The sequence below is a fragment of the Rhamphochromis longiceps genome, linkage group LG3, assembly GCF_057381845.1.
Source record: "Rhamphochromis longiceps isolate RC_006_pf linkage group LG3, R_longiceps_female_GT1.1, whole genome shotgun sequence".
In the NCBI taxonomy this organism is placed as follows: Eukaryota; Metazoa; Chordata; class Actinopteri; order Cichliformes; family Cichlidae; genus Rhamphochromis; species Rhamphochromis longiceps.
The window spans coordinates 69,709,020-69,781,108 of record NC_140559.1 but is presented as its reverse complement, the minus strand read 5'-3'; the positions used below and the strand labels follow the sequence as shown (position 1 = coordinate 69,781,108).

Sequence of the window (72,089 nt, the reverse complement as noted above, 5' to 3'; positions counted from 1 at the left end):
TGACTTCCTGTGTTACCCACGGTTTGTTATTAGGATCTACACCTTGTAAGAAGCCTGCAGAAAAGAAAGCTAAGTCAGCAGAGATAAGTGAAAGTGACGAAGTCTCCAATGCTACTATATTGAAAGCAATTCTAAACCTTGAAAAAAGAGTGGACGAGCAGCTAGCTGACCTGAGTGTGCAATGCAAGCAAGCTAGTACGATGCTAGCCAGCCTAGCCAAAGCGGTTCAGTTCAACTCGGAGGAGGTGAAAGAATGTAAACAAAAGGTTAAAGAGTTGGAGAGACGAAACGAGCAGTTGACCAAAGATAACTACGATCTCAAGGAGAGAGTGTGAGAGCAAGAAAGGTACAAAATGAGGTGGTGCCTCCGGATTAAAGGATTAGAAGAGAAAAGAGATGAAGGTGTCAGATCGCTGGTTATTGGAATTCTTGGCAAGATCGCACCTGATATGATATCAAAGCTTGAAGAATCTGTGGATGTGGTGCATAGAGTTGGGAAGAAGATTGAGAACAAGGTCCGACATATCATCATTCTGTTTGCTCTGAGACACGTGAAAGAGGAGATTTGGCGTCGCACCAAAGATTCGGCTGTCTGTAAGAACGGCGGTTTCCACTTCGCTGAGGTACTGCCGCGGGAGGACTGGGAAGAGAGGAGGCGGCTGTGGCCGCAAATTGAACAAGCCAGACGGGCTGGGAAACGGGCCTTTTTCCGGGGTCCTCATGGATACATCGAAGGACGGAGGATCATCGACGTTGAATGAAAGACTTGATGTAAGACTGTATACAGTGGAATATTATTAATGGGACAAAAGAGTTCTACTTAAAGTTAAAGGTTATTAGTCACTGAGTTGGTGACAAGTGTTACAATTTAAACTCATGTTTATATATTTTTCTTTTCTTTTTAAAAAAAAGTTATTTTCTTAGCATACTCTTATTATGGTTCACTCAAAAATTTCTTTTGGTTCATTAAACGTTCGGGGTTTGAAGGAAATTGTTAAGAGAAAGGCACTTTTTTTATTTTGCAAGGGGCAAAAATGTCACTGTCTGTTTTTACAAGAGACTCACTCTGTGGATGCCGATGTTACCTTTTGGGCTAATCAGTGGGGAGACAAGATTCTTTTCAGTCGTGGATCTAACAGATCTGGAGGTGTGGCGATTTGTTTTAATAAGTTCCCAGGGGAGATTATAACATATAAAGCTGATAGTGAGGGTCATTGGTCAACTGCAGCTTGAAGAGCGAAGGTATATTTCTAATTGTTACAAATCTTTATGGACATAATAACGAAGGTCAAAATAAACGTCTATTGGAAAATCTAACAAATGTTATTTCAGAGTTTAAAGTTATGTACCCCACAGATTACATCCTAGTAGGAGGAGACTGGAACATGACCTCAGATGAATGGATGGACAGATGGCCTCCTCGCTTAGGAAGGAGGCAACAGAATAACATTATTGAGAACTTTTCTAGTGATAATAATTTTACAGACATTTGGAGAAGTTTGAATCCTGGAGTTAAGAATTATTCATGGTTTAAACCTAATGGAGAAAGCAGGTCAAGAATTGATTATTGGTTAGTGAGCGATGACATTTTGAGGTGTACTTCACCATCTAAAATCTCCAAAGCACCCCTATCTGATCACTGTTTCATTGATCTTGTCTTAGAACCAACAAGGATGAAACGTAGTAGCAGGGGATATTGGAAATTTAATGCCAGCCTTTTAAATAAGGACAAGTATTGTGATAAAATTAGACATAAAATTACAGATATAAAAAATGATGACTCAGTAGTGGGTAATATACAGAAATGGGAACTTATTAAATTCAAAATCAGAGAATTCACTATAAAATTCTGCAAAGAACTGAACAGGGAAAAACGGGAATATGAAAGTAATTTACTTCGTGAAATAACTCAGTGCTGTAGTAAAGAAAAACTAAACGTGCAAGAAAAGAATAAATTGATGGAGTTACAAACTAAATTAGACGATCTTTACCTAGAGAAAGCCCAGGGTGCCTTTATAAGATCGAGAGCCAAGTGGATTGAGGCAGGTGAAAAGAACTCATCATATTTTAGTAATCTGGAAAAGTGCAGACAGCAGAGAAATCTAATCTCAAGCTTGTTGATAAATGGGACTGAATGTAAAGATTTCAGAAAGATTGGAAAAGAAGTCTTCACTTTTTATTCCAAATTGTACTCCTCAGAATATTCAGCAGCTGATTCTGATAGTTTCTTTGATAAGATTCATAATCTCATCCCATGTATTGACAAGCCGTTCAAAGATCTGTGTGATTCAGAGCTTAAAATTGAGGAACTGGATTTGGTGGTCATGAAAATGGCATTAAACAAGTCCCCAGGGACAGATGGACTCACTACTAATTTTTATCAATTCTTCTGGAAGGACCTAAGAACTTTATTGTTTGATGCATTAAAGGAATCGATAGAGAAAAAAGAAGTGATGCCGAGCATGAAACAAGGGCTGATAACCCTGATCCCTAAATCGGGTAAGGATAAAAGAATTTTAGACAATTTAAGACCCATCACCTTACTAAACACTGACTATAAGATCCTGTCTGGAGCTGTAGCTGAGGCTAAAGAAAGGCATCTCAAACATTATCAGTGAAACACAATCAGGTTTTTTGAAAGGAAGACTAATTCATAACAATATTAGGCTGGTTTTGGATCTCCTTGAATACAGTGAATTAATCCAAGAGAGAGGGTACATCCTGTTCTTGGATTTTTACAAAGCATTTGACTCAGTTGAACATACGTTCATATTAAAAACTCTGCAGTCTTTTGGTTTTGGAGAGGAATTTATCAATGTTATAGAGATGCTATATAATGACATTAACAGCTCTGTTTTGCTAGAACATGGTACATGTTCAAGGTTTGAGGTTAATAGAGGGATAAGGCAGGGATGTAGCAGCTCACCACTTCTGTTCATCATGGTTGCTGAGCTGTTGTCTATTTTCATCATCATCATCATCAACTTTATTTATAAAGCACTTTAAAACAACCACAGCTGACACAAAGTGCTGTACATCGGAACTGTAAAATAAAATTACATGAGATATAAATAAAAAACAAATAAAAGAAGAGTGAAATCATTAATTAAATAACTACTGCATTAAAAAAGAAACTAAGTCTCACTGAGGTTAAAAGCCAAGGAATAAAAGTGGGTTTTAAGACGTGATTTAAAAGTGGACAGTGAAGGGGCCTCTCTAACATGCATGGGCAAATTATTCCATAATTTTGGAGCCACAATAGAGAAGGCCCTGTCCCCTCTGAGCTTCCTCCTGGATCTCGGTACCTCCAGGAGCAGCTGGTCAGCTGACCTGAGAGACCGACAGGGTATGTGGGGATGAAGAAGCTCAGAGAGGTAAGGCGGGGCAAGACTGTGTAGACATTTAAAAACAAACATAAGAATTTTAAAATTAACTCTAAAAGACACAGGCAGCCAGTGCAGAGAGGCCAGCACGGGGGTTATATGCTCTCTTTTTCGAGTTCCTGTTAGGAGTCGTGCAGCCGCATTTTGAACCAGCTGCAGACGTGAGAGCAATGACTGACTGACCCCCACATAAAGTGAGTTACAGTAGTCCAGGCGGGAAGAAATAAAAGCATGGATCACTGTTTCAAGGTGCTGCCTCGAAAGAAAAGATTTTAGTCTTGCCAGTCGCCTTAAATGATAAAAACTGGACTTCACCACTGCTCTGATTTGGTTGTCCAATTTAAAATCACTGTCCAACTTAAAACCAAGGTCAGTAACAACAGATTTAAAATAGACTTCCAGGGATCCTAAAACAACAGAGGAGGACTCACAGGGACCACTGGGTCCAAACACCAACACTTCTGTTTTCTTTTTATTAAAATTTAAAAAGTTTCGAGCCAACCAAGCTTTAATGTCATCTAGACATGTCAAGAGAGGTTTTATGGAGATGGCATCCTTGCGTTTTAGTGTCAAATAAATTTGGCAGTCATCGGCATAACAGTGAAATGAGATCCCATGCCTTCTAAGGATAGAACCCAGAGGCAGTAGATACAGAGAAAAGAGCAGTGGCCCTAAAATTGAGCCCTGTGGGACACCACATGACAGAGGAGCAGAAGACGATTCGTAACCGAGAAGGCTGACAGAGAAAGTTCTATCTGACAAATAAGACCTAAACCAATTGAGTGCAGTGCCACCAATACCCACTACATCATGTAATCGAGAAATTAAAATATTGTGGTCTACTGTGTCAAAGGCAGCAGTTAGGTCAAGCAAGACAAGAACAACATGGTTACCAGAATCACATGCCAGAAGGATGTCATTAAAAACCCTTAGTAATGCAGATTCTGTGCTGTGAAGGGTTTTAAAACCTGACTGAAAAACCTCAAAGATTCCATTTTCATCTAGAAAATCTTTCAGTTGACTAAAAACAATTTTCTCTAAAACCTTGGAGACTAAAGGCAGCTTGGAAATAGGCCTATAGTTCGCTAAAACTGTGTGATCAAGGCCAGGTTTCTTAAGCAGTGGCTGTACTACTGCATGTTTGAAATTTGCAGGAACCACACCAGAAGACAGACTGCTGTTAATAATGTCAAGGACATACTGTTGTATACTAGGAAAAATTTCTTTAAAGAATTGTGGAGGGACAGGATCCCGTGGGGAACCTGTGGGCTTAATATGGCGAACCACATCCTCTAAAGAGGAGAGCGTCACAAGCTCAAACTGAGTGAAAACAGCAGCGCAAGGGACAGAGACAGAGGGGTCAGAGTCAGGAGCTGTGATAAGAGCCCTGATGGTGACAACCTTTTCAATAAAAAAGTTCAGAAAATCATTGCAAATCTCAGGAGAAACTTCCAAACAGACATTCAAAGGAGTATTAAGAACAGTGTCAATGGTCCTAAATAACACACGTGGGTTATGACAGTTGGAAGAAATAATATTTGCAAAATATTCCCTTTTTGCCTCTTTAACAGTGTTCTGGTAGCGATGCCAGCAGTCTTTGAGAATTTGAAATGATACATGCAGTTTATCCTTTTTCCACCTCCGTTCTGCTCGACGACATTCCCTCTTAACAGCACGACTGCTCTCATTAAACCAAGGCTCAGGTTTAGCCTTAAGCTGCCTGGTTTTTAAAGGAGCCACAGAGTCCATGATTTTTTGACAGCAAGAATTAAACCAGGAATGTAGGTCTTCTGTGTCAGAGGAATTATTTTGATTAAAAACAGTCACATTAAGGGGTTAACTGTGATGGGTGAACAGATAATAATCAGTCAGCTGGCAGATGATACCACCCTGTTTCTAAAAAATGAGGACCAGATTCCTTTAGCCTTGCAGGCGATCAACCATTTCTCCAAAGCTTCTGGCCTACAGCTGAATATTAATAAATGCAAAATTCTAGCTCTGCATGAGTGTCCCCTGCAAGCAATAAATAATATGCAGATCAAAAAAGAGGTGAAGTATCTGGGCATTGTAATTTGCAAGGATAAGACATCAACAGAAAATAAGAATATCTGTACCAATATAGAAAAGTGTAAGTCAATTTTAAACATGTGGCTGCAAAGGGACATAACTCTGTTTGGGAGAAGCTTGCTAACCAACATGGACAGTCTGTCCAGACTCATCTATCCAGCCTTTTCTCTGCCCATACCTCCAAAACTAATTAAATCTATAAATACTCTTAATTTTAGGTTCATATGGAGGAACAAATGTCATTATATAAAGAAAAATGATGTGATTAAGAATTATGAAGAGGGTGGGGCTAATGCCACTGACTTTGATGTTATGAATGGTGTACTAAAATTGAAATGGTTAAGATCTTTCATTAGGAACAAAAATTCCTTTTGGAACATTATTCCCAATGTGATTTTTGGCAAAATGGGTGGAATAGACTTTTTGTTACGTTGTGACTTTGATTGCAGTTCGTTACCTGTTAAACTCTCAGCTTTCCATCAGCAGGTCCGTCTCTACTGGAAATTAATCTATAAACATAGCTTTACTCCTCACAACACCCCTATATGGAACAACAGGTATATCCGTTTGTGTAGGAAATCTGTGTACGTGGATGAATGGAGATCTAAAGGGATTTGGGCTGTAGCTCATTTTATGGATGATAATGGGGTCTTACTAAAACATGAGACGTTTTGTGAGAAATTTGATGTAAGATGTACTGCTAAGAGATATAAATCCCCAGTGAAAGCCATCCCAGTCCCTTTGAGATCAATGATAAAAGAAGATATTGTGCACTCTAAAATTTCTCCTGGACTGAGGCAGCTCTGCATAGCTGGAGTTGAATTTGGTGACAGCAGGTTTACAAACAAAGTGATCAGGAATATTTTGATAAACGAAATTTGCCCAAATCCGGTTAAAAGAAATTATATCCTGAAAGAATTTGAGAGGTTAAGGCGATAAGACAAAAGTATATTTCACTTCCTCTTTCCCCTAAAGTAAAAGAGGTTCACTTTAAAATCATTAATGAGGTTTATCCAACCAATGAATTCTTAAGACGGAAATTTAACTTAGATGTGAACGCCTGCACATTTTGTGAAAATGATATTGAAAGTCTGGATCACTTGTTTTTCTACTGTGAATCAGTGCACTCCTTCTGGACTGACATGTGGAGCTGGCCATTTACCATTTACCATTTAAAGAGTTTAATCTATGTTAAATAAAAAAATAAAAACCTCCCTATTTTATAAGCATGACTGCCCTTTTTTGCTCATGTTATTTTTTGCCTTTGGTTCAAATCCTTCAATGACTGTTCTTTCTTTTTGTGCTAACTCTTTTAGCTTTGTGCTTATTGTTTTTTTTGTTTTTGTTTTTTGTTTGTTTGTTTGTTTGTTTTTTTCTTGCTATAATGCTCAACCGAGGATGTAACATAATCGGTTTAATGACGGTGCTGTGTATGTTATACTGTTGTTTGTAAATAAAGTTAAAATTAAAAAAAAAAAAAAAAAGTTCATCTAGTAGTAGGCTATGGCACTTGGCCACAGGTGGCAGCAGTGGACTGGCCTCCATGTGAGACTGCTCCAGCTGCTATGTGATAGTCCAGCTGCAAACTGAAGATCATATGCAAGTTTTGGAAATTAAACTGTACAATATAAAGCGCCTTGAGGCGACTGTTGTTGTGATTTGGTGCTATATAAATAAAATTGAATTGAAATTCAGAATATTCTTAACTTAGCTTTAAAACCAACCCAATCTAACTCTCCTCCACACTCAAAAACAAAGACAAACCAACTGACACATCTGAGTCCACACAAAGTAAACTGCACACTTTAGTTGTGAAGCGAAAACGCTGAAATCGCAGTAATAACACGCACGAGGGGAACGATAACGAAGACCAGATGCTCCTGATCGTTACTCTTGCTGTCCTGTGAACAGCATCGGCGTGGTGTTAATGGTTTGCTTTTGTTTTGGCGAGCGCCCCGTGAATGAGAATATGACCAGGTAAACCCGCGACATTTTTAAATAGTTTGTCGTTCAACAGCAACAAGACTGACGGAGTGTGTTTGAGGAAACCTCACAAATGTCACAGATGAAATATTTGGTGTTTATTTGCTGGTTTGTCGGTAGCAGCTCCTTCAAAGTAAGTCTACCACACATCTGTTTGACCAACGCCAGTTGATTTGGATCACCGGTCCAAACAATTTGAACGATTGTTGTGTTTCCTTTTGTGTTGAGTTTGACTGATATTTGCTGGATAGCAAATGTTTTAAAGCTATGCAACCTTTATCTGCACATAGCAGTTAAACTGTTTAGATCAATCTTTATTGATAATATACATTATTTATTTATGAATTACTGTGTACACAAGAATAAGTTAATGTATTAAGATAAACTGGCTGAAAGTTTTGTATTATTCTTGTGATTTTTTTTATTGGCCCTGTTTATTTACAGGCCAGGTGACCCTTTAGGGGTTTAAAATGCCGAGCCAATGAACGGCTGGGAGCAGGAATCTTTCTTCACTGAAGCTTCCACTTCCACGGGTCTGGTAGGAAGTTGTCCAAGCCAACAAAACAAACAGACAAAAAATCCATCTATCAATCACCTGGATCACCTGTTGAGAAAGAAAAAAGAGAAAACAAGCAAACAAAAGAGAGCAATATAATAAACAACATCACCGCGATGATCTATGTGAATATAACTGTAAATATTGAATATTATTGTGCAGCACGTAAGATCGACAGAGTGACCGAGCCCCAGGCTGAGAGGCCAAAGGCACCCCACCCCCGAAGGAGCCCGAGCGAGCCCCAGGCTCCAGGCCCCGACAAGCAGTACCTGGACGCCCATCCCCGGACACAAAGAACCACCAATGCACCGATGTCTGAGGGCGTCTGCCACTGGCAGGGGGAGTGGTGGGGGGAGATAGGCCTCCATACCTTGGAGGGCCTGAGATGTCCCCAGAGAGGTGGCGTCTGATACCCGACCTGACATATGGACACAGACAAACAGGCACACACAGATACAAACATCCATTCCCACCCTCATGCTCTCATATGCACTTACTCAGCAGCAGGTAAGCGCATAGCCCCTCCTGATAGCCCTCAATGTCTACGTGGATTTAAAATTGAGAGGTGGGCAACGGCGCCAGGGGTGAGGTTGTACACCCTGATGGTCTTCTGGATGCCGTGTAGCGTGCCCACCCCCAAGGTCCTATATGTATGTGTTATGAGAGTGTGAGTAATGTGAATGTCTAAGTTGTGGGATAAAACTGAGGCACAGGCAGCCAGAAGGGGACAGAGGGGGGGAGATGCCTCCCCTGCACCCTGGTGACACACCTTTACCCCAAGGCCCTGCATGTGTGGGTGATTGTGGTGGAGCGGGAAGAGGGAGGCAGCTGGAGATGGGGAGGGAAGGAAGGGAGGGGCAAGGGGGCCCAGGCCCATCTGGACCGGGGCCAAGTTCAGCAGCGCCGCCCGGCCCCACAGAGCCCAGGACGGCCCACCCGATCCCACCACAGAGAAAACTTCACGCACCCTGTCATCTACTCATCCTCCAGACTACACAAGACATAGACACCCAGGCTGCGTTCTTCCTCCACCTCTCCTGTATCTCCCCCACCTGCAGAGTGAGTTCCTGGAGAGAGGAGACCTCCTGCAAGATGCAACAGCCTCCCCCACCAGTCTTCCATACAAACGTTAGACATGCAAACACTTAACACAGCAACACTGAAAGCATTTGAGTGTAAATTTCATTCAAATCAAACTTTATACACAATTACAATAATGGAAAAAAGACTAAATATTAAAACACTACAACCACCGAAGAAACAAATAAAACCAATCACAGTCAACATCAAAATATGATCATAGAAAAATAGAAGAAGAAGATGACAGCTCCAGCACCGCCCACGACCCTGAAAAGGAGATGTGGAAGCGAACGGATGGATGGAAAAATAGAAGAGACATATCATACAATTCATACACGTTCATGTGATATCTTTGGGTTCAAAAACACAATAACCTTGAATCCTTCTTTTAAATTACATTTAAATTTCAGCTGGCAGCAAAGAAATTAATCAGAAATTAACCACAATTAATCTGCAGCTTCATCAATGTGATGCTGAGTTTCTGACTGAGATTGAGTCTCAACATGTCTGACTCTGTGAAACAGTCAGAGTGTTTCTCTGACAGCAGGAGCCTCTTTACACTCAGCTTCACACAGACGAGCTGAGGAACGATCAAGCAAACTTCTTCTTCTGTCATTTTTAACAGCAGCTTGCATCCAAAGATGTTGCACTACTGCCATCTCCTGGCTTTTACTCTTACTTCTCCTCCAGATCCTCAGATCCTCTTGATGACATCAGTATTTCTCAAAAATGAAAAACCACTCCTTTCACCTCATCAGGACTTAACTGATTAACCACTTTTTCAAACGTAAGTTTCATTTCACCACCAGTTCCCACCCTCAACACTCTCCTTTGACTTCTATACTTCCTGCAACTAACAACCACATGTTCAACCGTCTCCATAGCATTACACCATCACATAACCCAGTCGGATGTTTCCCCATCATAAAAAGAGAACCATTCAGAAAGCAGTGACCTGTTTGTATTCTCCTGCTGCCTATTTAACCCACTACTCCTCTTAACTTCTATTGTGTTTTGTACCCCATGTCTCCCTTTTGTTCCATTATCCCATGCCATTCTCCAGAAGTTCTTACTTTGTGTCCAAACTATTCTTTTCCCTCAGATTTCAACAATGGTATCTGCACATCTATGTCTACTTTTTTAACAGCTGCTTTAGCCAACCTATCTGCTCTTTCATTACCCACAATACCTCGGTTGAGGGCGTCAGACCAGCACAGTCTCTTTCAGCACACATGGATATTTCATCAGTCTCATAGACACTGAGAACAATTTGTGTATGAGACTAAAGAAACAGTCCACACATAATTGAACAAAAGGCCAAAAGTTCTGTGGTTGCCACATTTCCACATGACTGTTTAATTACAGCAAAAACCATCATTATAATTATCTTGATTGATATTGTAATCTCAGTTTTCAACACAACTGTTCATTAACTTAAACAATGTTACAAGATAAATATACATTCTTAGTGCTTATTTTCTGGATAGATTGTTTTATGTATTTTAATAAGAGAGGCCTTTATAAACCAATCGCAGTGTGTGTCTGGCAGGAAGTGAAGCAGGAAGTCTGAATATAGCTTGTGAGCTTGTGAGAGACGTTTCAAAATGAAAACAGAGGAATTAGAGAATGAAAGTGCAAAGTAATAGTAATGAAAATGATATTAAATAAATGTCTTAGTGTGTTAATACAGGTGCCCATGGACTTGCTCAACCTCCTGGAAGAATACAGCAGAAAAATGATAGATTAACAGAATTGGGACGAAAACAGGCTTTGGTTTAAAATGTCACAGCTTCACCTCTCATCCTGTCCTTATCCTGAGAAGAAGCTTAAAGGACAGTTAATCTCCTGATGAAGACAGAAGACAGAACAACACCGTGGACTTGAAGAATTAACAGCAGGCAAAAAGACAGTGCACCTGACCTAAAACACTGAAGGGTCCAGCAGCATGTATGTTGATGGAAACATCCGCTCTGAATTACAAGCTGGAAAGTGTACCAGTGACATGACTGTGTGAAACCACTGGATGGGACTGTCTGAGTCTCATATTTGCCATGCTGGGAGTTAAGCGCCAAGAAAAGACTGAAAAGAGGAAGAGAGAATGAAGAGAGAAGAAGAAACAGCTGATGTGGGCCTGTGTTTGATTTGGGAGGCCACACAGGAAGTTGAGAGAAGAGGGGACGAGGACCGGTGAGAGGTGAAGGCTGGACGTGTTAAAGTGACAGCATAGGAAAGTTGGGTTGAACATTGAGGCTGAATTTGTGGGTTTAGAAACATCCAGAGCATCACAACAGAAAGGTAAATAAAAAAAGAAAGAGAGATAAAGAAATAAATAAACTAATAATACATAAATGAATAGAAAAATAGAAAACACACATGTAGAAATTGTCACATGTGAAATTATTTTTGGAGAGAATCAGAAGTGAGACAGTTTGAATCCACAGTTCAGCGCAAAGATGCAGGAATTAAATCTGATTATAAAAACACATCGAGGCAACGAAGACCAGCTTACACTCAATATTAATATGAACACACAACATACACGCAATGAAGACATGCTTACACTCATGAATGTGAATACATGACATAAATGCTGAATGGTGTAGATTTAACACACTTAAAGGCTGAAGCTGAGGAATAACTCAGGAAGTTGCAGGACAATAGAGCGACTTTTGTGACAAGGAAAAAGTGACTGGGAGGACCAACCAGGGATTAGAAGCTTAAAGCAGGTTTAAAATAGTGAATTAGAAGTGGTTTCCAGCTGATTGAGCAAAAGAAGTGACGACTGTAGAAATAAAAATAAAATAATAATAATTGCATTATGCAGCAATGTTTTGAATATGCATTTCTGTTGTCAGGGCAACTTCTCGAGATGTGACTCAATATGCAAATTAGTTGAATGAGTGGGGACAGAAAAAAAAGAAAAACTCAAGTTTCCTGTCTGAGACATGAGTGAAGTTTGCATTGAGAGAAATATATCTGTGACTGTGTGAGAAGAACTGTTTGGTAAAATATATGATAGCAGCCGCAGGACAATTAAATAAAGTCTATGACTAAGTGCAGTCGTGCAGATTTGGAGAAGAAGTTTATAATTTAGTGATGACACATTGTTATAAAGTGTTTAGAAAGGGCTTAATGGGAATATTACTGTTGGGCAAACTGTGCGGCTTTAACAAGATTTTCTGTGTATTTAGCAGGTGAAACTCTGTCAGCTGACTTCAGACTGTCAGGAAGCTGAAGAACCTGAGGCCAACCACTGAAACATGATGTGGGCAAAATGAACAGAGGGAGGGATTTTAAAGGTGAACATTTAGGACTTACTGCAAATGTTACTATGTCAAAGTTACTGTGACTCAAACAGAGGAAATTCTGATTTTTTTCTTTCCACACCCAGCATGTTTTGGGTGTTATATGCTATTAAATACTTTTAAATAAATTAAAAAGTATTTAATAGCATATAACACCCAAAATATGCTTCGGTTCACATTTAACTCCAGAAAATCATCAATCAAAACATGGATATTACCTGACCACAGATTCGTGGTGACGTCACTGCTCTTTTAACTGTCTTTGTTTGTTTGCTGGTTGTAGAAATGGTTTATATGAGCTTTGAGCTGAGAGTCAGAGGTTTCTGTGGACACTGCTCATGTCGGCACTTATATTTCTGACCTTTTCTTATAACCGATTAAACATGATCTCCTCCCTTTTGCCCCCATTTTTGGTGGTGTAGGTACAAATGATCAGACATGACATTCTCATAATAAATAAGATACTGCAAATAATTATTTCTGCATTTGTGCGATTGAAGTGAATTGAAAATGTGTATGAAATGACACTGTTTTAAAGATTTGGCCTAAATAATTTTGGAGTGAATGAGTCTAAACATGATGACCTAACTAGTGATATCCTGACACACACACACACACACACACACACACACACACACACACACACACACACACACACACACACACACACACACACACACACACACACACACACACACACACACAGCATGTTATGCCAGTTTCAGCTGAAACTATGTTTCAAACCATGTTCCGGGTTTTTAGTTCACCATTTATGAGGCTTCAAGAAGAAAATAAAAGACAGATCTGAATGTTTGAAAATGTTTTGGAAAGATTCTGTAAAGATGAGATGAAAAATACTCAAAGGATAAATTTAATTGGTTTATTATTTAGATAAGTTGAAAAAAGTTAAACAAGCAAGTAAATGAAGAAACAAGGTAAAATGAAGTAATAATGAAAAAAGTTAAACAAGTAAATGAAGAAACAAGGCAGAGGAGAGAAAAGCCCAACAATCCCCTCTGAGCAAGCAGTTGGCGACAGTGGGGAGGAAAAACTGCCTTTAAACGGGCAGGAACCTCCGGCAGAACCAGGCTCAGGAGGGGTCAGTCAACGGCCGGGACTGGTTGGGGGGGTGAACAGAGGTGGAGCAAGACGAGGCTACATCAGGTGAGGAAGCAGTAGCGTCTCTCCTCCGGAACAAGTGGAACCATTTTTTCTTTTTTTTCATGCACTTTTCCACGAGCGCTTTTTTCTCCAGGATGAGATTTCTCAGCTCATCGATGGTTTCTGCGTTTTGTTCTTCAAGTTTCTCACATCTTTGTTCCACCTCTTCCAATGTTGCTTGTTGTTCTTCAAGCTTGTCTTTGAGTTGTTTGGATGTTGCCTCCTGTATCAGCTTGTCCTTGTGCATGTCTGCATTTCTCTGTTGGACCTCTTTGTGCTTGTCTTCTAACTGCTCGTTTCTTTTCTGGATTTCTTGGAGCGTGAGCTGCAGGTCTTCATGTATTTTGTCTTCTTGTTGTTTTTGCGCCTGCATTTGAGTGTTTTCACACTTCAAGTTATTGAATTCCACCAAAATCCCCTTAACGAGCTCGGAGTTGTTTCTCGCTATCTGATCGATCCTTCTCTGCATCTGTGAGCAGCGTTTCTCCAGTTTGTCCTTTTCTTCTTCCACTTTAGTTGCTTTGTCCTCCAGCTGATTACAAAACTCTTGCAGTTTTAGATTTTTAGACTCAAAGTCCTGGACGATACGTTTTCCTTCTTTCAGTCTTTCCTGCTGTTGCTCTTTCTGTTGAAGAAGGTCTTTATTTTGGCGCAGTGTTTCATCCAGGCTTTCTTTCAGCATGCGGTATTTTTCCTGCATGCTCTTCAGTTCGTGCTGCATGTCTCGTTGCTTTTTGTCCTGCTCTTCCTTCTGTTGGAGGAATTCTTTCTTTTCTTCCACAGCTTCATGGAGCTGTCTTTGGAGGAGCCGATTTTTTCGGTCCATGTATTGGAGATCCCGTTGTATCTTATCAGTCATCGTTTTCTTGTCTTGGAGCTGGTTGGTCATTTCTTTTAGTTCTGCACTCTTTTGCCTGTTTTCTTTAATGAGGTGCACAATCTGCTCTCGGGTCTGAGCAAACTTGATTCCCCAGCCCTCATTAATAATTTTTATGTCCGGCTGGCGCTGTTGTCTTTCTTCCAGCTCTTTATTTTGGGCTTCCATTCGTCTACACTTGTCCTCCAGTTGAAGTTTGTCTTCTTCAATTTGTTGCATTTTTTTCTGGAGAAGGTAGTTTTCCTTCCTACTCTCCTCTAACGCCCTTTGGAAGGATGAGACGCCATTTGGGGAAATTGGCCGGCCACGCCAGGAAGGAGAGGCGGCGTAATCTTTTTGAATTGGTTGTTTTTTTCTTGGAAACATGTTGGAGTTTCTATACGATGACTTTGAAGAGCTTGTGGTGAACGTTTTGTAGGCTGCAAACACAGATGCTGCTGAAACGAACTAAAACTTGCTGTTTCTCACCCCTACTTAAGGAAAAACATCAAAGGACTTAAGATTCTTAAGATCTATGACATCATCACTCCCTAAGCCAATGAGATTGTCACAAGACATTTTGGAATGGGGTATTTTTTTTTAAACTGTTTTCAAACTTAACGTAAAATTTCAGTGTTTCCTGGTTGTGGACTATTGGTTAGTCCAGCCGATTAAGAAATTAATTGTCACAAACATCACTAATATTATATAACAGACGACAGAAAACACGAGTTTTTTTTCTACTCAATAGAGGTATAATAAAAGTTTTTTTAATTATCCTACTTTTTATAAAAGAGAACATTTATTAAAGATTATGTATTTAATTAAAAAACTCTGTTCATCTAAAGCAGGGGTCAGCAACCTTTAAGACCCAAAGAGCCAAAGAGCCATAATTGGCCTATCTGGGGTTGAAAGGCTCGATAAATGCACGGCGTTTCACCGGGTACACCGGCTTCCGCGAGTGTGACGCTTATTTTGAGCGATGAAAAAATAACAAAATATAATTTTATTTGTATATTGCAAAATCACAATAATCTTCCAATTTAGAACTACAAGTTAAAAAAAGAACTAACATAAATAAAATACACTTCAGCTAATTTATTTTCCCAAACCACGCGGAGCCGCACTATAAGGACTAAAGAGCCGCAGGTTGCCGACCCCTGATCTAAAGGGTTTAACAAAAAGGGGGAGCTTCCTGCTGGAAATTGAAATGTCCCCATGTCCCCACTGGGCGATCGTGGCTCAAGAGTTAGGAGTTCGCCTTGTAATCGAGCCCCGGCTTGGACAGTCTCGGTCGTTGTGTCCTTGGGCAAGACACTTCACCCGGCAAGACACTTCACCCGTTGCCTACTGGTGGTGGTCAGAGGGCCTGGTGGCGCCCCAGGGTGGCTGTAGCTACATCACCAGTGCGTGAATGTGTGCGTGAATGGGTGGATGACTGAACGTGGGTGCTTAACTAGTTAAAAAGACAAAACAAACATCTGTCTCTTATTTTTTATGTCACACAGGAAAGAAGCTTCAATGTCTGATGAGAAGACATTAATTTGTTGGTGTTTGTGGTGTTTGGTGCAGTTTTCTTGTTCTCTGGCTTGTTGTTTATTTACAGTGGAGATGAAGATCTCTAACAAGTTGATTTGTTCACATTTGCACATTTTTAAGAGGAATGTGTTTTTTGAGTTTGTACACTATATGCATGTAAGGCAACCGTTTCCTTTTTCTGTATTTTTGTGTGCTGCTCTTTTAACAAAAGGGGAACAAAAGACATTTAAATCGACCTCAGATGATTTGTTTAAATTTTTACAAGGTCTTACTGAGGTGATGCAAAGTGAAACATGCTTCTTTTTTGGTAATGTGCTGGAAAAGCTTGAAAATTGACCTTGAATGTGCTTAAAAAGTGCTTGAATTTGACCCTAAAAAATGTGTATGAACCCTGCATATATTGCAGTATTTACAGTTTATAGTAGGAATTTCATGGCAACAGCTAATCTTTATTTTGTTTACTGGGAAATGAAATGCTGCCAATTCACAAAGCTGTGCTTCAGCTGCACTTCCTGTTGTAGACTTGTGATGCACACAGGCTCTGTTCCAGCACTCAGCATGTTCTTCCTTATTTGCTCCACCAGGGGGAGCTCCTAAACTATGACATCCTGATAGGAGTGAACCAGGGAGAGGGGCTGAAGTTTGTGGACGACAGTGAGGACAACGACGGCATCTCAGCTGCGGCGTTCGACTACACCATCTCCAACTTTGTTGACAACCTCTACGGCTACCCAGAGGGTGAGGACGCCACCTCTGTACACTGCCACTTTTTCAGTTATTCCATTTTACAGCCTCCTCTCACTTAACTGCATTTTGCAGCATCATCAGGTTTTGTCTCATTAGGAGCCGCGTTTGTTGATTTGTTCGTTTTTTTCTGTTTGCTGTATTCATTAAAATAAACGGATAATCGTCAAAATGACAAATGTTGACAATTATCAAAGCTTACATTACAATTCTGACAGCTTGAGTTCACATGAATTTTCAAAAGAATATAAAAAGCTGTGAAAGTGCTTTAAGCGTTTAAAACATGCGAGTAAAGAATGGAATCAGTAACATGTGAGCCCAGTGAAGTGCATCAAACAAGACAAGCGTGCTAAAGAGAGCCACTCATCCACATCACGGCGTGTCTGCGCCTTAACCTTTGAGGCTCTGTGGGCAGTAATGCTATCATCCCCCAGGTAGTGGGCTCCCAATCTCAGTGTCGGTGTTTCTGACAGATCGGCCTGCGAACCCCTCACAGCCGGACCACAGTCACAGTACAGACATGTTTGGATAATGCAGTCATGCTTCCTCTCTGCTGCCTGTCACTCCTTCTGTTATCTGAAAGACTTTTTTTCCTCTCTAGATTTCTCACTCGCTTCCTGGCTCTTGGTTCATCTCACCAACATTTGCTTTGGTTTCATATCTGTTGATCAGACCGATCTCTTAAAAAATGTCTTGCACTGCTGTTACTTTACTCTTAGCAGTTTTCACTTTTATCTTTCTTCCCCCTCCTTTTGTCCCCTCCTGTGCTTCTTCACCAGGCAAAGACATCCTGAGGGAGACCATTAAGTTCATGTACACAGACTGGGCGGACAGGGACAACGGCGACATGCGGCGGAAGACTCTGTTGGCCCTGTTTACGGACCACCAGTGGGTGGCACCAGCTGTGGCCACTGCCAAACTCCATGCTGAGTTTCAGTCCCCAGTTTACTTTTACACGTTCTACCACCACTGCCAAACCGAGACGCGGCCCGAGTGCCGACGCCGCGCACGGAGACGAGATACCTTACGTGTTCGGCGTACCGATGATCGGTGCCACGGACCTGCTCCCGTGCAACTTCTCCAAGAACGATGTGATGCTGAGCGCTGTGGTCATGACTTACTGGACTAACTTCGCAAAGACTGGGTAGGCCTCATGTCACAGTAGTGTAAACTGTACACGTTACTGTATGTTCTCTGACAGCCTTCTAGTCATGTTGAATACTTGAATCTGGGTTGCTAGTTTAATTCCCGTGTGGCTTTGAAGAATTGAACATACTGGTTCACCAAAAGCATCCAGATCCCAGAGCAGCCGGTTGGTCTTAGATAGTTTAAAGGTTGCACAGAGAATGGGCCTCCTGTCTGTATTCAGTGTATTGATGCCACATGTTACTTATAATGGAGACTGAATATAACTTTGAACTGAAACGTTTAACCTTTATGCTCCACCAGGGACCCCAACCTGCCCGTCCCTCAGGACACCAAGTTCATTCATACCAAGCCCAACCGCTTCGAGGAGGTCATCTGGACCAAGTTCAACTGGAAGGACAAGCAGTACCTTCACATCGGTTTGAAACCTCGTGTCAGAGACAACTACAGAGCTAACAAAGTGGCCTTTTGGCTGGAATTAGTCCCTCATCTTCACAGCCTGCACGACGTGCTCTTTCCCACCACTACGCGCTCCCCCGCAGGCCGTGACCCCGGCACCATGAGGCCCAGAAACAACGTTCCTTGAACCACTCGTCATCCTTACCCTACCTTCCCATCAGATCCTGAGCCCGAGGGCTCAGAGCGCCTGCCCCAGGACCTCTTTCCCGGAGACACCCGCGACTACTCCACCGAACTGAGCGTGACAGTTGCAGTTGGAGCGTCGCTCTTCTTCCTCAACATCCTGGCCTTCGCCGCCCTTTACTACAAGCGTGACAAGCAGCACGAGATGCGCCGGCACCGGCTGTCCCCTCAGCGGGGCGGCCCCGCCAACGACCTGGCTCACAGCCAGGAGGAGGAGATCATGTCCCTGCAGATGAAGGACTGGGAGCACGACGCTCACCACGACATGGAGCCCCTGCGACCCCACGACATCCTGCGGCCCGCCTGCCCTCCCGACTACACCCTGGCGCTGCGCCGCGCCCCCGACAACGTGCCGCTGATGACGCCATACACCATCACCGTGATCCCCAGCACCATCACCAGCATGCAGCCTCTTCACGCCTTCAACACATTCCCCTCCACCGGCCACAACAACACCCTGCCCCACCCCCACTCCACCACCAGGGTATAGTAGGGACAGGCCCGACACAGCGCCACCTAGGGACCAGGAACACTGGCTCTGCTACCGCTCTGGAAGGGAGGCCTCTAGACGTGGGCCTTCGTTCTGTCCTCTTATTCTCTTCTTTCTCCAAAAGCAACTACACCTGCTGCGTCATGTGCTGTGAAACTTGGCAGCTCCCTCCACTGGTGGCATGTGGAGGTGCAACTGAAGTGTCCAGCAGCAGATGAGCAGTTTGGGGTGGGTGACTCAGATCTTTCAAAGATACTGTTTTCAAAGACGGTCTGCTGTTTCCAGGCTCAAGACCTCCAACATTTGTCAAAGGGACGAATGCTCTCTCGCTCCTCGCTGTTTTCTCTTTTTTACGTTGGCGTCATCTCTTTTTCCATCTCCTGTGTGTTATGTGCACATTATGCTTCTCTTTTCTACATCCGTGTTTTATTACTGCTCTCTTCCTCTCATTTGACACGCCTCCCTCCTGCTCTTCTCTAAAAATTCCCGATCTGCTGAGCAGTTTGGAGGGGGAGGCGTACACTAAACATATAACTATGAAAACACTGATATCTTTCATTCGACCAGCATTTTTAGGTGCCAAGTAAGTACTGCTGTGTTTCATTTCTCATCGAGGGAGAAGAAAAACCAAAGAAAAATAGAGTATCGCTATTTACCGTCAACTAACAGAGTTCTGTCATGTTCTCATGACAAAGTGCCAAACTGGCCTCAGTCGTGATTTTCTTTCTTCCATCTTCTCTCTTTTTGTTGTTTTGTTTGAAGCATTTGTTAAATTGTTGTTTTTTATTGTGTGGAAAGAATTTTTCTGAAAATATAGATATAGAGAAATGATATTATATATAGTTCTATATAAAATGTGTACAAAGGAGAAAGTATATAAAAGGGTTTTCTCAGTGGGGGATCTATGCATGAATTATTTTTAAAGACGCGGGGAAAAGGACACTGTACCTGTCGATGCACGTTTCCCAAAATCTAAACGAGTCATATCGCTCCATGTTTGCTACTTTTGGTTTTTGGTTTTCTCCCGCAGAGTAAGAGCATCGCAGGAGCATTGCAGGAGCATCGCAGGAGCATCGCAGGAGCATTGCAGGAGCTCCTGAAGTCAAACGACGCCTCCCAGCACTCATTTATTAAAACGGAGTCGATGCCAAAAGTCTTAAACGTTAGAATCAAAGCAACAGCTGTGAACTCAGTCATGGTGTCATGTGCAGCCTCCATCTTACTGTCACTACTTTTTCATTTTAGGGTACGTGAGGTAAAGCGTCCGTCGATGTAGCTTGATTGTACAAAACTATTTTTCTACGTTATTAACAAAACAGAGCAGAGACTGATGCTGCTCCTGTCTGACCCCCTTATGTCTGCCACATGTGTATTCTGACTTCATATCATCACTGCTCCCTCCCTCCTCCTCTCTCCATCCTACACCGCCTTTGTTATTTAACACCGACCCCCCCCAAACTGATAATCAGACAAATTCCCAAACAGCTGACTTCACTGTGTCGACACCGTTCCTGACTATTTCTGACCTCAGCTCAGCTCTGCTATTATCCTCACATTAAGGGTTCGTTCACCTGCCTGCAGATGATCTGTGAGCTCGTCGGTTGTAAATTAAACTCTAAGCACACTGAGGGTAACCGGGAGGCGTTCAGGGCCTGCAGTGCAGAGCTGCAACATGAAAAAAAGGGATGGGGGCTCAGATCTCCTGAACAGGGTGGAAACAACACGGTGGGTTTGTGCTGTTTGTGATTCCTGCTCCGTCACTCTGGTGGAGACCACTGCAGCTCAGCAGCGCTCCCTGCTGATCCTCTGATGAAGATGTCAACAGTATGTAAACTGAGCTGATGTGCTGCTGTTTGAGCCCACGTGGTAGCGTACGTCCAGTATGGGAGAACTTAGTCACCGGTGCTGTCTTTGCTTGTGCTCTAGCTTTAGCCTGTTTGATTGTTTGTTTTCTATTTTATTACTGCCTAAAAGGGGAGGTGGGGGAAACACATGCCTGACTTCTCCTGTCAGAGGTTTTGTAAGCTCAGTGGAAGGGAAACGTGCACAATGTAAATCATAAAACAACTGAGTGGGGCTGTGCTGCAGGTGGATCAGTGCTGTGGACAGTAGCTGTGGAAAAGAGACTGGACAAAGACTCTCAGCCTTAAATACAGGACAGAGGATGATCCGATCATCTTTCAGCTAACAGTGTCGAGCAGAAGGACGACCGGCTGATGCGTCCGTACGAACCCTTTTGTACTCACTCCTGTGTATAAGGAGGTGGCGAGGGGTTGTGTAGTTAACCTCAGCACCACACAGCTACAGCAGAGGAGAGAACACAAACGAGTCCTTTCATTCGGCTCTGTTCTTTCTCCTTGTCTGTTTTATAAGCTAACACTAGAGGGCGCCATTGTGGCACATTCAGCGCTCACTCTGAGGTCACTGGACAGAGAAGAAAATACCAAACTGGGAGACGGATGGAGTCGAAACATCTGGAAGAAGATCAGAGCTGTACATTTTTAAGTGTAAGAAAAAAAACAGACAAAATATTTGTAAATATTAAGTTTCTTGTTTATTTTGTTTTGTTTTGGTTTTTTTTGGAGTGAATGAATGATATGCTTATTTTGTGATGACAAAAGACAACAGGTGCAGTTTGTAATGAGAAGAAAAAATGTCCGTTAGCTTGAGGTTTCAAATGAGTTCATCCTTACCACCGATCAGTTTTGTCTTTGTTTTTTCGACATTTATTTGATTTTTGTCATAACGTTGATCGTTATCATGTGACCATCCGGTAGCAGGAAGGTCGCTGTAGCAGAAGTCATCTCCACTGAAGCCCCCTCACAGCAGAGGGCCAGTCATGCTGTTTATTAGGATTTGCTAGTTTTCAGTGAGAGAAAACATTTTCATCAAGTTTTAAATCGTTTCGTTGCTCTTTTCTCTGCGATTGTCATAAAGTCGTCGTCCTCTTTTCAAGCCTTAGCTCGCTTTTATTTTGAAACATGAGTCTTGTGATCAGAGATGAATCTGTGCTGCATGATGTGCGTAACATCAGAGCGATAAAAGCCAGCTTTTCCTTTCAGTGATTCGCAGTAAGGACATAAATGACCTAAACTGAGACTGAAAAAAAGTGCAGTCAGTTAAATGTTAGCTCACCTAACATGTAGCAGTGTTTACATGTAGCCATGTTTGACAGACTCCAGGGCTTTGATACCATAAGATGCCTCATATCCTCACAGACTCATGAGATCACACAGGTGGTCTGACCTGCTCGTGTCACACTGTGCTGTCTGTCTGTCCGTTGTTTTTCTCCTGCAGTGATGTTATGTAGCAGAAAAACAGTTGGATGCTCGAAAAGTGCAGAGCGATGGGTGACGTGTGGAGAACATCACAGTCTGTGTGCGTTCAACAGCTGTTAGAGCCACACTTTGTCCTTTCTGTTGTATAATAGGATCCAGTCCGTCGCAGTACGCCAGCATTTACTGCTGTATCGCACCAGAAGCTCAGGAGGGATTAATCCAACAAAACATCGGCTTAGCTTTATACGGGCTAGCGCCGCCCTGCAATCAATGTGCAGGTGGGTTCCCAATTAACCCAATCACCTGATACAAGGAGCGAGTGCAGCGGAAAGAGAGCGAGGGTGGTAGAGCGAGCGAGAGAGAATGAGAGAAGAAAAAACGGAAGGCGAGTAGCCCATCTGGCTACATCGGCATGTTGGGTTCTTGTTCCGTCTCCTTTTCAGATTCTTCTGAGGAGGTATCAGTGGCCTGCTGGACAAATGAAACCTCTCCTCCATCAGAATCTGCTTCGTCCATTTTCTGAAGCAAAGCCAAAGCCTGTTGCGCGGAGAGGTTCTTCCTGCGTGGCAGTGATACGGAGGCCATCCTGATGTGCGTTCTCAGAAATGCGAACAAGAAATGATTCTCCCGTCTGGGTCGGTCTGCTTTTATGCACAGCACTGTGCTGTAGTCAAGCAATGCCACTCCCTCACATACACAGTGACAATGGAACAATGGAAGATCTGTGCTGAGACTCAAGGAAGGTGTGAATGTGTGTCTTTTATATTTGCAGGTCAGTCAATGTGTGGGATATTTTGTATAGATACGGCAGGCATTTCTGAAAGTCGTAACACAGAGGTTTGGCCTGACTTGGATCTGAGCAACTCTGAGTGAGCAAATGCAAATGTGCCAGGCCTCAAGGATAATGGGTGGTTTGCACAACAAAAGCTGGAGGAGAAATGAGCTGACGACCTGTGAAAATCTCAGCAGGGGTGATTAACACCTCGGGACTTGCACCAGAAAATAAAAAAGCCAGTAATTCTAGGGGGTGTTGGGTTTAGGGAAGTTACGCAAATGTGTGCAGGTTTAGTAAATCTAGTGATAAATACGTGGTAGAAATCCCAAAAGGGTGATTCTGTTCACCTGGACGTAGCATTTTCAATGGGAGAAACGCCTCCTGAACTGAATTGTCTCAGTTGATGGCCATGCGGTTGGCCTCCTGAACTGTTTCTTTGGACTGTTTTTCCTCCTCTTCTGAGTTTTCCTTCCTGGAGCTCCAGCACCCACCCAGATTTGGTGGAAATGTTCTAATTTTAAGAGTTTCATTGCAAAAGAATAAACTGCTGATGTCCGCAGAAGTTTTTAACTTTGGTTGAAAGGACAAACTATGAAAAAGTAATAGACCTTTGAGGATTTGAGCATATGGCAAACCTTATGCAAAGTTCCTCTTAATTGTAAAACACAAATCTGAGGATGTTGGAAGACGTGTGTGGTTCTCATCAGCTTTGTGGCATGTAGATGCTCCTTTTATTAATATTCCTAAGTCCGGAAGAATACTCATAAACACTGAGGTCCTGCTATGTGCCAATGTGTATCTGGGCCATTACTAAACAAAGATGTGAAGCAATGTTAATAATTGTTGGTAACTTTTTTTTCATTTCCAGGTTTCAGTTACTGCTGTTGATATGTTAAGAGTAAGAATAAGTTCAGATTCTCTTAAAAATAACAACACTAATATGTTAACAATTGTTGGACTTGTGGAGGTATTTTGAGAACCCTTATAAACATCTGAAGGAAAAATATTCTTTAATCATAGATGCAGACTCATGGAAAAAATATTGATTAATCATTTTATTTGATTTTGTAGAGTTAGAACAAACAGATTGGATTCTCAAAATCAGTCAGTTTCTTGGGGTCTGAAGCAACAACAGAACAGGGCTCTGAATTTTTGGCAGAAGCCCTTTTTTTTCTTCTTTTTCTCCTTTTTCTCCTTGATTTTAATGTTGTCAGACTTCTCTGAATTATTAGTAAAAGAGACAACTGGCTCAGACATGGATAGACATACAGAAGGGAGTTCCTCACTAGGAAGATCATCAGACGTTGCCAGACTTTCAGAAGCAGGCTCTTTAGTAGGAAGAACATCAGCCTTTGATGAACTTTCAATGAGAGGTTCTTTAGTAGGATGAACATCTGGAACATCTGACTTTGGCAGACTTCCACGAGCGGGTTCTCCAGTGGGAAGAATATCAGCCATTGTTGAACTTTCAAAAAGAGGTTCGGAAGTAGGAAGAACATCTGACTTCAGAACACTTTCCCAAGCAGGTTCTTGAGGTTCTTTAGGAGGAACAACATCTGGCTTCAGCAGATTTTTACAAGCAGGCTCTTTAGTCGGAAGAACATCAGCCTTTGTTGAACTTTCAAAAGGAGGTTCGGAAGTAAGAAGAACATCTGACTTTAGAACACGTTCAGGAGCAGGTTCGTGTGGTTCTTTAGTAGGAAGAACACCTGACTTCAGAACACTTTCACAAGCAGGTTCTTGTGGTTCTTTAGTAGGGAGAATATCTGACTTCAGAACACGTTCACGATCAGGTCCTTTTGGTTCTTTAGTAGGAACAACATCTGACTTCAGCAGATTTTCATGAGCAGGTTCTTTAGCTGGAAGAACATTGGCCTTTGTGGAACTTTCAAAAAGAGGTTCGGAAGTAGGAAGAACATCTGACTTCAGAACACGTTCACGATCAGGTCCTTTTGGTTCTTTAGTAGGAACAACATCTGACTTCAGCAGATTTTCATGAGCAGATTCTTTAGCTGGAAGAACATCAGCCTTTGTTGAACTTTTGGAAGGAGGTTCGTGAGTGGAAAAAATATCAGCAATTCGTGAACTTTCAACTGGAGGTTGGGAAGTGGGAAGAACATCTGACTTCAGCAGACCTTCAGGATGAGGTTCTTTAGTTGGAAGAACATCAGACACTACTGGACTTTCACAAGGGGGCTGGAAGATCTGGCATATGCTCGTCTTTGCTACATCAGAAATTGCCCTGAGTAGTCCTGGTGCAAAGTTTGCAATGTGGCTCAGCAGAATCTTTTCTGAATATTTCTCTCTGACTTCAGACAGGATACTTTGCACCATGTCATCTCTGATGGACCTTGAGAAGATGGCCTGGTTTTCCGTTGTTAGGAGAGATTTGGACACTCGATCCAAAGTGGCCTTTGTCACACTGGTGGAGAGGATGCTCAATTTTTGGGAGGACATGTTCAGTAGGGGGTAAGAAGGAAGCTTCCAGAAGCCATGCAGGACACGGGGAACCACCTCTATCACCACGTCTGTTGCAGTGAACAGTTTGGAGGTTTGTGCGTCCTGCTGCCTCTCTTTAAGGAGGTCAATGTACTTCCTGACATTGCTGAGGAGCTTAGGTGTTCTGCAGAATAAAGTTATAAGAATGATCTTTTACACCTATTTAAAAAAATAACAGAAATTTTGAAATACTGTAGCTGGACTGTTAATGATTTTATGTCAGAGGTGACTCACTGAAATTTAGGAGGTATGGCCTCTGGAAATTCCAGCAGCATCCGGGCTTGAAACTCGATGTCCCTCATTTTATTTATTGTGTTCACTGCCCACACCTGAAACAGAAAGCATGTTTACATTGCAGTTTTGTTGAGAGGTTATGTGATTGTAGTAAAAAAAAAAAAAAAGATCTCCAAATGACTAAAACTCTTGTGAGTTTTCTAGTCTTACCAGTTTCAGAAGAGGTTTGGCTTCTGTTTCTTCCAAACCCTCCAATTCAAACTCCCAAAGTCTTCAAAAGAAAACAAAAGAGAGGTTTTCTCTCAGCATTTACACTTCAGCACAAACAGTTTCAGGTGTGAGGTGGATGGTCTGTAGGTGTCACAGTAACTCACTGCTCTCTGACTGTCTCTTTGCTCCTCTCCACCAAAAGATCTCCCATATCTTCTGCAGTGAGGCTTGATGGTATTTGGTTTTCCTTCTGAAGTCTGAGGAATTCCATCATGATTGCAATCTAAAAATAAAAGGAGACATTTAATCAGCATCAGTCCCAGGTCTTCAGAAATCACCTGACATTTTATCTCAGTTTTGGTTTGGATGGATCTGGGTCTTACCTGAGCCCTGTAACCTGGTAGATACCAGCAGATCTCCACAGCTGTGTTATATATGGGTGTGTTGAACAGCACCTGTCAAAGAAATAAGAAATTACTCATTGTAACTTAAATTGATTCTCAGTTTGTCAGCTTTTTAAAACTACATCAAATTCTTCAAAAATGCAGTAAAAACAAAAAGTGTCACATACCCTGATGGGTTTGTAGATCCCTTTACTGGCTTCCATTAAAACGCTGCTGTTCTATCACAGTTGGGGAAGAGAAACTTTCCAAAACTCTTCAAAACTTGTGTAAGATCAAATGTAGATATGAAAATACTCCTGACTTGATGGTTTTTCTTGCACAGATGAGCTCTTTTTCAAGTCTGATGCAGATTTAAAAATACACAATTCTAAAACAGTCACCATGGAAACATTTGATCCCTGCTTTATGTCATTAAATTAAAAGAAAACACTCTATTTTACACCACATTACACTATATGTTGTTCATTTTATAAGTAAATAAGGGTAGGCTACAGCCGTCCTTAGGTCACTCCTGTGAAAAGATGCATACAAACTGGTGAATCAGAAAAGAAAGAAAGCCAACCTGCAGCATTATGTCCTTTTATGTTATTTCAATTCACTTCAGTTTTATTGATACAGCACCAAATCACAACAACAGTCGGCTCAAGGTGCTTTACTTTGTAAGGTAGACTCTAAAATAATATACACAAGGAGAAAAACCCAACAATCATATGACCCCCTATGAGCAAGCACATTGGCGACAGTGGAAAAAAACTCCCTTTTAACAGGGAGGAAGCGCCGGCAGTAACAGGCTCAGTGAGGGGCGGCCATCTGCCAGGAGTGGTTGGGGTGAGAGAACGAAGATGGGACAAGAGGCATGCTGTGGAAGAGAGACAGAGATTAATAACAAGTGTGATTCAATGCAGAGAGGTCTATTAACACATAGTGAGGGAGAAAGTCTCTGTCTGCTTTTCCTAATGCTGAGGTGAGGAGGACTATTAGCCAATATAAAGGCGACACTGGCGACCCGAGTGTGGAAACAAATGGTTTGCACAAGAAGCGGTCACTGAGCGATCAAAGCTTATTTACCACACATAAAAAATCAAGGCAGAGTAGAAGCGGGTGGATCGATTTTTAATGAATTTTAAAATTATGTTTGTTTTTCTTATTCTTGAAAAAAAGATCATTTACCCTCGCATTTGTTTCTCTTTTTATACACTACTACTTATGTGTTTTTTCTTATTTATGTCTATATTGTTTAGTTAAACAGATGACAGTTTTCCCCTTTTTACTACTTTTTGAACTCTATGCTGATGTTTAAAGATTTTATTATTACTAAATAATGTTTTTAGCAATTAGGTGAAAATAAATACCAGATGAAACGATATTCTCTTCTGTTATCTTTTATTATTTGTTACTTGAATCAGTATCCGCACTGCACACAATCAAAGTTATTTTCAAAACATGCAGAAACAGGTCTTATTTTGTTAACAAAATGACAAACCATTGCATCGTTACAAACAAGGTTATCACTGTACATATTAATTAGTCTTGAATAAGACGCTCCTTTTTGGACATGATATAGAAAAAGCACACAGTGTTGTCCGCAGGTTACCGAAAAGTCCTTCTGAACCTGTCTCCCAGAATACAATATCCGAGCGGTGTTTTTAAAAGAAAAACTTTTATCTCGGGTGAAAACTTATCAGGTGAGTTACCGAAGCTGTCAAAAAAGTGCCCTTGCTTGTCTTTTGTGATATTGAACGCCAACCAGTGCTTCCCAGGTAAGTCTGATGGATCTGTATTCACAATGCCCATGCATGGATATCTGATGGGCTTTGTTGGCAGCTGGTCACATGCTAAGACGCCTAGAAGATGAGCCCTGTTACTAATCCTTTTAACAATGCTGGTTAGTTCTATTGTATTCATTTTGAATCTTTAGTAGTCGTCCAGCAGCACTTGTCTCATATTAGATATTTGGATGACTGAATCAAATACAGAGTAACACACCAGGTTCATTGTTCGGGGTAGCGGATTTCTGAAACGGGTTTCCAGCTTCACGCTCCCTGTTTGAACTAATGATACGTTCCCTGAATGTCCTTCATCAGCTTCCAGATTGAAACAGGAATTGTTTGGCCAGATACGACTGTCCATCAGCGTATAAACACATGAGTTCTATATCACAGTTTTAAAATTAAATGGATTACGTGTAAAAGAACCAGGATAAGCTTCGTTATCCACGAAGGCGATGATGACAAATTTAGGCAATCTGCCCATAAATAAATTAGTTGATATTCTTGCCCCAGCAGGTGTGGAGAAGGTCTTTAAAGAAACTCTGCCTACAGCATATTTTGCATTTGCATGATGCAGCGCCTTGCCGTGTGCCAGCCTGACACTTGGTGAGACACTGATTCTTTTCACAAATAAGCTGGCAGAGACGATTTTAACTTTATACGCGGTGTTAGCTCCAGTCATGAGAGCAAATTCGTCTTTAGAGCGCACAAATTTCAGCGACAGATCGATTCCATTAAGTAATAATTTTTCTTGAAAAAACAGGTCTGCGTGTACTGGAGCAATCAATTCAACAATACTGCTATTCGCTGTATAAGTACCTCTGGTCACCAGACCCTGGCTCTCCCCTTCTATACATGTATCATTCATGTGCGAGGCTGTGTCTGTACAGAATAAAGCGCTGCTGAACTGTGTGTCTAAAGTCTGCTTATTATAATTGATAAGACATTCTATTATGCCTCTGTATGGATACGTGTTGGATGATTGGCTAATCAAGCGATCCCCCAAATTTACATCTACCTGACTAAATAAGGTGCAACCTGGATAATTAACAAGTCCCACGTTTGTGTCACGGGGTGGAGAGGGACAAGTTACCTAAGATATTTTTATTGTGCATGTTTGGTTTTGTTTTTACTTTCTTTAATATTTTAATATTGTATAGTGTTCTATTCTTGGTTTTATTGCATGTTTTATGGTATTCATCGGTGACTTGTCCTGGAAAGTCTCCGCCCCTCCTTGATTATGAACCCGACACACCTGTGAGGTCCCGGAGGCCAATAAGAGTGATGGGAGACGAGAGAGAGGAGATTGATGGTGGAGTGAGGACTGAGAGAGTGAACGGTATCAGGCGGTGGCGGTGCCACAAGCCCAGACGGGCTGGTGCCGGTTGGTGTGCCACAGGAAAGCGGTGGCAACCGGAACAGAAACATCGATAGGGCGGCGAGACGCCGCCGGGTTTTCCCTTCTTCTAAGGCGGCTAGAGTTGGCTAATGCAGGCACCAGCGCGCAGAGGCACCAGCGCGCAGAGAGCACTAGCGGAAGCCACGAGACGGCTGTGCCAATTTCCAGTTTTAAAGAAGCGGCGGGCGGAGTTGAGAGCTCTGCCCACCCGGGCATATCGGGGCGTGAGTGCGAGAGGGAGGCGAGGACTCCGCTGGTTCCTTTGGTTATACCACCTGCTGGATTTCTTAGCTCCCTGGGACTTTTAGGTCGTGGCGCAGGCCACAGGACTTTTAATGTTATGCTTTATTGATTTTTACTGTGTTACCCCTTGGCCAAGGTTGTTTTAATTCATTTTACATTTTTAACTATTTAAATATAATAAATTATATTTTTAATCTTACAGTTTAAATTGTGTGCTTTCCCTTGGCGGCTCCACTGCTCTGCCCGTTTTGAGGAAGGTTTCCTTCCTTTAAAAAAAAAAAACAAAAAAAAAACACAAAACACTGTGGAAATAAAATCAGCCTTTCCGCTCCGTTACATAATCATCCCTGCCTAAGTTTGTGCCGTCAGCATCTGTGATTCTTACTCGTGTGTAGATATAGGAATCGTTTAGATCCAGGTAATCCTCTCCGGACGATGAGATTTAAACTCGATTGGACCTCCGTCTGTGATTGCAGAAACTGGTGGAATTTCAATAAAGGTCGTTTTCTCTATGGACGTTTGTGTGTATGGGACAGTAAAAAGATCGAGCTCTGTTTTTAGACATTCTCTGATTGGTTGTGTAACAGAGCCATTTAGAAGATGTCACATGCTGTAGTTTTTGAACGACTGGTTCTGGGTCTTTTCACTCCGCGTGGTTGTCTCCGTTTGGTGGCTTTCCTGGCAGGTTTTGTCGTTTTACGCTTTTTAGGCGGCGGCGTATCACCCATGCGTGCAGTGGGAGGGGTCTTAGAAGGTTTGGGTGTATACACATACAAGCTGTTGCCATCCTGCTCAGTAGATGTTGGCTTGGTTATGTTGGATATCACATCAGACACTATGCCTGATGCTGCTGTTTTTAGGTGGGGTTTGACTATGCTGACTCCTTTTTTAAACAACGGTACAGCAATTCTAAACAGGCTGCGGAACAAACCTCCCAGACCTGCGCCACATTGCGTGCTGGTCTCAATATAACCATTCAATTCTCCACCAGCCTGATTTAAATAATATCTTACAGATTTTGCTTCATCTGTGTTGTAGACAGACATCCTTATTTTTTAAAAATGGTGTCTTATGGGTCGGAAGTGGAGCTTGACAAACACCTTCCCGTATAAAAAGGGTATGTGTTGATTTTGGTCGTCTTTCAAATCAATTTCTATGTCATGGATTAAGGATTTCGAGACTGGTGTGTAGTGTGGGCTGTCAAACTGAAGAATGGCTCCCCGACGGTCATCGTCTGTTATATTTATTGCTCTTAATAGCTGCGCATGGGCGTCACCCACAAGCTGGTAATCAACGATATCTGCATAAATAAAAATGTTCTATTTTCCGCCGTATACGTCTGCAGGATGTGGTGCGTATGTGTTTTTATAATGAAGTACAAACGGGTCTTCTGATTTGAATCCTAAGATTCCTGCCAGTCTCCCTCTAAATGTGAGAACTGTGCCCCTAGGGCCCATAACACTAACATGGTTACTAACTTCACTGTATTGTGTTTTAATGTTGGTGTTATGTTTTAATGTTTTATTATCTGCGCCACAGATGCATAATGCCCCACAGACAGCTCAATCACGGTTATGGACAATGCTCCATTTGTGACTGGATCATAAATTTCCACTCGCGAATCTGATTGTGGAAAAGACAAGCATAGTCTTGGGTATTGAAATTCTATAACACCGACCTCATACGGTTCATTTAAAACAACAGGTTTTGCTAGCTTTGTTCTAAAATTAGATTTCTTATTGCCTGGATAAACATGTGCTGAAGCATTCGAGAAGAGGCTCACATAAAAGCCTGCGTTGTTGTTGTTCGTTTTATCCATTCCTTCCTTCCTTTATCAGTCTTTGTCTAGTGCAGAATGAAAGTGTGTGTGTGTACTTTATTGAGCCCCGTGGGGAAATTGCTCTCTGCATTTAACCCATTCACTCAGTGGAGCAGTGGGCAGCCATTGGGCGCCCGGGGAGCAGTGTGTAGGGACGGTACCTTGCTCAGGGGTACCTCAGGGTAGCTGTTAAGGGGAATCGAACCCCCGACCTTCCGATCATGGGGCAACCACTCTACCTACTGAGCTATCCCTGCCCCTGAAAGTATGCAGCGCTGCGGCGTCTCTGTTAATCACACTTCAACGATGTCTTTTTCAGGGATCCATGATTTTCAAATGAGAAGGCCAACCGAGCCATTTGACCAGCGCTAACTTTTTTCGGTCCTCTTTTTTCTGCCAAGTATTTTCTCTATTTGAAACCTTTTGTTTTTGTCAATAGTCACCTGCTGTGTATTCATAAATTACACCTTTCACTGCAGCTCCTGTGAGATCCTCTAGTTTGTATACGGGAGGGTCTCTTCCTAAACGCTCCTTTATGGTAAAGCACTCGTCTGTGTAGGTCTGATGGTAACCCTTTCAGAATATGCCTCGTAGTTTAGATATTCTCTCTGTATCGCCCACATTAAATTTAAAAGTCACCGGTTTTTGGGGTTTCATTTTGTACAGGGTGTTAAAGACTGCTTTCTCATTATCTTTGCACACCTCGGTGGGGTCATTTTGATAGAGCTGTGATAAGACAGGTTATAGGACTGTACAAGATCTTGGATCACATTAACATATCTTGGCCAGTTAACTGATGTTAAGTATTTCCACATTTTCCCCTTTAAGGTGCGGTTAAAACGCTCTACCACACATGATTTCATTTCACTAAAGGTTGAAAAATGTGTGATGTTATGCTGCTCCATTAGTTTTTTAAATGTTTATTATAAAATTCCTTCCCTAAATCTGTTTGGAGTTGTTCAGGCACACGGCCCTCTCCCAGAATATCACCAAAAGCCTCAGCAACAGCCTGTCCTGTCTTGGTTTCAAGGCACCTAACCCATGCATACTTAGAAAACACATCTATGCATGTCAATAAGTACCTAACATTATCATTATCCGCAGAATATTCACGCATGTCAACCAAATCAGCTTGAAACTGTTTGTCAGTCCCGTTAACCAAAACTCTATTTCTGTATCCTTGCATTTCTGTATCCTTGCATTTCTGTGTCCTCTATCCTTGCAGGTTTATGAAGAGTATATGTGTCATCTCCTTTTAAAAACGCTCCACGTCAGGTAATGACGGCTTTAAGCCTGTTGCCTCACTGACAGCGATACGGAGCTTCTTTACACTTCCTAAACCCCCTGGGTGTGCAGGGTTGTGATATATTTTTCTCAGCGTGTTTTCCATAATCACTCTGACCAAACACAAACACAAATGACCAGAAAAAAGTGTTAGCATACGTTTTTATTTCATTTTCTGTGTAGTGCACAGTAAGGTTTTTATAACAGATGTACATTAAATCTTGTGTCTCCCAGACCAGTAGTTTCCAATCATGTGGAGCAGCGCTGATTTAACTCCGCGGGTGTGATGATTGGTATTTAGCAGGTATCCGACATTCTCATCAGTGGTGCAAACAATGTGCGGCACTGATCTCAGTTCACACAGAAGACGCTCTGCAGTGCTGATGATTTGTGCTTTAGCCTCACTGACACTGTATGAGCAAACAAACAGACGGATGGCCGGGATGAATCGGGGCGTCCGGAGCTTTTCCATCACCTCATCATAGTAGATCTCGAAGAAAAACACAGGCAGCTCAAACAGGCAACTGTGGTGTAACTGGCTGGGGTGACCGGATTGGCATCCATAACATATCTCCTGCACATACTCATTCAGTGCCGTCGACAGCAGGTGGAAGGTTGCGAGTTTAATGTTGAGTTCCGTTTCCTCAGACGGGTGTGATCCTGCAGAGTCCTGTGAGCATCCTGGAGAGGGGGGCGGAGTCGGTGGGGTCTGGTGTTAGAGTGAATTGTTAAATGTTTGTCATTTTTATGTTTACCATTTGTACATTGTTTTAACTCTGATGAAAGAAATTCCACCGTCCTTCCCCCCAGATTCTCGAGGATCAAGGTGGGGGGCTGTAGTCTTTTATCACAGGCACATCCTTGTGCTTCTTTTGATGTAACCTTCCTGCGTTTATGACCCTTTGGTCAGCAGGAGGTCTGACACACACACACACACACACACACACACACACACACACACACACACACACACACACACACACACACACACACACACACACACTGCCTTGTCTGGGCGTGGCTTTGTTCTGACGTGTTTTGTGTGAACGGTCTCTCAATAAAGGCAGCAGGAGGAGGAGGATCTAGAGGTCATTTTCATGGTGGCCTCCCTTGCGCAAATAATCGATCGATCGACTGTCTTGTTTTCTTCATGATGAATAAGTCTCTAGAATTCGCGGGGCTTGTGGAAACACAGATCCAACATCTGGATTAGCAGTGCTGGAGGGGGAGACTCTGAGCAGTCCACAACATGGCAGATGTTGTCTGTAAAAGAAATCCACACATTGCATTTTTAAAAAAATATCGGGTATAATGCCAACGTCTCTCACACAGAGACAACCTACCATTTGTTTTTTTTTTTTGTTTTTTTCTGTCCTCAGGGTTTTTGGCCTCAACATGGCAGAAGGTAAACCAATCTTCGGGCCATGTGCGAGCCGATCATATATACAAGATGCGTCCTAATATTCTCATAAGAAGAGTTGTTTGTATGTGCTAAAAAAAAACAAGCCTCAGAATGAAAACAAAATGAGGCTAATTAGTTCTTTGCCTTATATAGTGTACAAAGGTTGCAGCCTTGTTCTATCATGGAAATGTTAGTAGACTCCTATGACTCACAGAACATTTGAGCCGACCTGGTTTTCCATTTTAGGATGAAACCTCTTCTCACCCACACTCTGCTATTCATCTCTGTTTTTATGTTGCGGCTTTTGAGCCGGGTCGTAACACTGAAGATTACAAAGATCAACATTAAGACCAGTCTGTGCATTCAAAGCAGTGACAGAAAAGAGTGTGGGGCATTAACCCCCACTCACTGAAATGGCATCCAAGATGCCTTCATAACTTTAAGAAAAGGAAAGAAAAAAGGCAATAAAATGTAACTCTAGGAATCACTCATTTCATCCACCTTTGCCACCATTTTCCACATTAATTAGAAGATGAAATGAATCGATTAGCTCAAAGAAATTCCACTGCAGACGAGTGTTTTGGTGGTTAACCCTTGGTAAGTCCTAAAAAAAAAAAAAAAAAGTACCCCTTATGAAGACCTAGAGCCAAAAATCGACCACGCCATAAAAAGTGCTATAAAAAGATTATACATTAATATTTTTCCACTTTAAATTAGCCAATATTTTAGACCTACTTCTCCTTGAAATATTCATATAAAGTTTTAATTATATTTCGCGATTTTAACCTTTTATATCCCGGTTTTGTCACATGAGCACACTGCCTTTTTTGGCAAAAAAAATGAAAAAATTAAATATTTTCCATATAATACATTTGAAAGTTATATTTTATTGTACTTTTAATTAGGCCTTTGGATGGTCTAAAAATTACTACTGACCTTCATTTTGATCGGCCGTTAGTTTTTTTTGCAGGAGAACGTTTTTCACTCTTGCCCCAATAAATGCATATTACCTTGTTGCCATCTAAAATCAAATAAAAAGCATTATGTAAATAAAAATACAAGATCAGTTTGAACCAAATAAACATTTATTTTTCAACAATGAACAAGAACATGTATATGGTAAATGTAATTATGTATATTGTTGTTGGGAATGGGGAAATGTATGAGAGAGAAAGAGAGTGTGAGAAAGTGAGAAAGCAGTGAGAGGGTGGGGGGCGTGTGTGTGGCTGGGGGGTAAATGTCTTGCTCAGGTAGAGCAGTGGCTGCAGACAAATTTGCTGTGGGCTCGGCAGCTGAATTTTCCACATTTGCTGCATGTGTTTCCCACTCGCCTCCTTTTCCCAACACAGAGCTCACAGAGCTTCCTGCCCTTGGGATTTGTCACTCCAGAGGGGCCTGCAGCAGCACCATCCTGCGCATCTCTTACTAACTCAGCAGCGGCTGATGAGCGGGGAAGACGCTGTCTTTGTGACAAATGGGGCGTGATCAGGCCTTCTCCCACCTCTTCAATGAACATCCTCCTCCTGTGTGGCTTCTGCTGATGCCAGGCCTGATCCACGGAGGTCCACAGCATGAAGGCGTTGTAGAGGGAGACGTCTATGATGTGATGAAAAAGGGCCATTGGCCATCGATTGGTCCGTCTCCTGCAGGAGTAGGTGCCGACAACCTAACAAAAAATAAACATAACAAAAAAAAAAACAACATAAAACCTCTGTATATTTTACACAAGAATATATGAAGAAAAATGAATAAAGGTGTGCGTAACTGATGCGTAATGACACCCACCTTATCAAGGTTGTCGACACCTCCTTTGCATCGATTGTAGTCTGTGATGATCGCTGGCTTTTTTCTCTCGTCATCGCTGACCTCCGGCCTGCGATGTTTCGTGCTCAATAAAAGCACATTCCTGCCCCGTCGGGGAATGTACGACACTAGGGTCTGTTTCGCTGAAAAGGCAAAGATCGAGGAGTAGACGGCTCTCCCTCTCATCTGGCGCAAAACGGGTGGGATTCCTTTTTTGTTCTGGCGGATTGTGCCGACCAGAGCCATTTTATTTTTGAGGAGTTCCTCTGCCAGTTCAGATGAGGTGAAAAAAATTGTCGACTGTGACGACATGCCCATGGAGCCCGTCAGTCATCTGCTGGACGACCCTCATCCCCTGGTTTACCTCGGCCGGTTCGCCCGCTGCTCTCCCGGTGTAAACCTGCAGCCGCCAGGCGTATGATGTCTTGACATCGCATGCTGCCCAGACCTTTATGCCGCATTTCGCAGGCTTTTTGGGGATATACTGGCGGAAACTGCACCTTCCCTTGAACGGTACCAGCTGCTCATCCACCGTAAGGTCCCGGTCTGGACTAAACAACATCCCCAGGCGGTGTGCCCACATGTCCCATATCTGCCGAATGGGAGCCAATTTGTCCGCACGTCGTGCAGGTCGGGTGAGTTTGTCATCAAATCGGAGCGCTCTGGTTATGTGACAAAATCTTTTCTCAGCCACTGAGGCACGGAAAATCTTCCTTCCCGTTTTCTCACTCCAAAGGCTGGCGATGGCCTCGTGCTTTGACCGGTATACACCGGACAAAATTAGCAGCCCCACATAAGCGAGCATTTCGTTGCTATCTAAATCTCTCCAGAATGAGATGTAGCGTCTGCCCTGAAGGTTTGTCATTGCAACTATATGCTGTATAATCCCATCAGTTATGTACAACCTGAAGCTGGAGAGTGGGTCCGTAATTCGGGCTACGGCGTAGTGGGTCGGTCCCGGAATAAGCCCCGTGGGTGCTGCGACGTAGCGCAGCGTCTCGGCGTTTGTTGCGGACCATTTCTTCCCATCTTTGGAGGTCATCTTCAGAAGAAAAATCAGAGGACGACTCCTGGTGATCAGTGTCGAGAGACGAATCATCCGTGTCACCCCCGGAATCAGAGTCACTCTCGGCAGATGAAGAGGAGAGATCCTCGCTGTCAGAGCGCATCAGGATGTCCACTACTTCCTCGGTACCGTGCCATCGTGAAAATGCCTACTCCCGCGCTACGGCTTATTCTTATAACCTCTCCTGCCTGCACCTGCATAAACAAGCTGAGGTTGGCGACAAAATAAAGTCTAATTTGTTTTTTATTCTTGTTTTCATGTTAGATTTGTTTGCATTGCAGGGTGTACTTCAAAGAGGGAAGGCTTTTATCTAAACTTAGAATGAGACAGACACAATTTTTTTTTCTTTTAGGCAGAGAGACCTTTATTTTATTTATTTTTAAATATAAAGGTCAAAATGCACCCTCTAACAGCCCTAAGGGCAGAAAATGGTCCCGAACGAGCAGCGGGCCAAGCTGCTGCTGCACTCGGGGAATGAGTCTGCCTTTCCCGGGTGTATGTCTCGAGCAGCCCGCTGGAAAAGGTCTATGTTCCAGCAGGCGTCACATGCGGAACAAGGGCGCCACCCGGTGGCCAAATAAAAAAAATTACAATTCTAAGGCCCCTTGTCCAACACGGAACCGAAACAGAAGCCATCACCCATACGTTAATGGTAATAATTCTGCAGTGAAAAATAGCGTTTATAATGGGTTTCAATGGGGCGATTTATGGCTCTAGGACCTCATGTGGATGGCGGTTTGTAGCTTAGCCACTTTAAGCTAATCTAATAAACGGAGACTGCAATTCTAAAGAAAAAAAAAAAAGGGTCGGAAGGTTTGGCTATATTCTATTCAACACAGTGAAAATGGCCTAATATTAAAAAACGCTGGGGATGAAAAATGGCTGTAGGTCCTACTGAGGGTTAAACTGCAAAGCAAGCCACGCACATGGTGCAGGCCACTTCTGTGGGCTCTATCAGGGATTTATGTGACTAGTCGACTAATTGTCACTAGTCTGTATCAGACTTACCAGTCGTTCAATCTAATTGTTAAAATTTCAATTGATGCCCAATGCTGGTACATTGTGTTCTAAATGTTAGGCAGCGATCTGCCACCAGATGGTGCACTGTTGTTGAGAAACACCATAAATCTATTAATCTACCCTGATCTTCTTGTTAACACTGAGATCGCAGATACACGCAGAGGAAATTAGTTTCCTGAGAGGTGGAAAACCTCTCCTTTAGGAGAGCAGTTAAGTCAATGGGGGAGGGGCTCAGAGTAGAGTCACTACTCCTTCACATCAAAAGGTGACAGCCACCTTGGCCAGGAGGCTGTTCCAGCTGGGCACGTCCTACCAGTAGGAGGCCCCAGCATCCTTGGTCATGCTAGCCAGTTTACATCTATCAGCTGTGGTCAGGAGTAGTCCTTCCTGCTGCCCCCACAACCTGACTAGAAAACGGCTGTATAATGTATTACCTGAATCATTCTCGCCACACTTAGACGTACTTTTAGATTCTCAAATGATTGTCATATTTTAATAGAACATCTTTTGTAGTAATGCATTTTCATTTGCATTTAACAGAATGTGATGAATGGTTTAAGATACCTCTGCGTCTAGTTTGACAGTTTCTATTAATCAGTTCTGAAAATCAACTCAATATCTGAATGTTCCTTAGTTTTACATTAGTTGGTTAGTCTAATTATTTCCCCCTCGATTAGTCGACTAGTAAATAAGACGCCAGGAACATCCCTACTCTTCAGACAAAATGTGAGTGTGAATTACATACCAAGGTATTAAAATGGATATGGAGTATGGCTTTGGTTTACCATAAACAGCTGATGTAAGGACATCATTAATGTACTCTGTCCAATGAACACTGGAAACAAGACTGCACTGACCTTGCTGGCAAACCTCAATGAGTTCAGAGTTTCCCCAAAGCTGTCGGGCTCCGGAGCAATGTTAACAAACATCAAGCTGCAAATAAAGACATCCAAAATTAGTGCCAAAGAATAAACAGTCACAATCTGAAGTGATGAGATCAAACGCTGTTAAATATTTTTTGGGGATAAATTCCTTCAGTTTTATGTGTCGTCATTATAAAGATTTGTGATGTCAACAAACTCACGTTTTGCCGTTTCCCCCCCAAACATCCCTGCAGGAGGTACGTGAGCTTCGAGTTCCTGTAAGCTACGTAAGTCTCCTGGAACACAAAGGCCAAAAAAATCATTAATACTGTAAATGTAAAGAAAGCAGGTGTGACATCTAAGACTACAGAAACTGCAGCTGCAGACCTTTTTGGCCAGAGCGGCGATAACGACGCCCAGGTTGGACAGTGAGCTGTTGATGGCGGTCATCTCTTTGAAACGGTCACCCTGAGACTGGCTCTTCACCATTCGCTCACTGCCAGCCAAGTCCACCAGGCACAGAGTGGCTACACACACAGAGAAAACCAACTCTTATAGGAAGCAGTGATCCGTTTTTCCTTCCATTAAAGGTAGTTTTAATACTTTACAAAACACACTTCTTTTAGCGCTCAGGGGCTCAAACATTAACGTTGAGTCATCAGAGCAGATTTTGCACTGGTTACAGTAACAATAACTAACCAGACTAAATATTATAGATCCAAAAAGAAGAAGCCACATTCCTGATGCTGGTACTTCCAGTGTGATTATACTCATGTTACGACCCGGCTCAAAAGCCGCAACATAAAAACAGAGATGAATAACAGAGTGTGGGTGAGAAGAGGTTTCATCCTAAAATGGAAAACCAGGTTGGCTAAAATGGCTGGTGCCACCAAGGCAAAGACTAGTGCACTGCCGGGAAGCTTGCCTCAGGTATGCTTTTATCCACACCTGACTAGGTGTGGCCAATTAGCACCAGCTGAAAACACTGAGACGATTAGAAGCTGCAGAGGGACGTAACATTCAGTATTGATATTTGTAAATGTAAACTATGAGGATTTATTTATTTTTAATTCTTTTCTTTTTTTTTTCTTTTTTTTTCCCTCTTTTTTTCTTTTTCCAAATAAATGTCCCGATTGAGTAATGAAACTAACCCAAAGGAGAATTCTAACAATATTAGACAGGCCATTCAATATGCTTTATCGTGGACAACTCGTGGCTAAAAACCCACACACACACACACACACACACACAAACCTCTAATCAAACATGAAAACGGATAATCCAGCCGAAGCTTCAGACAGCCGTCAGACAGTGAAACACTGCCATCTGCTGGACTCGAATAACAAAGACGCTGCTTTGACGGGTGAGGGAGTTTCAACAAGTCTGCAACGACTCAAGCATCAAACTACAGAACTATTCTAGCGGACATGGTGCTCTAATGACTGCTTCATTAACGCAGCTCAGAAAGGATCAAACATATCAATAAATTATAAAACACAAAACGTCTCTTATTGCCCAGGGCTCAGGAAGTGAGTGTGTTCCTTATAGCCTATTAAACCTTAGCAGGTTATTTTGATGTGTTACAGATGAAACAGCTATCCAGTAACATTCAGCTACAAAAACGCTTTTTTATAATTACTTTTTTACAGCTTCGCACTTTTACACAAGTTTTATCATCAGTGTCACAATGGCTGCTGCTAAAATTGAGTACAAGATATTTGTTGGCCTGATTAAAAGGTCTTGATGCGTGCTCAATCATCAGGGAAGTAAATCTCCAAAAGTTGATTCTGTTCTTCTGGACGTAGCGTTTTCAGTCAGAGAAACCAGCCGACTGAAGGAACAATGGGCTGGGAGGTCAGTTCCTTAATCATGATTATGCAAATTCTCATGACCATTGATCAACAACCACTGATCAATGGTCTTGAGTACCATTCACAGAGAGTTGGAGAACGGCTGCAATCACAGCATTGTAAGATGGTGACAGATGTACCCTTAGGCCCCCTCCTTGATTCAGAGAGGGTCTTTCCCTTTTCACGTAAATGGCCTCCTTGACTCCGCCCTCAAACCAGCGTTCATTGCAGTTATTGTTGACAATCACATTGTGTCGTGTAACCATCCAGCTCACATATTCAATGTAAATGATTTGTTGAACTGAAGACATGATGAATGTTCCTGCATTAAAACACATCCAGCCTAGTGTTCTCACTCTCCCTAAATGGATCTGTTACATTAGTGATATATGGGAGTTGTGTTTCAGTCTTTTCCACATGAGGACATTTACATTTAGTTTTTGCTTTACTGATGAGTGGCTGGTTAACCTGCAGTGGTTGAAGCATGTGTCGGTCGTCTGGAAGAGTAGGTGTAGAAGACGTCTTTAATGAATGTAATGCTCTGAAGGTGTCAGTGATTACTGTGAATTCATTATAAAAGTGGATTTCAGTGAATAAAGTGAATAAAGACAGGCCCTCATGGTGACGCTCAGGTGTCCATAAAGTGTAACAGGAGAGCTTTGTCATACTTTCAGAGATTTTACATGAGCCAGTCTTTCAAAAATTACATAAATAAATAATTCATTCATTCATCCACAGGAAACACAATGCTCATATCTGAAAGTAAACTCTGATATATATCCCCGACTAGAGTTACTACTAAATAAAGGATCGCCCCAAAATGACTAAATATATAAAGACACTCTCCAGAAGAAGTTAAAGGGATTTTATTTATTGTACAAGCAATATCTTCATAAGAATTACAAATTCTGCAGACATATTACCTTCTTACTGAACCTGAACAACTCACACACAGACGTGTCTGCTGCTTATCTTTGTTCAAACATGATGTTTTATCTTCTCTTCAAAACACATTACTCATCTTTCTGGCATCGTGTTACATGAAAACACCTGCATTCTACCTGTGTCATTGTACCACAAAGACAATGATTGCAACACTGTGCTTGCAAAATAGAAGAAATAAGACGACCAGCAAATACATAAAAGATGGTAAAAGTGATTCCATCTTTGTGTCTCCTCCCATTGTTTCCCCAGTCTGTCTAGTTCCCATATTCCCAGGACACCGCTGGACAACAAGTGGGTATTCCAAGACTGAGAGACGGCCAGAGTTGGCAAAAGATCAGACATTCTCCACTTAAGTAGAAGTAAAAATACTATTGTTCCAGTGAAAGTTAAAGTACTGATTCAACTTCATTACTCAGCTAAAGCAAAAAAGTACAGGCTCGAAGCGCTTACAGAGAAAAGCAGACAACAGAATACAACAGAATGCTGATGGCGGCAGTAACACACACTTGGAGGAGAGGCTCCAGCCGTCCATTCCAGCCCTATCCCTAACATTAACTCTAACCATAACTTTAACCTTAACCCTATCAGGTCTTGTTTTACAAAGCGATTCATGATTAGAACAAAAAACACATTTACACATACCGATGATTTGTCACATAGCATCGTTACCTGTTGGGATGAGAACGTGTTGTTTCCAGAGCACCACAAATTGGGGTGTCTGTAGCTCAGGTAGAGCAGGAAACCTACTAATCAGAAAGTTGCTGGTTCAATCCCCGCCTGCTCCAGCCTGCATGCCAAATATCCTTGGGCAAGATGCTAACCCCAAGTTGCTCTCCAATGCATCCATCGGGAGGATGAATGCGTATTAATGTTAGATAGAAAGCACTTACAGAGAAAAAGCATAGAAAAAAGTGAGTGCATGAATGAGGCAAGTTGTAGAGAGTAGAAAGGTTTTATACAAGAACCAGTTCATTTACCGTTATATTTTAGTTTCATTTTCAGTTCTGTACTTTTTACATGTAATATTGATTCATTAGATTGACTACATGTATTAGACCTAACTTGCTGACAGCAAATTTAAACAACCGTAATAATTTATTTTCAGCGTCTGAAATATTTATTTGGTTTGTTTTTTGTTTTCTTTTTGGCTCCTGATATTAGTCAACTACTATTTGTCAATGTTGAACTAATAATGAATCTAAGAAAAGCTATTTGTCACGGTTGGCCAGCGTCAACCGTGGGGATGTGAGGAAGGAGGAGCCAGGCACGGAGCTCTGAATGCAAGCAGTGCGTTTATTTACAGTGAATGGAAAATAACAATAAATCCGCAGTGCGTTCCCGACTCCCGTGAAATGTCCTCTTCCCAGTGCTAGTGTTCCTTGTCTCCGCTCCTCAGTGTCTGAGCACCCCGTGCTCGCTGCCCTCTCATCTCCACGCTTCTCCTGGGGAGATAACAAACAGGCAGCCGTAAGACACATACAATGCGGCAGACTATCCGTACTGACTGGCCGAGAGACTAACGTGAAGTCACGCAATGATCCAGCGTCAGAGAGAGCGCCACCGCATTCTCAAGTAGCTCCTCTGACAAGGCTTGATCAGCTGTGTGATGGTCTTCAAGTGTGGCCAACCACCTGGCAGGGCCACACCCACCAGGCCTGAAGGTGCCTGTAAACAGGTGCTCTCAGAAACTCCGGCATCCACACACACACACACAGATATACCTGCAAGCAGGGAGAACGAGGGACAGCACACCAAAAACACACATGTCCATAACTGCTGGGTCGTTTAGACTCCTGAGCTGTGCACGAGGGGTCGAACACCCACTGGAAGGCCGGGCACTGGTTTTCAACCGTAATATACCTGATGTGCTCAGGTAACCTGTAGCGCCATGAAACCTCTGTCACACCAGGGCGCATAAGAAATGATGCTTTAAGAGACTGATGGGATCGGGCAGCAGGGAAAACATCCACAAAATGCTACTTTCAGTTTGACTCCCTAAGACTACCTAAACTAAGTAGAGTCATTACATGCTTGTTAAAAGCAAACTCTCATATAGTTTTTAATGTGCTTCTTTCATTACAATGACTAGATAAAGAATGTGGCCCTGTCTCTATTTAACACTGGCTACCCCAAAATGTTTCCAAACCTACAACCGTAACTTTCACTGAGAGATTTTTAGATACGGTTATTGAAGCTGTGGGGTTAATTTTTTAAGTAACATGAGAGAGAGGCAGCAGCATACTGTTAGATTATAATATTATTTTATGCCATGTTATACCCCTAACTAAAGATTGTGAATTATTATGTAGTTTTAGTTTGCATTATTCTCCTGAATTAGAAGAAGCTGACAACTATTGCATTAGTTAAACTGATTTGCATTACATTAGACTGCTGATTTATTGTGGATGAATGATATTGTTTTATGATGCATAATACTGCTGCAGAAAGCCATCGCCTTATTTGTCTGATTAGAAGAGAACAGAGCATGCTGGAGTTTTCTGCCCCAACTCAGCAGGAGCAGATAAACGGGGAGCCAAGGTCGTAGCTTAGGCGCCGTGTGAGAGAAAAGCATGTGAATGTTTAGGCTTTTTATGATAAGGTGGGAGAACCAGAGGCTATAAGAGTTTGATCAATGCTCCACCATTTTGAGATCTGAGGCTGTCTGCATACGGTGTCCATCTCCCACGCGTGTGATCATTAAAATCATCGTTTGACTTAACCCGGCCGGACCAGTGTTGTTATTGTGGTTTTTTTCTCTTGTCTCTTGTCTCCATCCCCATATTTTGAACCATAACAATACACACAGAGCATCAGTGATAGAAAGCTAGGCTAACATAGGGTAGCTACCTGTTCAAGGAGAAACATGTATAGGCCCATCTCAAGTGCCAGTGAACATCTAAATGATTCAGGGAAGACTTTGGAGAAAGTGCTGTGGGGAGATGAAACCAAATTCCAATTATGTGGCTTTAACTGACCTTTTGAAATACGAGTGTGATGCAAAAAATAGCATCCCCACAGTCGAGCAGAGAGATGGAAACATTATGATGTGGGCTACAGGACGACTTAGTCGGGGTTCCAAGCAGTCAGGAAATGTGACATCGTCAGACTGCAGGCCACGGATTGGCTCGTCAGTCGCGGCACTCAATGAGTCATGAGACGGTGTCTTTCACTAAAATCAAAACTGCAGTTTTTTAAAAACCCTGCAACACGGCAAATAGCTGCACAACACCGTGGTTTCCAAGTGTGACAAAAAGCCACAGATACATCATTCACACATTCACACACTGGTGATGGCAGCTACATTGTAGCCACAGCTGCCCTGGGGCGCACTGACAGAACATTGCAGAACCTTCAGCACCTCGTATGAAAAATATTTGACTGTGTGCATGCTTTTAGCACTGTTTGGATTTGAGAAAATCTAAAATAAATCGAAATTTGCTTTTAGAAGTTGTTTTATAAAGTTCAGTGGTATATTATGCATACAATAGGACATCTATTTAGATTTACATCTTCCACAGAAAAAACTGCACATTACTGAAACTTAGTATACTGGACTTTGTTGTTGTCCCACACAGGTTCAGTTTCGAGTGGTAGATGGCTCAGTGCTCAGTCAACCAAGATTTTATGATAGTGGGCACAATGAGATAGATAAGCTGCTTGTAAACAGTACTTTTATGCTCTCTTTTTCCATTTGGATAAGAAAGAAAGAACCAGGAAACAAAGGCAAACAAATAATCTGTGCCTTTATCCCAGATTCACATTATAGGAACAGCTGCTCAATGACCACTGTAGTCTTTGCTTACAGCACTTTTATCTAGATCTATGCAAAGTGATCCACTACACCTACTTTTACAGTTAAATCATTTTATGAGCACTGATGCCATTTTAATCTGAGTTTCTACTCAAATACAATCAGTAAAGAAAAACACAGTCTGTGACGTTTGTTTTGAAGGAAAAGGTATTCCCTGCAAATGTTTATCTGTGTGAGACTATTCAGAAAACAGTCATTTTGTTTTATAGGTGAGACACTTGGCCTCTTTTTTCCTTGTTCTACGTTTGTCTTTTGTCCGATTACTCTGGAACACAAGATGGAAAACTGATATTCTCATGTTAAAAATATAGAAAAAGGATTTTATCACCCATAAATGTTAACTTCTCATGCCTCTAAGCACAAGCAGGAGCAGAAGTGCCCTCTGCAGTTTGTGTGTGGAAGTGCAAAAGCTTACAGCACCTGGTTTTCCCAGGCGGTCTCCCATCCAAGTACTGACCAGGCCCGACCCTGCTTAGGTCACGATATCGGGCAAGCAGAGCTGAAGAGGAGGATGCAGGAGGCCTGTGTGTGTTCAGCAGCCTGCTGCATTGGAGTTTGCCTGGTAACAGATGACTCAAACAGCCCACACACCCGCTGGACGTGACCGCAAACATGCCCCCCTACACCTTTTACATAGCCCGGCTGCTCGAGTTCTTTTGCTGGTTTTTCCCGCGACCCCCCACCTTCTTCAAATCCAACAAAAGTGGTATCAAATGTTTATGCTACGTTTGTGCTGTAAAAATTTTTGTTTGTGCTGCTATCATTTTAAAGATATTCAAGAAAATTTCTAGAGGTCCCCAGAGGTCAACCAGCCCCCCCACATTAATTAAATCAAACAAAACTGGTGTCAATCAACTGTGCTACGCTTGTGCTGGTTTGTGCTGCTAAAATTCTCGTTTCTGCTGCTTCTGTTTTAAAGATATTAACGAAAATGTAAAGGTCAAAAGGTCTCTTCAGTATCCTTCCTGATGGCAGCAAACTGAAGACGCTGTTGAAGAGATGAGTGGAGTCACCTGTAATGAAGAGGACCTTTCGAATGAGGCAGGCACAGTAGATCTCCTGGGGAGGGAGGCAAGAGAGGACCCTGCAATCCTCTCCACTGCTCTCACTACCCGTTGTCATATTTTTCCTGCAGGACCCAGTGCAGGAGTCATACCACACAGTGATGCAGTTGGTGAGGATACTTTCAATGGTGCTCTTTAGAAGGTGCTCATAGTGGGGGTTGAATCTCTTGTCAGCAGAGTGAAGAGAATTGTTATGTGCATTATTATTCAGCCCCCTTTGGTCTGAGTGCAGTCAGTTGCCCATAGACATTGCCTGATGAGTGCTAATGACTAAATAGAGTGCACCTGTGTGTAATGTAATGTCAGTACAAATACAGCTGCTCTGTGACGGCCTCAGAGGTTGTCTCAGAGAATACTGGGAGCAGCAACACCATGAAGTCCAAAGAAACACTCTGATGGACGTGTGGACAGCAATGCTGCCTTGAACAGTACCGATGTTTCAGGGCTGGGTGACGTTGTTGTGTGGGACATCTACATCCTGACATATCAAGGTTACTTTACTTTTAGGTCAATTTGCTTTACAGAAAAATAATAGCATTTGTCATCAAGATATTTATATGACTGCACTTGCTCAGGTTTGTCCGGATTTCAAACTGTTCTAAAAGTCTTTTGATTCAAATCTGGGGCTGTGTTATTGAAAGAAGCAGAGAAATCGATGAACTGAAGTCCTTTACTCTCTACATGTTTGACAATCAGGTGAAGTAGAATCAAAAGCACGTCCTCCACTCCTCTATTGGGCTTATGTGCAATCTGCATTGAATCAAGCTGAAGTTCAGTGTCTTCCATAATCACATTTCTGATGATTTTTTTCAAAGACTGAGGTGAGGGCAGCAGGCCTGAAGTCGTTTAGAACTTTTGGACGACTAGATTTAGGACCAGGAACCACAACAGCTTCTTTCCAAAGAGAGGGCATGAACGATTTATTCAGAATAACCTAAAATATGGGACTGAGTTGTCTGTGACGGTTCTCAGTCATCCAGGTCATTGTAGACTAAGGAGCTTGCAAAGAAAAGCGTCTGGACTTCTTTGAGTTGCTTGAAGACGTTTCACCTCTCATCTGAGAAGCTTCTTCAGTTCTAAGGGTCAGTTGGTGGGGAGTCCCAGATTTAAACCCAGTGGGAGTTTCCCCCCAAAGAGGGACAAAGGACCCCCTGATGATCCTCTACGTAATCACATGAGCCAAGGTGTGAAAGCGGGTGGGGGTCCTAATCAGCCAGGGTTTCGGGTGAGCTCATTGTGAAACCTGGCCCCACCCTATCATGTGATTTCCTGAGGTCAGATGGCCCAGGATGTGAGTGGGCGTTAAGGCGTCTGGGGAGGGAACTCAAAACTGGATTATAGATTATTTATATTATATATTGATATTATTTATCTGAATATTTATTTATCATAACTCTGTTTCTACACTCACTTTATATGAGTGCTTGTTGTTTCTTGTATATTTGCTGCTATGACAACTCAGTTTCCCTCCTGGATTAATAAAGTTTCTCTGATTCTGAAATACAGTGAGCCATTATATTTGTAGTTTCTAACTAACAATATAAAGGCTCTGCAACCGATAGTGCCACAGCACGTCCCACTGGCAGCTGAAGGAGCTTTTATACAAAGGACTTTGTAATTGAAGCTTTATTTATACAGGTCGGCTCATTGAGACTCAATGTCTCATTTACAAGAGAGACCTGTTCCAGACACACATATTAAAATTACAACAATAAGAGAAAAGTTTGTGTAATGTACTCAGTCACATTAAAAACGAGAACAAGTTCCCAGAGATGGTTTCACAAAAACATGTGTACGTCTTTTGAAGTCTGCAAGTGAAATCAACGGAGAGCCTTAAATCCTTCGGTTATGTTTTCCATGAAGACGGAGCAGAAAAGGAGAACGCCTTCTTCCCAAGCTCTGCATGAACTGATGGAACAGTGAATGTAATGATGTCCTGAGACTGCAGGCTGTGACTAAACTGTTTGCCTAACATGTACTCTGATGAATAGGAGGCAGTAACCCAGAAACAGATTGATAGATAAAATGATACTAATGGACCATCCTGTGTAAGACCAATGAGGACCAGTTAACCAGAGAACACAGAGTATAGTGGTGTTCTTCTGTTGTAGAGAAAGATTAAAAATATAAGACACTGGCTCAGCTATGATATTTGCAGCCAAGTGCAAGAAGGAAGGAGAACGATTGTGAGGACGAGTTTCTGGTGTTGGGGCTATTCAAAGCCTTACAAACCTCTTCTACTGTGACAGGTGTGAAGGAAAAGGTATCAGTAAGCAGGAACTACGAGCAGAGTTGTGTGCAAGAGGTTTACCATCAGATACTGTGCTGAACAAAGAGCAAGAAGCAACAAAGTGTTTGTTAAAGCAACATTTCAGTTTTGTCTGACACAGGAGTGGAGTCGATATTTAAGTGAGGAGGAAGCTCTGAGGAGTCACAGCTGGCAGAGACACTTTATAGTTTGCCAAAACCTCCTACGGTCGTTTGGACTGTCAGTCGTTAAAGTAAAAAATAGTTACATCTTGATGATGGAGGCAGTAATCCGATTACACAGCTAATGAAAACGTAGCCAATCAGCATCAGAGCCAGACTTCCTGCCCAGGCCTGGTTTCTCTCATGTAGGAGATCGGCCGGTACTGAACCAAACCAGGCCTGTCCCGACCTTTCACCCTGACCTGGCAAAAAGGGGCGTGTCTGTCCACAAAGTAGACACAACTCTCCTGTAAATGTTCCCAAACTGACATTGTCAGCCTGTTTAATATGACCCCAGTTCAAACTGATGCGGGCTCGGAGCGTGAGATTTTAGTGTTTCTCACAGCACCAACTACGCAGTGATCACTCAGGTCGTTGGCAAAAACTGCAGATGTGGAAAACTTACGCAGCATATTAGTTAAAAAAGGTCAATAAGAGCAGATTTATCTGGGTGTTTAGGATCAAGGCGTGTGAGGCTTTAAATAATTTGAGTCAGTTTTAAAAACAAGCAGCGTGCCTTAAAATCATCAGACACAGAAGAAAGCCAGTCCCAATGAAAATCATCCATCTGAAAGACGTCATTAAAATGCAGCTCAGATAAAAGTTGAACCAGAGACGGTGATGTGCTGGGGGAAGCAGGTGGAGGCTGATAGCAGCCAACAACAGTCTGATTTCCAAACAGATCAATAGTTAAGGCCAAGATTTCAAATGGCTGAGGTGCAGATGGAGAGAACAAGACTTGAGCAGCAAGACAGAGCTTCACATAAACTTCCAGACCTCCGCCTTTTCTGGGACAGTCTGAGAGCTAAATGTTAAATCCATCAGTTGCTACGTTTTTATCCAGTAAAGATTTGGAAAGTCTCAGAAACAACAATGATACCAGCACCGCTTGAACAGCCCAGATTCCAATCATATCCATGTCAGGAAGCACACGACGTGATGCACGTGTAACCCAGACAGTTTTTAACATCTGCTGGTGTTTCACATTCAGCCAGAGGCCCAGGGTTAGGTTGGATACCAGACAATAATAAAAGCATCGTTATTAGACTCTAGAGCTCGTTTATAGCTGACACCACATGTAGAGTTTAAGTTCACACAGAGACGATGACATTTTTCTACAACCAGCAAACAATAAACAAGAAATGTAACAAGAGTTTCAGAAGAAGCTGTTTTACAGAGAAATGATTCCCTGAAGACAAAATTATTATTATCATCTTTATTTCTCCAGGTGAAAATTTAATTGAGATTAAAAATGTTGTTTTCAAGAGAGACCTGGCATCATGGCAGAAAGAGTCAGAAATACATCATAATTCAAACAAATACAAAATAGGAAAAACATCCTACATAAACTTCATAAAGTTTCATTAACAGACTTTGAACAATGGACTTCAAACTTCCCCCCAAAACAACAGAAACACATTTGAAGATAATGAATGACATTTATCCCTCTAAAGAAGGACTTAGACTACGATTTAATATGAATGAGAACATGTTCATAAATGGCTGCAACCAAAGATTTCATCAATCCCTGATTTAGAGACAACAGAACATTTGGTTTGATTTCACAAGATAAGAATGACGACTGAGTTGGAAGATTGTTTTATGTTTAGTCAAATCTTTCATACATAAAGTCGGATTACAAAATCATCCCCTAAGTTTGTTGTTTTATTCAAGGAATTGAAATTATAGAGAAAATCTGTGAAATGACTTAAAGAAAACAAACCACAAAAACTCTATGATGCTCTAAACCTCCTGGTTTAGGTCGGCAACCTTTCTGATGATGAGTGCATCTAACATTTCCTCAGAAGTCAATGTGCCATATGATTGCATTAGCAATAAATTACACACTATATAGAACCACTTCATAGGATTATATTTGTGCGCAGATGTTTGCAGCTATCAGCAAATATTTATCAGCTATTTTGAAACAAAGAAAGACTTTTTATCCATAACAGCAAATGAACTGTACAACAGAAAATACAAATGCTATTTATGGTCTCCTCACAACAATGATAAGAAAAATAAACTGGGCCAATATGTCATGTTTCTTAATACAGAGACACACATGTTAATGTGATCTCTGGTCTCCTCTGAGTGGGAGTTATTATAACTGACTGTAAAAAGTCAGCACAAGGAAAATAAACTGCACCTAAACTTGGTTTATATCTGACCCAGACAGACTGCAGGTCATAACTTCTTACCTGAAGTTCAGTTCACCTGACACTCGGACCGGCGGCCGCCTCGGGTCTCTGCTCCTCCTGCCTCCCCTTTCCCTCATCCACCTGCTGCCTCTGTGGAAGCTCCGCCATAGCCACCACCAAACAACTGACTTATTTTTACACATCGACCAGCATCCGGCCAATCCGCCATCTTTCATTGTTTATACCGTTACAAAAAAATAAAAAAACATCATCGGCCCATTAAAAACGAAAAATCACCATCAGTATGCCCGATGGCCAGTCCAGCTATGGTCGTGCCATCAGTTAACCCTTCACGTGGCAGCTGTGACACGCGTGCCCAGGGTTGCCGACCCCTGCTCTAAAGCATCTGATTTGGATTCCTGAGATCAAATATATTTTCCTTTGTGTTTGTTTTCTTCCCATTTGTGGCTTTAATGTAGTGTTACATCCTGTTTGTTTGCTTCCCTCTGTATACATGTCCAGATTCACTGTTATGTTTCTATTCTTACATTGCTGTGTGATCACTGTTCCCTCTGCTGACTGATGTGACCTTTTGTATCTCACACTGATACTTGTCATATTTGTATCTGCGCCTAAAAGATAAAAAGTTTTCCATGCTAAAACACAGCTCCACCTCCTGCAGTTCTCCCTCTGAACCACTAGATGTCTCTGTTATCTAAATGAAGACGTGCAGCACAGCAACCACAGCAGCGCTCAGATCACACGTGTCCTGTTATTATGTATAAAAGCATGAAACAGGTGAGACAGGTGGGATCAATATTAATGTTGTGGAAATATATGAAAAAGCAACAGAAGAGTGAAAACATTTCCTGTTTCTAGAAAGATCTTTCAGCTCATAGCTGCTCACAGACTGTATTTACAAGTGACAAACTGCAACTCTACAGTACATCTACAGTATATATCAAATATATTCTGTATTCAAATCTATTGAGTGATGTTTGAAAGTCTTTCCAGGTGAGTTTGATCCAGGAGGGTCTGAAGCCAGAGTCAGACAGAGACTGTGCAGAGACTGTAGAAGGACAGAGCAGCAGCAGAGCAGTCCAGATACACTGATGATCCTCTGTCAGATCCAGAGGGACACACAGGGATGATGCTGGACTCTACATTGTGTCTGACAGTGGAGCTGTTCTCAGAGCAGTTCACTCTGCAGCACTGACAGTCATCTGCACTTCTTCTCATTCCTCTGTCAGTCACTGCTGGATGAAGCTCTCCTCTCCACCTCCCAGTAACATGGCCCAGTCAGAGCATCTCTACACACAAGCTGCTGCTGCTTCAACCTCTCTGGATCATCAGGACACAGCTCCTCCTCTCTCAGCACACACACCGTCCTGTTTACCATCACCAGCTCCACCTGCAGAGAGAAGAAGGAAGAGCAGAGGAGATAAACGAGTGTTTCCAGAGACTCTTCATCAGCTGTCAGTCAGTGATGCAGCACATCCAGTATAAAGAGCAGCAGGGACTTCAGTGCTGGGACTGTACTAGGACTCATTGTTGCTTCACTTTTTCTAATCTTTGGATTTTTATTGAAGTTGATGAAAATGTTTTTCCCTCCTAGTTTGAGTTTGGACTTTCATTCATTAGAAGAACCTTGGTGTGTCCACTCTGAGCTCTGTAGGAACCCCAACAACAAGCCCAACAATCCAGATGGACGGTTCCAGCTGTTAACTGGAGGAATTCCATCCAAACATCTGCTCTCACTAAATTCTTCCTCACCTACAGACTGTGTTCTTCACTGCTTTAAACTTGGAAATGAATGCAGTCATTGGTCTGCGTGCTGCTTTGTTCAGAGAGCTGATTGGCTGTTGACAGCGTTTGATCAGAGCGTGTCAGCCGTTACCATGGTGACCATAAAGGTCAGAAACAGGAAGTGTTTGTGTCCAATCCTGAAGCCTGTCACCATTCTCCTCTCACAGCTTCACTGAGAAGCTGCAGCTTTACAGGAAACACTGGATCTTTGTTTCATACTGACTGTGTTTAGTACAATACTGCTGACAGCACCACCCACTCACTCCATCACTCTACTTACACCAGAGTCTCCAGTCTGTAGTCTGGACTCTGCTGAAGATCAGACAGCTGCTTCACATCTGGATCCCTCAGGTTGTTGTATCTCAGGTCCAGCTGTCTCAGATGGGAGGGGTTGGACTTCAGCGCTGCTGCCAGATAATCACAGCTGATCTTTGACAAACCACAGTCCCACAATCTGTATAAAGAATGAAAGATGTAAGTTTATTAGACAAAGTGTGAGCTTGAAATCATTCAGTGTTTCATCATCTGTTCAGAGCTGAAGAAGGTTCAGAATGTAGAAGTTTAGAAAATGGAAACTCCAAACAGCTGAAGCCAACAGGAAGCAGCTTCAAACAGGAAACTGTGCAGAGTTTCAGACTATATGTCCTGATGCAGCCAGTTGGATTTTGGAGATTTGAATCTCTGTTCTGTGACTAAGTCCTTGAATCATTTCTTCCAGTTGGTCCAACAAGACAGATTAAGTGTTGGACATGTGTTGTGGCTCCATTAGGGGAGCTTCTAAATGTGATGTGATGGCCCCTCTGGGTCTGTCAGGTCACAGCACTGAAGAGAGCTCAAACTGGGCACACAGTTGTTCCAGTCTGGACCAAAGACTCTATACTGGGACTGAGGGACTGCTTTGACTGCACCCACTGGGACTTTTTAAAGGCTCATGTTCTCACTTAGATCATCGATTTCTACTTACATTTCTTTCTGGGAAAAATGGGGATTACTTTGGAAACAGGAAGTATTTTCCCAATAAGCAGCCCTGGATTAGTAAATCACTCCAACATGTTCTCAGGCAGAAGAAGCTGTCTTGTTATGAGGGAGAGAAGAAAAAGATTGAGGCACAGAAACTTGTTGAAAGAGAGATAAAGCAGCTAAAATCAGGTGTAAAAGTAAAGCAGAGGATGAGCTGAATAAAGGACACTCAAGGCTGGCTTGGAAAGGAATGAAGTCCATGGTGGGGATGCAGAACAAGGAGCAAAGATGAATGTGATGCTGAATCAGCAGAAGACTTGGACTCATTTGATTCCAGCTTTGATATCATTGATTTCAATGAAGAGCTTTGTGATTGTAGCAAAGGGCTGGTAGCTCTGAGAGTCCCACTGATGAGGTGTTTGTGTGGAAATCTCTTAGTGGGACCAAAGAGAGAAAAAGCCCTGGTCCTGATGCTGTGGGAGGGAAATGATTGAAGTGTGCTGTGAGGAACTGACTGGGAGATTTTCACACATTTTCCAGTCCTCCTTGGAACAACAGGAAGTTCCCAGCATATGGAAACAAAGGTTAAGTGTCCTATGGCACTCAGTGATGATGGTGCTGTGGCCCCACCACCTCCACCTCTTTGTAAAGGAACTAACTGTAATCTGAAGCTTCAAATGGGACTAAGACTTCCTCCACTAGGTGGCAGTGTCTGATGAGAAAGTGTTAGTGGAGCTGGCCTGGAGTCAGAAACAGGAAGATGCAGGATTTGGGCTGAAATGGGGAAAAGTGGTTCGCACTAGTGCCTTAAAGCAAGAAGGTTGTAGGTTGAAGCTTGTTGGCCTTTCTGTGGAGGTTGGATGTTCTCCCACAGTCCAATGAAATGCTGCTTAGGTTCATTGGTGCTTCTAAATTGGCTGTAGGTGTGGATGTGAGAGAGTGCTTCTCTGTCTCTCTCTGTTGGCCCTGTGATGGACTGCTCACCTGTGCAGGTGGACCACGCCTCTTGCCCTATGACAGCTAGGGCACAGGCTGCAGCCCTGTGAGCCTAAGCTGAATAAACAGTTAGCAAAAATGATCCATAGATGGCCTGAAATCCCCCAGTTAGCAGTTTGGTAGATAGCTATGACATGCTAATCCCATCCAGCAGCTGTATTCTACCTGTAAGCTGATCCCTGCTGAGCCAAAGCACTTTTTCATATACAAATTACAACCTTTAATAGAAACCTATTGGTCAGCATCTTATTAGCCTGCTGTTAGCTTCATTCCACAGAAAACTGAGAGAAACTAACAGAGTTGATAAAGAATAAAGAGAAATGTGCTGATTTAAAGCCTTTGAAGTGCTTCAGATGATCTCTGTCCACTTCTGTCCACTCATTCATTCATGTAAGCTTTCTAATGCAGCTTTGATCTTCACAGTCTGCTTCATGAAACTCATTCTAACCCTGAATGTCAGAGTGTTCCTCCTTCTCTTTCCCATCATTCATGCTGGCAGTGGAGGAGATTTGGATGTTGGACTGTGTTTTGGATGATGTGTGTATGTTTGTGTTGGACTGCTGTCTGTAAAGCAAACGCACATTTTGCTTTGGATTTCAGTGTCAGACAGACTTTAAGGTGGAATGAAGAGTTGGAGAGTTTCACAGTGAATTATCCAGTGGAGGATTTTTCTTCTTCTTTGAAGGTTTGAAATGTGAACATTGTTCTGATGCAGTCAATGGACTAAACCAGAGAAGAAGAAAACAGACTTTACCATGAAGATCCTCAGTGTGGATCAGTATAATATCAGCCTGATGTCTGCAGTTTAGTGTCAGCACAACTTTCACATCATATTCATCTCAACACAACTAAAACATGCTGACTGACCTCAGAGTTTCAAGTCCACATCCTGGACTCTCCAGGAAACCACACAGATGCTTCACTCCTGGATCCTGCAGCTTGTTGTTGTAGCTCAGGTTCAGCTCTCTCAGATGGGAGGGGTTGGACTTCAGTGCTGCTGCCAGATAATCACAGCTGATCTCTGACAAACCACAGCCCCACAATCTGTATAAAGAATGAAAGATGTAAGTTTATTAGACAAAGTGTGAGCTTGAAATCATTCAGTGTTTCATCATCTGTTCAGAGCTGAAGAAGGTTCAGAATGTAGAAGTTTAGAAAATGGAAACTCCAAACAGCTGACAGAGTTCATACGCCTTTGTCAGGGTCAAATTCAAGCAAGACCATGTGAAAATTAAAACACATCATCCTAGGTGAACTTAAACACCTTTGTTCCCCTTTTGTTAAGACATAGAAAAGTACACCACACAAAAATACTGCAAAAGGAAACGGTCGCCTTATATACATAGTGTATAAACTCAAAATGCACATTTCACTTCAAATTAAGATTAAGGCTTTGAACAGATCACATAGTTCAGTTCAACATATAAGACTTTAAGAATGCACAAGCATCTACTTAAAATCTATTTAATTTATCATCCATGATATTATTTTGTACAATTCCAATGTATTTTGTTCATCTCCCTTAAATAAACAGGCAGTCTTAAAGTATGAAATATTCATATACAAACACATATAAATGTGTGTACTGTCTCAGTGGCTGATAGTACCCCACAGGCCTCAGTGTGAGCTTGAAGACATTTATAATGTTTAAGTAGTTTAATGTGCAGGTGCTGACGATAAACACATTTTGAATGAAAGCCGGGGAACTTTGGTAGCACAGAAACAAGTGGCTATTCTTTGTGACTATATGGATCACTCACAATACCATTATTTCACACAAAGGCACCAAATTAATACTCAAAAAAGCTGCAGCAATACACACAAATATAAACAGTACTTGGTGACAACTTTGCTTTTAGCCTTTAACCCTTTTTGACTACTTTTGATGTGGCCTCTATATTTTACCTTTAAAAACAGTTTATCTTGCCAATCTGTTATTTTCTCATTTTGACCAACTGTATCAGCACAATTTATCTAAATTCAGACAAAATTTAAAATACAAGTAGAAAGTGATATTTTGACTGTAAAAACCACACACATGTTTAACGAATCATCTTCATAACTTGAAATGCAAATAGAGATTGTACACTTTTAAAAATACGCACACGTTTTGCAAACAACAAAGTTATATGGTACTATTTACCAAAAAATGCAGCCAAGGCTCAGACGTTTTTCATATAATCATTTCAAACTATTTACAGAACAATCAGGTGTCAAACAATAGTTTGTGTCACTCTAACACATATGAGAACAGCACAGGGATAAACCTGCAGGTCTGACAGCAGGTGTGTCACTCAGCGTTTACACTGCAATCTGCCTTTGTTGGCTTTAAGGCAGCAACTGTGACGATCACTAGTAGAACTGACACACAAAACAAAACAACAGCTACACACTAAATACACAAGACAACAAACTAACTTGAGACCAAACACGGTAAACGTCACAAATCTCTCACGTATCAAAACTCTCTCTCTCTTTCGCTCACTCGCTCTCTCTTGCCGGTCACTCCTAAAACTTCCCCCTTTTGCTAAACAACCAAATGTCATGTTTCCATATCATTTTTGATTGGTCGACATGGTACATTTTCCCACCTATAGGGCTTTGGAGCGTGATGTCACGGGAGATGGGCCATGCCCCCTTCCGCCATGACAGTAGGCCAGCCAAAGGATACCATTTCAGCTATGGATCGTACGTGTTGTGTTGTCGGTTGCAACGTTAGATCACACGATCGTGAAGGCAAGAAGCTGGATAACGGGCTCTCTTTTCATCGTTTTCCATCCTGGAGGCAATGTGAGGGATCCCATGTATCCGATATTACTAAACAAAGACGTCAGGCTTGGATTGCAGCGGTGAGACGAGCGGATATCGAGTTCTCTGCAATCCCCAGCTTTTTGTTGGTTTGCTCACGGCATTTTCTTTCCGGTGAGTTCTAAATTAATTCATATCACTCTTGAAAGGCTTTTAGTGTGATTTTCAACGTGCTGCAGTCATAGATAATGAGATAAAACATGCTAATGTGTGATGCTGCAGAACCACATCATGTCGACTGAGTAGCTTATGATTTGGCATTATTGCAGGCAAACCAGCATATGAAATGGATGTAACAAATCCAGACTGGGCACCAACACTGCACATGGGGCATGACGACATACCTGTATCAGACTCGGACCGGCACTCAAGGCGTACGCAACGGAAGCGAAAAAGAGCACCCATCGGAGGTAAACAACCCCCCCCCTCTAAAAACATACTAAATTGCTATCACTGTACACTAATCCGCACATAACTTCCAGATGAATCACACACCTGTCATTGGAATATTGGTGTACATTTACCTTATGTCTAATTTTATCTTACAGGCTTTCGTTATGCAGCTGCAGAGTCTGAAGGTGTGCCCCGTGCAGAAGTGATTGATGAAGATCTGACAGAAGACCAACAGCAAAATCACAATGTCATGGAGGCAGTGGACAGCAGTTGTGTTGGACAAGTGGAGGTTGAGGTACCAGCTGCAAATGTGGATATACTGAAGAAATGTAAACCTTTTAAAATGATGACAGATTACAAACTCTCAGCTGTGTCTGTAATCAAACCTCTGTAACTTTGCTTCACTTCAGCAGCATCAGCTCATGTTCGCATGTTGATTCATGGTTTGCTTCAGTTTTTGATGGACTGCAGAATATTTTGAAGGTTATCTGCTATAAAAAGCCAGAACAGGAAAATCTGCTTCATGTGTTTCTGTTTGATCCTCAGTGACTTTGACACAAAGGCCTCTGCTGTGATGATCACACCTCTGATCAAGTCTCACAGTGTCAGCTTTGTTTTTATACATATGGATATGTGCTGATAAATGATCAGAGTTATAATATTTCCCACTGCCTGCTGTGTGCCGTGACCTTTGACCTGCTAAAGACAGTCAGCTGTGGATTATTCATTGTTGTGTCTGATACTTAGAACTGTGAGGAAGAACACTACACAGTTAATCAGGGTCCCCTCTCTCTGAATCAGGAAAGGTGGGCAGGCCGCGTGTGGGCCGCGGGCCATACGTTGAGTCTCACTGTTTGAAATGTGAACATTGTTCTGCTGCAGTCAATGGACTAAACCAGAGAAGAAGAAAATAGACTTTACCATGAAGATCCTCAGTGTGGATCAGTATAATATCAGCCTGATGTCTGCAGTTTAGTGTCAGCACAACTTTCACATCATATTCATCTCAGCACAACTAAAACATGCTGACTGACCTCAGAGTTTCAAGTCCACATCCTGGACTCTCCAGGAAACCACACAGATGCTTCACTCCTGAATCCTGCAGCTTGTTGTTCCAGCTCAGGTCCAGCTGTCTCAGATGGGAGGGGTTGGACTTCAGTGCTGCTGCCAGATAATCACAGCTGATCTCTGACAAACCACAGCCCCTCAATCTGTATAAAGAATGAAAGATGTAAGTTTATTAGACAAAGTGTGAGCTTGAAATCATTCAGTGTTTCATCATCTGTTCAGAGCTGAAGAAGGTTCAGAATGTAGAAGTTTAGAAAATGGAAACTCCAAACAGCTGAAGCCAACAGGAAGCAGCTTCAAACAAACACAACAAGAGAAAAAACTCTGAATGTTTCACATTAAAGTCGTACATTTATCATAAAAACAGGACAAAGACTTGAAAAAGTCATGTTTTTCCTTCCAGGAACCACAAGGCTTCACTTTTAAAGGTGAAGTGTGAAAGAAATGGACATATTTGAAGTCCAACACCTTTTTCCAGTCACATTATTAAAGCAGACAAACTACAAGCTCATTTTCATTCCAACAAGTCATCTTCTGACCTGGACTAACAACACTGGTCTCTATGTGCAGCTGGCTGTGAGACCAGTGCTCAGGGAGCGTCTACAAAGTGCAACACTGAAAGAACATCACACACTAGCTGTGTCCCAAAACGTCGGCTGCATCCTTCGGAGGACCCGGTATTCGCGGTCTACGTGGGCCGGGTCCTTCAAAGATCGAAAAGGCTGGAAGTGCGAGGCTGTGAAATGGGACGGTCTAGCCTTCAGATTTGCGTCACCGCTGTCTTTGTGGAGTTTAATAAACTCGGCCGTCTGCTCCTTGCTATCTAAAATATAACAGGACACTGGCGTAAATTCTCGACCGTCTCACACTTCTGTTTAATCAGTTTCCTGTTTAACGTTTATTCAGCTGTGTGAAAATCCCGGAGGAACTTTGATCTCAGCCAAACCGATTTACTCCGGAACAAATAAAACACAGAAAAAAGGCAAACAATTACATTTTTAAGTTATCCGAGTGACTTATATATCATGTTTAACCTGAGTAGCGAAAGAGCGGGGTCTGAAAACGATGAAGCCGGGCGTCCGCTGCTCTCGCCGGCTGGAGTGACCATTGAACCCCCCGGCTTGCTAGCGAGCGGGTGGGTAACAGACGTCTCCGAAAACGTCTGCACACTTTTGCAAATATGCGATGTCTTGATAAACCAAGCAGATATTTGAAGTTTACACAGCTACTTTCTCGCCTGAAAATATGTTAAAAGTTTATTTTGTGACCCAGAAAGATTAATAAGAGTAATTTGAAAACTTAGTAGCTGCCGCCATTGTTGGCAGCTGAAATTTGGCTGGGCCGCGCTATGAATTCTGGGATATGGTGGGCCACGAAGGACACACCCGACGAATCCTTCAAATTCGGGGAAATGAAGGACGCATTTGTCGGGCACATTTGAAGGAGTCGACAAATACGGACAGCCTTCATCGCCTGGCTGTGACGTAATCGGCCTTCAAATGCAGCCTCTGGAGGATGCAGCCGACGTTTTGGGACACAGCTACTAATTTGCTTCCATCATCCAACCTGAAGAGGAAACAGAGACGCCTCCCCTTCAAAGTAAAAGCTGCTCCTTTTGGACACAGTATCAAAGAAAGTCTACAGTATAACATAGAAAAGACAGAACAAAGTTTTGGTTGTTTTTAAATTGTGCAGAAATGAAACTACACTAAGCTCAATTATGTGACAGACATTTCATCCCATGTCAGTTTGGCCTCATCCTGGGCCGGATTATCCAGCACACACTCTGACCACAGGTCCATGTTGAGCAGGATGAGCTGCTGGCTAATCTGGAGGCTGTAGCAGCAGCTCACAGTCACAGTGGATTTCCACTCATGAAAAAGCTCTGGCTGCTTCATTTCTCATCTCATATCAGAGACTTTAAAGCTTCACTGAAGCTGTACTGTGATGCTTCCATATCCCAGTGAGGCCTCCATAATGATTTCAGCTGTTCTGTACACACACTGTGTGCCCTGTATGGCTCAAAGTCTCTGCAGCCTGTTTTTATCTGCTATCATCAGATCTTCATCATCCTCATTCACATCCCTCACACACTCTACAGCCTCATCAGCACTGACTTCATCTTCACTGACTGATGGAGCACAACATGAACCTGTGGAGGCTGAAACACTGTCCTGTCAAACATCTCCCCGTCACCACTCCACTTCTGTCAGCCTTTAAATGAACCCTGCTCAAGTCTGTCACTTCTGTTTGGAGCCAAACGAGGTTAAAGATTACGCCACTACATTCTTGTCTAGAAAATATTAAAGTGTATTTGGTGACACACAAAAAAGGGTAAAAGTATAGTTTGGGTCCACACATGTCCAAACCCTGGTGTGTAGGCCTACTTAGTATTGAGAAAAGCCCACTAAAAGAACGCCCACCAGACCAAAGCAATGGTTTTGAATTGATCAGCATTAACCCCGCCCCCTGACTTTGATGGGTGAAGCTGACAAATAAAATGTATTTATGAACAGCGATGCAGGGCCAGGAGTAGCAACGTGAATTAAATAAATACATCATTAAATAATTCATTAAATGTGTCAGTAAAATAATTAAAATAGAAAACAAACCAACAAAATATGTAATTAACTAATTTGAATTGTACATAAATACTTAATGAATTATTTTAAATGAAATTGACCGATAATTCATTGTGATTTTGTTTTGTGTTTTGATGAGCTAATAATCAGCTCTCTTTTTCTCATTGTTGTTCTAAGCCGCTTATCCAAAGGTAAGGCACTACCTGTTGAATTATTTCCAAAGTGTGCCAAATTGGACATTACAAATTAAAGTCTACTCACTGAAATTACTGGGGAATGTCTGCTTTGATTTTGATGAGAATCTCATGACAGTACTGAGGATTTAATGCAGTTGGACTGCTAAAAATGATTGAATGCGGTTGGACCGCTAAAGGATTTAATACGGTTGGACCGTGGAAAGCAGTTGGACTGCTGAGTGATTTTAGTATATTAGGGAATTTGGTTATTGTTTGGGGTGGAGCCCGTATTGGTTATAAGGTTGGACCTGCTTCAGTCTTACACTTTTTTGGCTGTTTTACTGTTGTTCCAAAGTATTATAAATTATTCAAGAACGTCAGTTGGACTGATAGGAAGCGCAGTGCTCAGAGGTAACGCTTGCCAATGCCAAGGACGCTTAGGCATTGTCCTCGAAGAGGGATAGTCAGTTGGTCACTGTGGAGCTTGGGGCACTCCAGAATAACTAGGAGTTAGAGTCTCCTTACCGTTTGGAACGGTAGTCTGCGCTTTTTTGGCCAGCAGAAGTTGGACTTCGGGCGTGTAACTTTAACTTAAAACTTCGGGGTAAGCCTTGGCTGTGAAATGCCAAAAATAGAGCTTCAGGCAAAGTTTGGGTTGGTTGACGCTTTTAAATTGAGTTAGGGATTTTAGAGATGAGGCCAGAAACTGTTGGACAGATACTGGTTAATTGATCACAAAAAAGTTGGACTTTATCGGTTGGACCGTTAACTTAAATTTGTCGAAATTGTTTAGGCGCTAAAGCTGACAGATGTGACAGTGGTTGTAAATATAAGACGTCTTTGTAATATAAAATAAGAGATCTCTGTGTGAAAGGAGTCTGAGGCAGTGCTGGAGCTATTTTTAGACTGTGTGTGTGTGAGTGTGAAAATGCAAATTAGTCAGCAGTGAACTGTTTAAACCACAGTTGGTTTTACAAATACTGCTGCAAACATTGTTGAGTGTGTGTTTAAGACGCCATTTATGTTCATTAGAGGGCTATAAATAAAGTTTTGAGTTGCCGTAGTGAATGTATAGTAATTGACTGAGTTTTGATATATAAATATAGTGAGTGCACTGTATATATTTAAGACTAACATATTACTTTTAGGAGTAACCTCTCATCAGCAATAAATGCTGGTGTGTTTTATTTTTTCTATTCTATGTGTGTGCTGTGAGAATTAATAGAGGTTTCAATTGTTTTCTTTGACTTGCTCTTTCTGATTATGAAAGGCATGTCTGAAATACTCTTAGGAAAGCGTGTTGTGAGTATATTCCTCAACTCTTGTCACAGTTTAAGTGTGTGAATGCTGTGAGTAGCAGGTTTTGAGTGATTGGGTGTGATTTGTACAAAATAATAAATAATAATAACACTATGAAAGTTGATAGTAGAGTGAGTGCAGAAGTGGAAGTGTGAGAGAAAAGGCGGTGTGTGTGTGAGACGATCTGACAAACGCAAAGAATTTAGTATATTTAGAAGTGTGTGCGTGAAATAAGGGTGAATTGTTTTAGATCAAGACTTAGTAAAACAAGAGTTTTATTAGCCTGTAAAAAAAACAAAACAGGAGAGATAGAAACAGAAAATATGGTTCTGAGCAGCTGCAAGGTTGACAGGAAATGGTGTGTGTGACAGGAACTTTGCATGCCCATAAAAGGAACTGACTGTGACAAGTGAGCACACAGAGAGAGAAACATACGAGTTAAACTCCAGGCAGATGAAGCAAATGGAGGTTTTAAGAAAATAAATGAAAAGGATATTAATTGTATGCTTTAGTGTGTCAATACAGGTGGACTTCTTTCAACCTAGAATCTTGAGTACAAAACCATTGATTAACAGAATTGGGAGGAAAACAGGCCAGATTTTGGCTTAAAATTTTACAGCTTGACCTCCCACTTGTCCCGATCCTGAGAAGAAGCTCATAGGACAGTTAATCTCCTGATGAAGACCGACAGAACATCGTGGACTTCAAGAATTAACAGCAGGCAAAAGACAGTGCAACTGAAACTACACTGACGATACCAGCAGCAGCATGGAAGAAAAGCACGTGATGGAAAATGCACGGTGAACTGCAGGCTGGTAAGAACAGTGTGACATAACTGTTTAAAGACACTGAATGGGATATTTTGCCAGGCTGGGATTTAATCTAAAAGGAAAATACTGAAAAGAGCAACGGAGAAGAAACAGAGAAGAAACAGACTGTGTTTGCTGGGGATCACAAGACAACAAAGGACACTAAGAGAAGGGCACAGGGGCCAGTGGGAAGGTGAAGCCCAGACGAGTTCGACTGCGAGAATAGAGGGTACAATTGGGTTGAAATTGAAGCCGGAACTCAGGATGGTTTAGGGATGTCCACGTCACAAACAAAGAGGTAAACAAAAAGAAGGTAAAATAAAGAGAGAAAATAACTGACAATTACATTAATGAATAGAAGACACACATACAGATATTACATAGATTTATTTTTAGGATAAAGGGGAGAGCTTATACGTAGAAATGACTTTTTATACATATTGCATTTTGTGCCTTTAAGGGAGTTGTGGCTCAATTCGTCTCTTGAGGGTCACGAGCCTTTGGCTAGCGCTATGATTAGCCAATCTACTGTGAGGATGATATGAGTTATTGAAGGATTGCACACGCTTACAGACACAGAGTCCATAAACACACATGACAGTATTGATTCCAGGCAAAAGGCCTCAAATTAATTTAGCGTTTAACTGAACTTGAGCTGGCCCTGTAACAAGTGACAGAAAAGAGGAACTGAATAGGAGTTTCTTGCTTTAGAGAAGGACCAAAGGAAGGAAAGCATATATTTTGGTTAAGTCTGATAAACTAGAATGAGAAGGTATTGTTACATCAAAGGAGCAAGATGAAATAAAAAGGCTGTACCAAAAACAGGCTATAACATAGGAAATGTGAGTTTTAAAATGAAGTTAGTGTTAACCAGAGATGGGCAGTAACGCGTCACTTGTAACGCGTTACTGTAATCTGATTACTTTTTTCAAGTAACAAGTAAAGTAAGGGATTACTATTGCAAAATTGGTAATTAGATTACCGTTACTTTCCCGTAGGAACGCTGCGTTACTGCGTTACTAAAACCGAGATTTTTTTGCGAGAATGTCTCATGACAGTGACGTAAGCGAGTGCGCCGTTAGTGACAACAGCTGTGTGCAGATCAACAATGGATCATAAATCGATTGTGGGAGAGAGTATGAGCGTGCAGCGTTTAAAGCGTGGAAGTACTGACCTTATTTTGAGTTTGATTCCATAAAAAGTGACAGAAACATTAGTGTCCGTTGTGCGTGGGAAGAAAACCTTTTACAGCGAAAAAAAACCCCTAAACTTCCAAGCAAGCACCGAGTGCGCAACGACGTAATGGGAAATTCACAGAGAAACTCGCGGATTCTTCAACTGACCGCGGCACACCTGCACCAGGGTAAACCTCCGCCTACCCCCAGTCCTGCTTTACAGGTCAAAATAGAGCAACAGGACCGCTGAGTCTTTGAGTTTATTTATTTTCTGCTGTGTTTTACTTGCATCTATTAGAAAGACTGAGTGTAAACACAAAAAATATTTCATTTTATGTGCTGGAATGTGCAGAAAATAGGTTTCAATGTTAAACTAATTTATTCAAGTCAGAGAATGTTGCATATAATTAAATTTTTGCTTGATGCATAAAATTAAAAGATTAAAACTGATAAAACAAGTTTAAAAAAAGAGACTTTTCCATTTGATTACATTTTGTATGATGGATTATGCAGAAAAAGTAGAATTGGGCTGAAAGATCTATCGCTTTATCACCTATTCAGGTTGTAAATCGTGTTTTTAAAAAGTAACTAAGTAACTAAGTAATTAATTACTTTTGAAAATAAGTAATCAGTAAAGTAACGGGATTACTTTTTTGGGGAAGTAATCAGTAAAGTAACGGGATTACTTTTTTGGGGAAGTAATCAGTAATTTGTTACTGATTACTTTTTTCAAGTAACTTGACCAACTCTGGTGTTAACACACAGGAGTTGTTTCAAGGCAGCGTTTAGCTATGATAAAATGTATGCAGGAGTAATTGCTTATATGTTTAAACTTAATTGATTAAAGTGGTTGTTTTTTTTGGATCTTTTAGTAGAATAGGCGCTTATAATGATTTTCTTGTGAAAGGAGATTCTAGGTCAGAGTGGAGGCCTTGCAGCAGCGAGACTTCTGTGTACAGGATGTTGATGATTAGATAAGGCAAGCGACAGGAAACGCATGCAGGGAAGTGAAAGCAGCGTTTTAAGAGTTTTAAAATGATGAGTAACGTTGAAGAATATATATAAATACAAGTCAATAAGTCAAGAAGATAATTAGGATCAGGCTTTTGATTAAAGAGTCCCAAAGATGATAAGTTAGGGAGGTGCAGGAAAAGGTGTTTTGTTTGCTTTACAGAAGATCTCGGCGACCACAGGGGGGTGAGGATCCTGGAGGCCCGAGGCATGATGGACCACAAGAGAGGGACGCAGAAAAAACCTAATCTTACGCATGGAGTGTTCTCGAGGGGGAGCTGGTGTTTATTACTGGGCCACTTAGATGACATGAGGTTGTCTGATTTGCTGAGCCAGAGGACGGCTAGAGAGGGTCAGAGCGGGAGTGGTGACCCCGATGTCCATGATGCCATGGATGGACATGGAAGCAGCTGAGTGGGCCGAGGAGTGACCCAACACAATGTATTGTGACCTCTGGTGTTCCAGAGGTCGAGAGAGGGAGTATTGAGATTGGAGAGATATTTTGCTGCTATTGTTAATAATCATCATCATTACCATTGCATTAATAATATAATCTACAAAATTGATATTGCATTCAGATGTTTAAACAGTGTGTGTCTTTCAGAAAGACTAAGTTGCAGGCTGACAGGAAGTTGCAGGTTTGAAGAGTGTGCCTTTTGCAGAACTGAAACCGAAAGCAGAGTCTAAGTGCAGGTTATTTTGAGGAGCCTTTAAGGACGAGGCACACACTTAGTTAAAGAGAATCATTTATAGGTGGAAGTTTACTCATGTTTTGCTCGGGGTTGCAAAAGAGCAGTTTGTCGCAGAACTGCTGCTGATGTGTCACGATGATAAGCGAGCATCCGGCAGTGACAGGAAGTACCTGCCATGAAGATAGGAGATAATGTTCTTTTAAACTGTGTTAAAAGTCATTGTGGTTTTGATTTGACGTGTGCATATATTCTGTTTGTGACGTATGAGGGGGCGTCATTAAATTCAAGCCCTGATGGTATAAAATATCTGTTTATGCTTTGATTAAGTCGGAGATCAGCCCGGTCTGCGAACGGAGCTGGTCTTCCCACGCGTGTATTTCATTAAAATCAATTGTTTGACCAAGTTCTGGACCATGGTTGTTTGTACTCTCCTTCCCCAATATTTGAACCTTAACATTAGTTTACTCAAAATAAATTTAAGACATCAATATTAAAGGTTAAATTATGATAATGAATACATGCAACTATAACTGATGACATAAGAATTTGGATTTTTAAGCTAAAGCGAAGGTGCTGACTCACTTGGCATGTTACTCTCAAATCCTCCCTAATAACAATAACATAATTACACTTTAGCCACAAGAGGGCAGCAGCATTAATACAAGTCACATGTATATAAAGGTACAGTGATTATATTACAGTGATTTTGACAAAAACAAAACAGAAGTTCATGGCAGTGTGTTTTTCCATAACATACCAACCAAATTAAATAATAAAAACTTCATAACTTACAGAGCTTTTTTAGAGACTTTGACCACTGGCAGCAGCCTCAGAAGAGCCTCCTCTGAAGCAAAGTATTTCTTCAGGTCAAACACGTCCAGATCTTTTTCTGATGACAGTAAGATGAAGACCAGAGCTGACCACTGAGCAGGAGACAGTTTATCTGTGGAGAGACGTCCTGAACTCAGGGACTGTTGGATCTCCTCCAGTAGAGAACGATCATTCAGTTCATTCAGACAGTGAAACAGATTGATGCTTTTCTCTGCAGACAGATTCTCACTGAGCTTCTTCTTGATGTACTGAACTGCTTCTTGATTGCTCTTTGAGCTACTTCCTGTTTGTGTCATGAGGCCTTGCAAACGAGTTTGATTAGTCTTCAGACCCAAGAGAAAACGAAGGAACAAGTCCAGGTGTCCATTGGGGCTCTGTAAGGCCTTGTCCACAGCACACTGGTAGAAGTATTTCTCTGTCTGAGAGCTTGTTTGTTGTTTTTCCAGCTGATTGAGTCCAGAGTTGATGAAGGTCAGGTGGACATGAAGAGCAGCCAGAAACTCCTGAACACTGAGATGAACAAAGCAGAACACCTTGTTCTGGTACAGTTGTTTCTCCTCTTTAAAGATCTGTGTGAACACTCCTGAGTACACTGAGGCTGCTCTGATATCGATGCCACACTCTGTCAGGTCTGGTTCATAGAAGATCAGGTTTCCTTTCTGCAGCTGATCAAAAGCCAGTTTTCCCAGTGACTCAATCATCTTCCTGCTCTCTGGACTCCAGTGTGGATCTGTCTCAGCTCCTCCATCATATTTGATCCTCTTGACTTTGGCCTGAACCACCAGGAAGTGGATGTACATCTCAGTCAGGGTGTTGGGCAGCTCTCCTCCCTCTCTGGTTTCCAGCACATCCTCCAGAACTGTAGCAGTGATCCAGCAGAAGACTGGGATGTGACACATGATGTGGAGGCTTCGAGCTTTCTTGATGTGGGAGATGATCCTGCTGGCCTGCTTCTTATCTCTGAATCTCTTCCTGAAGTACTCCTCCTTCTGTGGGTCAGTGAACCCTCTGACCTCTGTCACCATGTCGACACACTGAGGAGGGATCTGATTGGCTGCTGCAGGTCGTGTTGTTATCCAAAGGCGAGCAGAAGGGAGCAGGTTCCCTCTGATGAGGTTTGTCAGCAGCTCATCCAATGAGGTGGACTTTCTTGTTTCAGTCAGGATTTTAGTTTTGTTGAAGTCCAAATTAAGTCGACACTCATCCAGACCATCAAGTATGAACACAACCTGGAAGTCTTCAAGCCTGCAGATTCCTGATTCGTTAGTTTGATTAAAGAAGTGATGAACAAGCTCCACCAAGCTGAACTTTTCCTCTTTCAGCACATTCAGCTCTCTGAAAGTGAATGGAAATATGAACTGGATGTCCTGGTTGGCTTTGTCTTCAGCCCAGTCCAGGCTGTATTTCTGTGTTAAGACTGTTTTCCCAATGCCAGCCACTCCCTTTGTCAGCACTGTTCTGATTGGTTCGTCTCTTCCTGGTGAGGCTTTAAAGATGTCTTCTTGTCTGATTGTTGTTTCTGGTCTGTCTGGTTTCCTGGATGCTGTTTCGATCTGTCTGACCTCATGTTCATCATTGACCTCTGCAGTCCCTCCCTCTGTGATGTAGAGCTCTGTGTAGATCTGATTCAGGAGGGTTGGGCTTCCTCCTTTAGCGATGCCCTCAAACACACACTGGAACTTCTTCTTCAGTTGGGCTTTAAGTTCACGTTTACAGAGTGGAGCAAATTCTGAAAGTAAGAAATTCAGAAAATAATATTATGTAATAAATATGTCTGTGAAGGTTCTCAGTTATCCAGGTCATCGTAGTCAAAGGAGCTTGCAAAGAAAAGCGTCTGGACTTCTTTAAGTTGCTTGAAGACGTTTCACCTCTCATCCGAGAAGCTTCTTCAGTTCTAAGGTCAAATGGTGGAGAGTCCCAGATTTAAACCTAGTGGGAGTAACCCCCCACAGAGGGACAAAAGGACCCCCTGATGATCCTCTAATCGCCTGAGCCAAGGTGTGAAACTGGGTGTGGGTCCCAATCAGCCAGAGTTTCGGGTGAGTTCATTATGAAACCTGGCCCCACCTTATCATGCGAATTCCTGAGGTCAGATGGCCCAGGATGTGAGTGGGCGTTAAGGCGTCTGGGAAGGGATCTCAAAACTGGATTATAGATGGCAGAGAGTTGGTGTTGTAAACCACCGCCTCTGTTCAAAGATGGTCGCTCACAGTGGACATAGATGGCTTCTTTCACTCCTCTTTCAAACCATCTGTCCTCTCTGTCCCAAATATTTTGGACATGATAAGGTGGGGCCAGGTTTCACAATGAACTCACCCGAAACTCTGGCTGATTGGGACCCACACCCAGTTTCACACCTTGGCTCAGGCGATTAGAGGATCATCAGGGGGTCCTTTTATCCCTCTGTGGGGGGATACTCCCACTAGGTTTATATCTGGGACTCTCCACCATTTGACCTTAGAACTGAAGAAGCTTCTCGGATGAGAGGTGAAACGTCTTCAAGTAGACCTCTAAAGAAGTCCAGACGCTTTTCTTTGCAAGCTCCTTTGACTATATAATAAATATCATAGCCTTTCAGTACCCTGAAAGGATGAATGTCTATTGGTCCATTTCTTGAGCTATTAGGAAAGATCAATATTCAGTCTTTAGAGAAATTCTCTTACTGCTCTGCAGATGGTCAGCCATCTCATGCTGCTTAAGTCTCCTCAAGAAGTGGAGTGTGATCTTCAGAAATGCTTCTCTGCAGCTCTTTCTTTCATCTTCATCCTCACCTTCAAACATCTCCTCATCCTCCTTCTGGCTTTTTATGGTTTCTGGGTGATCTGGACACAGAACCTTCTTGATTTTCTCCAGCTCATTCTTCACAAATGTTGTGATGTGTTTCTCCAGCCGCTGGAAAAGAAGACTATATGAATTACCCAGTGGTAAATGGACTGGTTCTTATATAGCTCTCTTTGATACTCTGTGCACACAAAGCATTTTATACAACATGCCTCATTCAACCAAGCACATTGTTCTATGCTTAAATACTTTCTTTCACACTCTGATGGATGTATCAGAGGGCAGCTTGGGTTTAGTACGTTACCCAGTACATTTGCCAGCCAGGGTTTGATTCACAAACCTAACTAGTAGCTGACCTGCTCCCCTCCTGAGCTACAGTCACCCCAATCTGACTGAAATCATGGAGCCCAAACTCTGATGTATGTTGGACACACTGACAATCCTCTGGTCCACAAAGTGCAGCATAGAGGTGACTGAAAAGAACAAATGTAAACGTAGTACTACAAACCATAACCACAGAGTCCAGGTGTGTTTGATGTTGCTGTGCAGACTGACCAGTGGAAACCTCTGCTCTCTGCTGGTCCACTCTGTGGAGGAGTAATGTATAATTAGCTCATGTTATGTCTGTCCACACACAGACACAAGCTAAAGGTCCATGAAGTGATGTTTGGATGGGTTCAGTCAATCAGATGACTGTCATGGTGAAGCTTTGCTAGTCCTGCTGATCCCACTGAGAATGAACAACTCAGTTTCCAGATGTCTGTAGTTTTCTGCTCAGTTTCTTTGGTCCCAACAGCTCTTACCATCTCCTGCATAAAGCTTTCCCTCCATGCTCAGATGCCCTGGAACAAGGTGCTCTCTTTATATCAGTGACTGGTTTAAAGGGACAACTTGCAGTGCTCGCCAACCTTTGTGTCAGCAAAAGTAGTTCTAATGTTTCTTACATTTATTACATTTTTACATTTTTGCACACACAAATCAATGAACGCAAAAACATAAACTTTTCAGACATTTTGTTTTACAATGTTACAAAACTCAGTTCACAACTACACAGTCTGATTTACAAGTACAAAATATTTATGACCACAGTTTGAGCCGATGTATGTCCCGAGTCTGTGGACTCAGTGGTTTTGTTTTGATTGTTATTGTCTTTTGTTACAATTTCATTCTGATTAAGATTTTCTAGTTCTGAGGTTTTGGTTTCTGTGTTCCCTCTGTACTGTGTTAGTATTGTGTCTCTGTGTTCACTTCCTGTTTTATTTTGACAGTGCCATGTCCTATGTTAGTGGCTGTGTCCCAATTCAGGGTCTGCATGCTTGAAGTACGCATTTTAAGTGCAATTACGTCACTGCCACATGACAACGGCTGTCCCAATTCGAAGTGTACTTCAAATTCATACTCC

At 42.1% G+C, this 72,089-nt stretch overlaps 3 protein-coding genes and 1 pseudogene across 3 annotated transcripts; 1 reads left to right on the top strand and 3 right to left on the bottom strand.

The window, feature by feature from the left end:
- Window positions 1-13,534: 13,534 nt before the first annotated feature.
- On the bottom strand, window positions 13,535-14,778 carry LOC146676587 (uncharacterized). Its single transcript, XM_085402166.1, is given in 2 exon segments — window positions 13,535-13,668; window positions 13,671-14,778. Coding segments are annotated over 2 exon segments (1,242 nt in total).
- Window positions 14,777-19,455, top strand: LOC146676586 (neuroligin-2-like; annotated as a pseudogene).
- A 4,651-nt stretch (window positions 19,456-24,106) lies between these two features.
- Window positions 24,107-26,555, bottom strand: LOC146676585 (uncharacterized). Its single transcript, XM_085402142.1, has 6 exons — window positions 26,520-26,555; window positions 26,332-26,403; window positions 26,113-26,231; window positions 25,949-26,009; window positions 25,739-25,833; window positions 24,107-25,628 (listed from the first exon to the last, which is right to left on the bottom strand). Exons 1-6 carry the CDS (start codon window positions 26,553-26,555, stop codon window positions 24,107-24,109), a joined length of 1,905 nt encoding a protein of 634 aa, XP_085258268.1.
- A 25,999-nt stretch (window positions 26,556-52,554) lies between these two features.
- LOC146676584 (protein NLRC3-like) lies at window positions 52,555-71,518 on the bottom strand. The gene is made up of 6 exons (XM_085401211.1): window positions 71,491-71,518; window positions 71,081-71,160; window positions 70,570-70,798; window positions 67,868-69,635; window positions 53,387-53,560; window positions 52,555-52,711 (listed from the first exon to the last, which is right to left on the bottom strand). Exons 1-6 carry the CDS (start codon window positions 71,516-71,518, stop codon window positions 52,699-52,701), a joined length of 2,292 nt encoding a protein of 763 aa, XP_085257337.1. The 3' UTR covers window positions 52,555-52,698.
- Window positions 71,519-72,089: the final 571 nt, after the last annotated feature.

Coding starts and splice junctions, on each gene's coding strand:
- LOC146676585 (XM_085402142.1), bottom strand. CDS start 26,555: ATGGAAGCCAGTAAAGGGATCTACAAACCCATCAGG. Junction 26,010..26,112: donor AAAGAGACAGTCAGAGAGCA/GTGAGTTACTGT, acceptor TTTCTTTTGAAG/ACTTTGGGAGTTTGAATTGG. Junction 25,834..25,948: donor CCAAACCTCTTCTGAAACTG/GTAAGACTAGAA, acceptor TTTCTGTTTCAG/GTGTGGGCAGTGAACACAAT.
- LOC146676584 (XM_085401211.1), bottom strand. CDS start 71,518: ATGGAGGGAAAGCTTTATGCAGGAGATG. Junction 71,161..71,490: donor AAAGCTTTATGCAGGAGATG/GTAAGAGCTGTT, acceptor TGTTCTTTTCAG/TCACCTCTATGCTGCACTTT. Junction 53,561..67,867: donor AAAGTCTCTAAAAAAGCTCT/GTAAGTTATGAA, acceptor TTCTTTATACAG/ATTGTGGGACTGTGGTTTGT.